We start from the raw sequence: 72,089 nt of genomic DNA, 5'->3' as shown, positions 1-72,089 counted from the left end.
GAGCTCGGATGACTGACGGCAATGGAGATCGCAAGATCCGTGATTCCCATTGAGGTTGTGCTCGGTTGCGCCTAGGGCTTGGTCGTGGATGGATATAGGAAGGTTGTGGTGCCGTGGATGAGGGGAATCAACTGGAGGTGGAGTGTGGCCTGCGAATTTTACCGGCGAGCGGAAGCTACTCTGCTCTGTTTCGACCGGGAAAGAAGAAGAAAGGAAGAGGTCCACCGCTGCTCGTGAAATTGGAGCATCACTGCCTCGCGAAATCTGATCTCTCCTTTTTCTGTTTTGTTTGCAAATCCCTCTCAATGACATAGGGCCCACAAGCATATGGCAAGGAAACCTTTTATTTGTTAATGGTAGTGCAAACATTATTTGCCAATAAACATTTTATTTATTAATGGTGCTAGATTAAAAAAATGATTCTTTTTTTCTTTTTAAAATGGCAATTAACAAGTGAATTCCTGAATAGTAAAGTGTTTTACAATCATTTTCTATATGAACATTTTATGGGCATTATAGATATTTCTTACAAAATACACGCAGCCACAGCCAATTTAACCAAACGGCTTTCAGCTTTCTCACAGCTCACAGGCCACAGCAGCTTTTTCCACAGCTGAAAGTCCACAGCAGCTTTTTTCACAACCACAACCCAACCAAACACACCCTAAACACCTAACTAGTCTTCGGTAAAGCAGTGCTTACTTCAGCGGCTGGAAGAGGAAGGACTTCAGAAAGGGATGAGAGGGGAGTCCAATGGCAACCTGCACTACTGCTATGAAAACACCCGAACGTGGTGGACTACAAGAGACGGACAGGGCTATCACCACCTGCCGCCAACCACAACGGTTTCATGGGATGGAACATACTATCTAGCTAACACTAAGCTCAGACACCACGTCTGCACTCGGTGTTAGGATTCGAGGCCTTCCAGAGAAATCCCCTGTAGCGAAAATTGCCTCTCATGCCATATTTCAATATAATGTTTTGGTGATTGATATAGACAACACAACACTTGGACTAATATGATTGTTAAGATGACCATTCTCAGGCTTTTAGGTTCAAGTGATGACAAGGAGAAGATATGCGTAGCTAGGCCCGAAGGATTCGAAGATTGAAGAGACCGTGAAGAAACCAAGTCAAAACAATCAAGACAGAGATATTTTAGTATCACCGGTTGAACCGATGCTAAGAAAATTACATACGTCGGTGCATTGACTTGGAGCACGTCTGGGAGTTTTGGTAACACCAGTTGAACTGACGCCAGGAAAGTTGAATACGTCAGTGTAATGAACTCAGCAGCTGAGGCAAAATCTATACACCGGATGAACCGACGCTAGATATTGGTGAACGTCGGTGCAGTTGTCCAGAGAGTTAGTTTTTCAGCAACTACACTCACCGGTTAAACCGATGCTGCATCGGTTGATTACGTCGGTCGATTGAGGTAGCTGTTGAAGTATAACGGCTAGTTGAAAAATGCACTCACCGGTTAAACCGGTGATGACAAAAACGGGAGCATCGGTTTAACCGGTGATAGTGCTTTTTGTCAGCCTTTTTCCAACGGCTAGTTTGGGGGAGTGTGGGCTATATATATGCCACCCCACGGCTCAATTGATAGTGTTGGAGACCAAGGAAGTATACAAGAGCCAAAGATCATCTCCAACCACCTTAGAGCTTCATTGTACATCATATAGGCTTAAGCACACTTGTGAGAGTGCTTAGTGCTTGTAATAGGGATTAGTTCTTGCAAGAGCTCCCTTGAGAGAAGTCTTGCTGCGGCAAGCAATCCTTGTGATCCGTCGTGTGACCCTCTGACTTGGTGTGGAGTGGCAACGATACTTTGTGCGGGGGAAGAGGAGACCCCCTCCTTGGTGGAGAAGCTCCGTAGTGGATTTCGGTTGGGTGACCGAGAGAAACGGTGGTGGTGCACGAGACTCGGTGTCTTGTGGGCACTTGCCTTTGCTTGCCGGCATCGCCTTGGTGGCGTAGTGCAAGACGGTGATCGAAAGAGCCTCGGTGTCCCGTGGACGTAGGCGTTTGTGCCGAACCACGTTACATGACCGTGTCTACTCGGGAGTTTGCATCTCTCTTGCACTTACCTCTTTACTTACCATATTACGTTTCGGCATTTAGTTTATCTTGCGTGCCTTTACTTTCCTAGTTAGTTTGTTTAGGATTGACTATAGGTTGCAAGTATTTTGGGGTAAGTAGAGAGTAGCAAAGATAAACCTTAGTCATAACTAGCATGTATAGGACGTGTTAGGTTTATCTTATGCAAGTAGTTTGAGCCCTAGATTAAAAAGCGACTAGCGACCCTATTCACCCCCTCCCCCTCTAGGGTCGGACACCCCGGTGATCCTTACATCCCCCTCAACCTAGAGAACTAACTTGAGTTACTCTAGTCCGGGCGAGAAAACCCGTAAGATAAGATCCCAATTACTAGAAAGATAACTTAGCCTAAGCTAAAGATAAAACTTCCGCGCTCGAGCTGAACACTCAGACTCGAGAAGATAAAGAAAAGCGGAAAGTAAAGCTGACTCAAATAAGTAAAGAAGATAACTTATATTTATAAAGTCAAAAAAAAGATACAAGAGCTATACCAGAATTCCGACGACTCTGGAATCCCGAGCAAGCTCGACTCGACTCTAACTCTCAAACTACTAACCTACTCTAGAAAGTAAAGTGATGAGTGAAGAGCTCCAATGGTGTGTGTTTCAAGTGATGGATGGCGTCTCTATTTATAGTCTTCCAGGGTCGGTTCTTGGCCGGTAAAATCTGTAGCATTAGTTGTAAGCAGGTAAGGTCAGTGTGCTTGTCTTCCACGCGAAGCCGGAGCCTGAGTGGCTGCAAAGTGGGGATGGCCGGCCTCCCCTAGGCCGGCCGGCCTGGGGTTGTGGCCATCTGGCCACCGCCTTTGCGTGGACGTCTCTGATCTTCTCCTGGAGTCGGTGTTCGTTGCGTAGCATCAACACGTGCACGTGCTAGGCCAGCCGGCCTAGGGGAGGCTGGCCGGCCTCCCTCTGGCCCATCTTGGCCCTCCGTTGCGCCGACATTGCCCTTGTATGCTTGTGATCTTGTCTGGGTGGTGAATCGATGACTCAGACTCGAGTTTGTGCTGAGTTGTGGGTCCTTTAATCCTTGTGCAAGCCTTTCGATCCACTTGATCAAACCGACATCCAATCCATGATTCAAAGGCATTGTATGTGTGTCACATTGCCCCTGGATCGAAGACGTGACACCATCTTCAGAAGTGACAGGCCGGCCGGCCTACGAGAGGCCGGTCGACCTGGGTTTTTGCCCAAATTTGCCTAATTTTGGTGCACCTTGTGACACCCTAGGTGTCTGTATAGTGGAACTGCAATTATTTTATGCATCATGTGCTTACTTTGCTTGAACAAGGGTCTTATTTTAAAAATATAAGGCTAAATGTGTAAATATGATTTAATGCAAGGACCTTCCTATAGTTTAATTTGAATAGGATGGACAAATATTGCTTTTGTGGAGGGTTTATTTGTAAAATTCAGTGTAATCATTACTTGGCAGGGAATTTTACTTTTCAGTCTGAAATTAAGGTGAATTTGCTTTGGAAAAGACAAAAGTCCATTAAATTCAAAATTCTTTCTATGATTTCAAAATAACTCTTTAACCTTTAGTCAAATCAATTTTTACACAACACCAAAGTTGTAGATCTTAAAAAGTTGAACAACTTTCATGTTGGGCACTTTTTCATTTGAGCCCTAGTTTAGGAGTTATTTTTGTTTTATAGTAGGACCCCTAAACTTTTTAGAATTTGCAAATAGGTCCAGCTGTCATCTCCCTCCTCTCTCCCTCTCTGCTTCCTCTGCTGCCGGCGCAGAGCGGCGCTGCCCGCCGCCGAGGAGGGCCGCAGGCCACCTCCTGCTGCTCCACCGCCACACGCGGCACCCCCGCAACCCCCTGGCCCCACTCCACCCCGCGCTGGATCCCTCCTCCCCTCGCCACGCCACCCCAGTCGAGCTCCGCGGCCGCCACCTCGCCGTCGCCGTGGCCAGCTCGGGAAAGAGCCCCGGCTCCCCATCTCTCGTGCGCTTCAGCACCAGTGGCAGCCCTGCAACCCAATCCCCTCGCTCTCTCACCAGTTCCCTGCCCCAAAACTCCAGAACGCCGCCACCGGCCACCTGAACGCCGGCGAGCTCGAGCTCACCGTCGACCCGCCATTCCAGACCTCCTCCGCCTGTGCAGACCCCACCCCTAGCTCCGCATCGCTCTCTCGCAGCTCCCCGGCCACTCCTCTCCCACCCTCAACAGCTGGAGCACCCTCGCCGCCGTTTCCCTTCGCCGCCGCGAACTGCTCCACCGCTGACTACACTGTTCCGACCATCCCCTCGGCCTCCCAAGCCCACTCACAGGTGCGCCCTGACCTAGTGAACCTCTCTGGACCCTTCACCCACGCCGCCGGCGACGAGCCCCACCGGAATCGGCCGGTCAACACCCCCCCTCTGCTCTGACTCCGGCCAAGGGCCTATCTGCTAGGATTCAAAAACTTCTAGGGACCTATCTGTAAGTTTTCAGTTCCTTTTCTTTTGTTTCTAGGCTGAACTTTGAAAATGCCTAGAAATTTGTAGAAAAATCAGAAAAATACAAAACCAAATGTTTTGGAATCATTGTTACAAGACCTACAAGTTTTGTTACATACACATCTTCAGTTTTGGTCTACATATTAATCCAATAAAAAGAATAGAATAAATAGGCTTTAATTGTTCTAGGAGTTGTGCTCAGTAACTTCATGTGGTTTTTGGCTAGAATGTGTCTTGCAGTGTTACTAGAACCTGGTAAAAATTTGAACTTTTTTTTGACATCTTTAAGTAGGTCAAAGTTTCAAGATTTCTAGATCTACTAGTTTTGCTAATGTATTTATGCTGGTAGAAATATCAAATTTCTGAGTGTGAAACTTTTCCATGCATGGATGTCACTAAAACCTTGCTGTTGTACAAGTTTGAGAAATTTTGGATCTGTTTAGCTATTTATTTTATTTAATGCTTGTTAAGTAGGCTTTAATTGTGATAAACAATTTCTTTGCTTAGAAAAATCTGAGAATTTTTGTGGAACTCTATTTTGGTTATATGTTCATTTCTGTAAAATTTAGGATCCAGAAATGTTATAGAACTTTCTGTACTAATTAGTTTTTCCATATGTAGTTTAATTTTGTCAAAATTATTATTTTTGTTTTATGCCTAGATAAATTCTTAAATATTTATAGGACGTTCATAAGCATATGAATCATGTTCTGAGAAATTTTGAGCTTCATAAGTGTTATAGTTTGTTCTGTAGAATTTAAGCTTTTCTAGGTGTTCTCAGAGTAAATGTTTTATTCTGAATAATTGGCTTCATGAAATGGCATGAAATTTACAGGATAGATTGCTCTCTATACTTCCTGTTTAAAGTAATTTCTCTGAGTGTAAATGCTGTTTGTGTGCTGAGTTACTTATTTCTTAGCAAACCATAATTTATTTACTATATGAACTAACTAAAACTTACTTTGTGAAGATAATCAAGTTGTCTTGTGAGGTTAATCATGTTGTTTTGTGTAGTAAGATATGTTAAATAACTACTCTATAAATGATTGCCTATATGCTACTTATGTTTACTAATTGTTAGACTGCACCTTTATTGCAAAGTGTGTATGATTGTAATATCATTTCTTGCATCACATATAGATACGACTGTTTTAGCGGATGAGACGTATGAGCTGATCCCGGAGTCCGAAGAAGGTGAACAAGAAGCCCAGTTGAACGCCGCTACACTAACTGAAGACCCGGACCAAAGTCCGGAAGAGCCCAAGGCTGATTTAGCTAGTGACTACCGCGAAGGCAAGCCCCGGACATAAACCCAGTATTTCAAATTATGTACTTTATTTACTACTTACTTGTGCATTTACAGTTCTTAGGATTTGAATTGAAACCCTAGATGCATGATCCAAGGAACCTATGTACTGAACACTAGACTTGAGTTCGAGTAATTGCTATGCTTATAGGACCGGTAAAAGTCGAGTGATTGCCTATCACTCGCGAGTTTAATAGGAGTTGGTTGTTTACTTTCTGCAATCACTATAAGGACGTCGGACGTGGTCATGTTCGATATCATGACCATGGGAGAGACCCAGTCTGTGTTGATGAATTCTGCTAAGGTCGCGGTGTATGGTAGTGGTGGTTAAGTGTTTGAACGTACTAGTCACATGCCGTAAATATGGTACGCGGTAAGCCTAGTAGCTGATCGGACCGGTGAGTGGATATACCTTTCACTCTCTCTTAGAGATAGGTTTTTATGTTTATGTTGCGCAACACCACGCGTACAGGGAGGAAGTTGGTGCCCTGTAGTCGGGGAGAGTGACCTATCCACAAGCCGGAATGAAAGGTCAACGGTTGTTTGGGAACGACCCGACGGTGTTCCAAACGTGTGTGTTAGATTTACCTTGCAAGGTTGGAAATCCGATTCGAATCGTCCGTCTTTCGCGGATATTGAGACTACTTGATCCTTTTGCCACACAGAGTAATAAGAGTAATATTATTATGATCAATCTTGATGTTTGACTAAAGGTCTACCATGGTTGATTAGAAATAGTTGCTTACATAGAATGGTTAATCAACTAGAATATTGAAAGCTAAAATGTGAAATTAAGGACATACTCTTTATTGATTTTCAGCAAAAAGGAAACCCAGAGCCTCACAGAACCCTACATAGTCTAGCTAAGTGGACTAAGTATATCTGTTGACGGTTAAGTCTTGCTGAGTATTAGTATACTCAGCATTGCTGTTGAATCCTGTTTCAGGTATGAGTTTTGAGGACCAGACCGCTAGTCTGACTTGGCCCTGCTCTTTGCCCCCTGGCTGGTCCGTAGAGTGGGATCCGTCTCCGGCTGGCAATGACCCCGACGAGTGATACCTTGCTTGGGCTAGCTTGGTATACTTTTGCGACGTGTTGTAGCCGTCGTGTTTTCTTTCCGCTGCTTAACTCTGAACTTTAAACTTATGTTTTGTATAACGTTTTACTGAGTTTGGAACTGTAATAATACTTTGAACTTGTTGTAATAACTACGGTGCCTGTGTTGTAAAATATATGGTTGTAATATCTCTGGACTCGCCTTCATGCGGGGTATACTTGTTCGATTCGAGATCCGGTGGTTGTATCGGGACGTTACATAACAGACCAAGAATTGTTCCGTTTGAAGTGCGTTTGAGTCGATGTTGCCTTTACGGTGATGGCCAGCGCACTTGAGCCAGGATAATTCAGGTGGTTCCGCCACACACCTGCTCCTGAAATCATAATTCATCCAAAACTTGTGGAACTCGTTAGACATAAACCAAATATGAATAGAACATAGTGTAAAGCTCTTTTTTATTCCCGAGAAGTTGACGGCTAAGATGTGAAATAATGGCCATCAACACCCCCCAAGCTTAAACTTTTGCTTGTCCTCGAGCAAACGTTAAACTGAGGCTCGGTGAATCAAGAGTTGTGTCAATGTTCACCCCCTGCAGGTACCTTGTGCATAGCATATTACCCTTCCCGTATGTACTGTGAATAAGTTGACTCATACCTAAGATTCTGGAGGATGGGGCGTATTTGTTTCTTATCCCTCGGTCTTGAGCGGTTGAGGAACTGAACAACCTTCACCGGAATGTTCCCTGCTACCTATTCAGGTTCCTAGCTCGGAGTTTTTGCAAGAATTTTCAAAAGAGGTTCAGGTTCCCCAGTGGTACTCTCAAGTCACTCAAGGTAGATTTTGTTTTTAGATAATGGAAACGAGTTCCGGCCTCTACAAAGTGTACACAGCCCGGTGATTATTACAAAACATAGCCGCCTATTAGCTACCTGGGGAATGAATAAAGGGAAAATGATCTAAATAAATTCTAATGTTATGCTTCCACCCATGATTGGCTATCTTCAAGGAGATGACCTCCAATGCAAGACTTGTCCTTCGGAACATCACCTTTATTGTATCTTTATGCTGCAGTTGTGCCCATAAGCGCAACCAGTAGGTCTCCTGAAAACAGCCTGCATAAATGATAAATACTTGGTTTTGTTAAAAATAATATCATTATGACATCTCCAAATAGCCCAACATAATGCAGCTGCCCCCACCAAAATGACACGCATCTCGTTGTTATCAAAATTTGAGAGCCAATTTCCTAGTATATGGGAAATCGATCTTGGCGGGGTTAACCCTGTGGCTAAATAGACTATCTTCCAAATCTCTTTTGCATGGGGACAATCAAACAGGAGATGTTTAACGAGTTAGATGCGTTTATATATAATTGAATTTGTTTTTAACTCCAGCTGTCACATGAGATTCGGCTTGATAGCCTATGATTCCTTCGGAGTATCGGATTTCATGGCCGATATCATATTTATGGAACTATTCGAAACACCACCCGATAAGTTCCCTATTAATTACTGATTAACTTTTTTCTTATCAATTGCAGGTCAAACTGACTGGTACGCCGCAATCCTAAGAAGGAGTTGCGCTGGAGATAAGCAGAACTCCCAAACCTTAGAGTGTCTCCGCAAGATTCACCAAACCGAATTTTACGGCACCACACACGTTACAACCCGGCACAGTATTATAGCACTGGCCTAACACTGACTAGTGCGGTCCTCAACGCTCGCCTCCCACGTGTTCACCGAAATACATTACACACCAAGCAAAACGTAATACACCTCTACGTGACGGTCCAGACAGGATTTTGCGCTGACTCGTTCTCTATTATTGCTTAGGGCATCAAAGCACGTCGCGTCCTTGCCTGGCTCCAGGCCTCCAGCTTGATTTAAACGGACGGCGCGCGGGGTTGTCGACGACTAAACAGCCAGCTGATGAAGTGATGATTGATTAGGGTCGCATGCAGCATGCAGACCACGGCGGGGTACTAATAATAAATCCCCATAACAATAAGGCCATGTTTAGATCTTTTACTTGTAAACCCCGTAAACACAAAAAAACATCACATCGAATGTTGGGACACATACATGGAGTATTAAATGAAGTCTATTTACAAAACTTTTTGCATTGATGGATTATAAATCGCGAGACGAATCTAATGAGCCTACTTAATCTATGATTTGCGACAGTGATGCTACAGTACCCATCCACTAATTATGGATCAATCATAGATTAATTAGCATCATTAGATTCGTCTCGCGATTTACAACCCATCTATGCAAAAAGTTTTGTAAATAGATTTCATCTAGTACATCAAATTAGCAAGATTCCAACGCAAAATTTTTACATGTAAAAAACTAAACACGACCTAAGTTCATATGTTAGAGTTCATATGTATGAACTAAACACCATGACTACCCACACCTAACTCTCTCCAACGCGCTAAGCATGTTAGAGTTAGTGGGGCCATGTTCTTATTACCCATGTGGACTACGTACGCGGCATCTGCCAGCGAATCATCGAGTTGCCTCTCCAGGGTACATTTAACATCAGTTAATATAAGACACGTCGAATCTGCCTCAATGGAGGCATGGAGCATAAGAAATTGGTTCCATTAATTTTATTCAAAGCACTAGTTGTTCCCCGCCACATGAGTACTGTTACGTTAGTAACCAGTCGTCAAGTCTTCTTTCGCCGCATTCTCCTCTATTTGTTTAAGCCTTAACATACATTTTGCTTGTCTTTCCTTTCAATTTTTTTTTCCTTTCAAATAAAAAAACATTTTGGTTGTCTGATCAGGTCAACTATCTAGCTCCCAACGTGACATATACTGACATCTAGATCTAGCAGCTAATATATCTATTTGCTACTGATTAGAATTTACTGACCCATTACTTTTGGCATCGTGCTGCTGTTCCCCACATGACCTCAAGATCCGGACTCGAGTAATTAGCAAGTCATTGGCAATTGGCAGCATTGTTTAATAAGTGATGACCTCAAGATCCGGACTTGAGTAAATTAGCTCCTTTATTTAGTATATTGTTCTCACCAATGTACCGCCCCATGTGACATAGTATACTGACAACTGCTACCCAATAGACTTGCATCTAACTGATTGAAAAATATGCTAATCCTAGGCATCGATCGTATACTGTGATGCATCTGTCCCTAGTGCCATAACAAATTATTTTATTTCAAAGATGGTTTTTGAAACTAAAAATGAGATGCTGGGATCCCATTGGCCCACCACCCTTCAACCTTGAGGAGCTAGTGGAGGCATTGGCTACCGAGGAGGCAGCTGGTGACCGACGCCAACAAGCTAAGTGCTCGTGGGCAAACGTACTGCTGCAAAGTCCATTTAGAGGTATCTACTCCACTGCTCCCAGCCAGCTTGAGGTACTTTGAGCAGTGACTACTGAGCCACCGGGTGTGAGCGGCAACGGCCGACCAGGAGCGAGATCTAGTAGTGATCGCCTGCTGGCTCATCGGCATGCGCGCGGCTCCAACGTTGCCTTGGGTGGGATCACGCATCAGGCCACTGTTCTCCAGCACTCAGGCGAGCGTGGGCCGTCCGGGGAGCTGCAACCTCGCCGATCTGTGGCTCTGGGAGCGCCCTGCACCGTGCTGAGCAACAAGTGGTCAAGCAGCAGTTTGTTGTCCTTCCACCATTCCAAGCTACTACAATGTTCCATATATAACAGAAGGTATTCTTTCAAAGATATTCAGTTTCTCACAGATTGTTCAGTTGAGCATCTAATTTGGAGTTCACTAGATGATGAAAACTGTTTGCTGGTAGCACAGTATATGAATGTAAAGTGTGAAATAAGAATAGTTCACTTTTGTTAATATTTGGAATTACAGTAAGAATATGTATCTTGCAGTACATTTACCTTGTGATGAGTGGTTGACCGCTGCTGATCAACTGGTGAGAAGTTTTCTGGATCTGCCTTTGCCTTCGTTGTGCTCACCGGTTCAGGTACTTGTCATCACGCAGGGTGGCATCAAGCCAAGCTCGTATGCCCTCTTTTGCCTTAGACTTTAACTTTTATCATTGGGCCTTATGTTGATTCCTCTTGTATATTTACCAGGATCTGTCATCAGGCGCAAAATAAGCAGCTCTGCTACAAATCCATAGAGAAGCACAGAAGAGCAATGGAGGCGACGGCGCTGAGCGTGGGCAAGTCCGTGCTCAGTGGAGCACTTGGCTACGCCAAATCCGCTTTTGCGGAGGAGGTGGCCTTGCAGCTCGGTATCTAGAAAGACCAGGCGTTCGTCGCTGATGAGCTTGAGATGATGCAGTCTTTCATGATGGAGGCACATGAGGAGCGAGACAACAGCAAGGTTGTCAAGACCTGGGTGAAGCAGGTCCGTGACACAGCCTACAACGTCGAGGACAGTCTCCAGGATTTCGCTGTTCGTCTGGAGAGGCCATCCTGGTGGCGTTTCCCTCGCACGCTGCTCGAGCGGCGCCGTGTGGCCAAGCAGATGAAGGAGCTCAGAGCCAAGGTTGAGGATGTCAGCCAGAGGAATATGCGTTACCGCCTGATCAAGGGGTCTGGCTCCAATGCGCCAGCCGCTACCGTAGCTGCCGGACAGTCCAACCTTATTGCTGCAGCCATGTTCGGGGTTGACGATGCAAGGCGTGCTGCGAGGCAGAACAATGAAAGAGTGGATCTCGTCCAACTAATCAACAAGGAGGACGAGGACCTTAAAGTGATCTCGGTGTGGGGAACAAGTGGAGATATTGGTCAGACATCCATCATTAGGGCATCTTACGAGAATCCAGATGTCCAAAGCAAATTTCCAGGCAGAGCATGGGTTAGGGTGATGCATCCTTTCTGCCCTAAAGGATTTGTCCAGAGCTTAGTGAACCAGTTCCAAGCAGCACAAGGGGTTCAAGATCTCGTAGAGAAAAACAAGACAGCACAAGATTTGGCTCAGGAATTCAATGGATTTGTGAATGAGAAGAGGTGCCTGATTGTGCTTAATGACCTGTCAACCATAGAAGAGTGGGATCCAGATTAAAAATTGCTTCCGAAACAGCCAGAAAGGAAGCCGTATCATAGTGTCAACATCGCAAGTTGAAGTAGCAAGCTTATGTGCCGGGCAAGAAAGCCTAGCCTCGGAGCTGAAGCAGCAATTATCTGCAGATCAGACCCTTTATGCATTCTACCACAAGGTATTATTCTAGAGGCCGGTTTATCATTTATCTAGAAAACCACAAGGTACTATTTAGTGTTTAGAAATTGTCTTATTAGTTCTAGTGTGTATTGGAGTTACCATGTCTACAGAAACACAAGAACTAACACAACTAACGCACAACACACATTTTTGGAAATGTGTGTGTTTACATGGTATTTCATAACACTAGACATAAATATAGAAAGAAGCATGTAGGTAGATTGGCCACAATAACTACGATCTATACTTGATATATTGTGCAAGCAAAAAAGCACTAAGCCAAAGAACCATGTTTTGCAACCTAAAGCTAATCCTAACAAAGAACTACTTTAAAAAGTACAGACACTCAAATATATATATATATATATCAACTCTATGTATCTGCCGCCCAACGAGTTTTTTCTACATTCACATGTATCTATTCTCATCATCAGTATACCACTATACACAAATGGAAGTAGCTACAAACAAGTGTAAAAAGGATTACCAAAAGGATTCACTACCAAAGCCCACCTTCCTTTCACAGGCGCACGACCGTGCACCGGACCAGCACCCCCCTCCCCCCAGGGCATCTATTTATCGTGTTCTGCGATTGGAACACAACCAATCGCAGAAGCCAGCGTCGAGGAAGGTGAACAGGCGGCCCCGCCTCCTTCGCCTCCCCCGGCTCCAGCGGCACCCTCACCGCCTCCGCCGCCGCCCACCACGTTAACCTTCTCGCCGCCCAGCCACCGCCGCACCACCTTCTCCTCGCCCCCGCTTCCGGCCGCCGCCCACCGGGGATCCTACCCTGCCCGGCCGGCGGCGCGGCGCCTCGCCCTTCATCGGCCAAACCACCTCCACCGCCGGGCCCTCCTCTAGATCTGGTGGTTATGGAGCCGCCCCCACACCCAGCAACCAAGAACTCTAAGCTCCGCCGCTGCCCTCCACCACCTCGGCCGCCGGCGACCTCGCCGGCGGCCCTCCCCCACCAACCACCCCCTCGCCGGCCACCCCCTCCCCCTCCCCAAGCTCGCCTGCGCCGCTCCACCCACCTCCCTACCTCCTCCTCCGGCTCCGGCACCGGCAACGGCCTTTCTGCGACGCGTCGAATCAAAGTAGTGCTCGATATATAGATCCCCCCCCACCCCTCTCTGCACCGGTTTTCCTCTCGTTTTCCGTGCGTGACCGAGAAGCCGAGCACAATGGGCTGCTGCGGGTCTTTTTTTTCCCCCTCCCAGGATAGCACTTCCTGATTTTTTTCGACATGCAGATTGCAGACCGCACCTTCTTAGGGCACCCATAGTATGGTGAAAAAATTGTCTTTAGGTAAGAAATACACTCTTACAGCCCACTCATGTACATTGTGAAGCTGATCTTTGTAGCATTAACTCCAAAAGCCCATAGCCATATGGCTTGGCCACAAGAAATAAAATACATTACTTTTTGCTACAACTCTTGTGCAACCAGGGTTGCGGAGAGGGTCACGTGTGGGGTCTTTTATTTCCTATCCTGTCTGTATACATTGTGGAGTTTATGTAGCTATAATGACCGCGGGTGGGTCCCATCCATATGGACCAGGTGATCCTTTAACATTGGTCATGCCCTTAGCTCACGTGGTTTCCAGTGGGTTTCTTTTTGTATGTGCCACATGGAACTTAATTATATTTTCATGTTTTTGCGATTATATATTGATCTTACTCTTACAAATAAAGCTGGCAATTTGCAATTTGACCACTTCCACAACCTGTTCATCTAAATCATCATGTAAAATGGTCAAATTGCTATTTGAATAGAATGATTTTGTGACAACAAATTCATCTGAGTCGTGGTCAACAAAGCTAATAATGTGAGATATAAAAAAAACTAATCGTGTGCAACCTGAACACACTAGTTCTATGACAACCTGTTCATCCCTAGATTTGTTGTAAAAACAAGAATTTGCCATTTTAATACTAAAATGTTTTGGAAATAGATTTTACATCAACCAGTTCATATTCGAAATGCATTAATTATAGGTGAACAAGCTGTGAATACAGATGTTCGTATCTTATACCTATTAGTAAAGTGAATAAAGTTTCCACCTAATTTTTTTAGTTTGGTCCGTTTGTCATTGACAGGCCCGTATGCGAGGCGGACCAGCCCCCTCCGTCCACAACTCGATCACGTAAATCCCTATAAATTAATGCACTGGCACCTATAGTATCCGATACTTATATAACTTTATCCGTAGCAACACACAAACATAATTGCTAGTATACTCGAAAGAATTACTTGAACAGACATGGTCCGACTGCGCAAGCGAAAATTTACAAACTGCTGTACACCTAACCACACCCAAGCAACTTCAGAAAATACAAGCCACGAAGTCAAAGCGCTACATAATTACAAAAACAATGTTTGATGTCATAGAATACTTAGGATCATGAGATGCTATGCAGGTGTGTCGCTGCTGCAGTCAATATCAATCTTCAATAATTCTTCACTAAATGCTAGCCCCAATAGTAACTCAGTGCAGGGGGTATTCCTTTCTTCGGAGATGAAGTCCAGTTTGAGCTGATACGTGGCATACAACTGCTCATACGACCAACATGCCATGACCTGAAATCAAAAGTCCAAAATGACAATGCCAGTAAAGAAAAATAGTACAATGGATGCTACAATTTAAAATACAATGATTATTTTCTGAAACCTTGTCATCTCAACTGTAATAATAAAAAGTGACAAATTGCTATCTGAACAGAGTGATTTCACAATAGCCATGAACATAAAAGATAGCTACTTTGCAATTTTGGAGCATCGGTTTTGCAAGAGCCAGCAAATAGTATTTTGTTTTGACACATAATCTGATGGCATAAAACATCAGATAATTACAATGAGGAACCATGACTATAATCATATGGAAATCAAACGATATGAAAATGTTCTAGTTCAGCACTCACATATTGATGGTCGCCAAAAACTATGTTCGGCTGCTATACTCTGGGCTGCTCTCGGCTGGACCCGTTTCAGCCAGAGGCAGCCGTCCAGCAGCCATCCAGCCAGCCGAACGGTGTTAAAGATGCTCTCCTGGAAAGGGTCTCTGGGGATTAGTACTGACTAATAAGCTTTTGACATGCCAGAAAATACTTCATGACTCTCATTATCACTAAATATGGGGCATAAGGAAAAAGGAAGCTGAACTGGTTGCCTCTGCACCCAACCATCACTAAATTTGAGACTGCTAATAAGCTGAAAACATTAGGTCACTAAATTTAGGAGTTCCAATAAGCTGAAAACACCAGAAGGTACACCCACTACTCAATTTAATTCTTTAACCTCTCACCATTATTGCAAATCGTCCCCACTAACCGCCTCCACCAACGCGGGCCATCAAGCAGCAGCAGGGGCATAGAATGCTATCTGACTGAAAACACCAGCAGGTACTCGATTAAACTCTCCAACCTAATGGTTTTTATTATTACACACCATCGCCACCAACACAGTCAATCAAGAAACAAATGGGGGATCGAATGAAGGTAAGAAAAGAGGGGCACCTCTTTGAACTACAACCTTAACAAATCATAAGAAACGGAACTATAAAATAATGAAACAGGGAAAAGAGTGATGCAGCTACCAATTGTAACAACCTACGACCTAATTTGAACTGCAACCTGGACAAATCATCAGAAGCACCCAGGTAAATCAACCAACGGAAATTAAATGGTCTGCAGATAGAAAATTGTATGCAGTAACACAAAAATAGGAGAAAGTATATCTGTATGGCAAAAGAACCTTACATTGTATAGAAAACCATCTTCATTACTAGTGTGATTTTAAGTCATCCAAAATAACAGTTTTAATCTTCATTTGTAGCCTGTGAACTAAGAGCAGTCTAGATCAGGAAGGCAATGGACACAAATTATTTTGACTGAACTAAAATGGCCATGGCAAGGCAGCTTTTATATCTCAATGATATAACCGACGAAAGTTGAATATTTTTGATAAATTATGCATCTGATTAATCCACCAAAACATAGAGCTAATCATGCATCATTAGTTGCACAGATCCACAATAGAACCACGAAAAACAGCTGCATGCTCTGTCTAGGCGCAGGCAGGTATTATATAAAGCAGTTATACTAAACTAAATAGGTGGATAACTCCTAAAAATCATATGGCCAATCAAAAATCACAATCCATGAGACATTATATATATTTCAAAAGCACATAACACCTAGTGTTGATCACCAAGCATGTTCTAGTGTACTGAATGCAGTGGCCACCGGCCAAAACCACACAGGCAGTAGCAGGCTAGCAGGTAGAAGCTCACAAGCACACTGACGCTGTAATAATTTGCAAATTGTCTGCTAAAATAAACTGAACTATCAATCAATAAATTCAGCAAAATCTGCCAAATAATTTTCTAGCTAATCTAGTAATCATAACTCTGCCGAGAGATGTTATCTACAACTATCCACATACGTTGGACTCGGAGATTAATTAGCAAACAAAAAAATCCCCTCCTGAACAAATGCACCAGTGGAGTTTCACAAAGAGAATACAATGCACCAGTTGATAATAGAAGAAAGCACATAGAAGAAAGCACAAAGGGGCAAGGCACCAGAGGGCAGGGGCAAGGCACTTGTCCTCTCTGCTGGATGCTTGATTCGGTGTTTCTGTGTTGTTGCACATCGTTGTGCATCTGCTCATGGCCACCAGCTCGTCAGCCATGCCACCAGCTCGCCAGCCAGGGATGGGTGACCACGCATCAGGATGGATCCCGCCATCAATGAGAGTCACAAACTCATCACGTTAGGGACTGGAACAGCAGCCAATTGGATGAGATCTCACCCAATCCGGATTTCTTGGAACATATATTAATATAAGGCAACAGATCAAAAGAAATCACCTGGTGAGATATTTAAAGGGGGCGAGTGAAGAGAGAAGATAATGGGAAAGACGGATGTGGGCTCACAGATGGCGAACATCGACGGAATCGGTAGCGGCCAAGCACAATGGTGTGGTGGAGGCTGTGGTGTCGGGGCGCAGGGGATCTGCGACGGAGGGCAAGAACGACACCTTGCGCCGCCGGCAACGTATCTTCAACAGAGCGTTGTTGTGACCACGCTGCACGGATGCCTGCAGCTCACCGGGGAGGCACGGGACGGAAAAGCAACGCATCGCCAGGAGGGTCGCCGACGGCGCAGGGTCTTGCCGGGGCGCCAGTGGGAGGATGTGGCGCGCCGGCGGGAGGCTCTCGGCGGCGCGGCAAGAGGGGGTGAACCGGAGCCCGCCGCGGACGTCTGAAGCTCGCCGGGGCGATACGGGAGGGTCGCCGGCGGGAGGCTGTGCATCGCCACAAATCGGGAAACGGAATGGCCCACGATCTATTCGAAGCTGAATGGGATAAGACCGAAGGAAAAAAAATGGATTGGGGAGGTTGGACGAAGAAAAAACCGCCGGCGGGGGACGGAGGGGAGGTGGGCGATACAGGCGCTCTAGATTTTAGATCAAACAACCTTGCTATTTAGAGTATTAAATAATATCTAACTAACAAGGTGGCCCGCGCTAATAGCACGGGTAGCTAATTTTTTATTTAATTCTTTAAAAATATTTACATTGACAGAAGAGATGTATTTTGTAATTTATTTACCTCTCATTTGCTCTTGTTGAATATTATACTACTTGCAGCTTTCTATGCATAGGAGTTCATATCCATCATCATTTTTTATGTTGCTTTATTCTATATTATAGTTGTATATTTTAGTACTTAAACTTGCAAAATCTAAATTTGAGGATTGAATTCAATTTTGGATCACCTTGAATACGGAGCAAATTGTACATAATTGTATTCATATAAAGTTTTTTATAATTATGAAATATATTTATATGTATTTGATAGTTATGTTTGCCAACAATCTGTAACTTAGATGTTGGAGTTCGATTTGTATCTTGCAATATTTTGATTAATATTTAGCGAAAATATATCTAGTGTAGTTGTTAGAGCACTTAAGTAGCATCTAGTAGATCTAGACCTGACTCATCATCGGAGCGAAATAAAAATGATCATGGATTAGACAAAAAAAAGTTATGTTAAAAAATAAGTTGAGGCCTCCTGCTGGCTTTGGTAAATAAATATTATGCAAAACTTATATATATGCGTGCTATGTTAATGCATATATGTTTTAAATTTTTTATTTAACCGAACCTATTATTATTTTTCCCACTTTGGTTACTGCACAATTTATTTGTTTTTAGCCCATATGACTGCATATATTGGTCTACTTTAGAGTTTTGTCATCTCGGTGATAGATAGTTCCATATATATCTTTGTTGTTGTTTCTAACTCTTTTCTTTATTTTTCATTTTCTCTAGTAATTTTATTGATTTCTCTGTCTTCTATTTTGTTCCTCGGTATATTTGAAATCAATTAGTGTGTATCGCATCCGATGCATCTAATGGAGAAGTTTCCTGTTTAGTATTATTCAGAGTTTTTTTTCTGAGTGAAGAGGAGCATCGACAACGTACATTTGTTTGAATCATTTGATTTTGTACTATAGGCAATCGACTTTGAGATAGATTAGCAGGGCTTCAGGCCTGTATCTGTGGCTAAAATAATTTCAATTGTGGCTTCTTTGATGGAGCAACTTTTTTATGGATATAGAGCTGTTTTGAAAACCGTTCGGTAGAACCGCTTCTTCTATTTTTTCATGAATATATGAAAGATGTCAAATGTCCAACAGGACATGGCTATAATTTAATATTTTTCTCATTCTAATGATATTATTTATAGACAAAACCAATAAATTCACTTTTGTCCTTTTCTTTTGCCCTCATTTTCTCATTTTTCCTGCCTTCTTTTTCTATTCTCTTTTTTCTACTTTCCTTACCCGTTCAATCTTGGTGCTTCTTTATCTTTTTATCTTCTCTTTCTCTATACTTCTTTAGAGGTATCGATCACATTTGTGTTCCATGCCTAGTGTGTACTTGTAGAAGATTAGATGGGGATAATAATGTTAATAATTATCTATGCTATTTGATTCCTCACATGACTAACTCCCTGATTTTTCCCATACATCTATTTATTAACTTTATTTGCCATGAAACTCAAACTTGGATTTTTATTATTGCATTTGATACTATTTATTTAGCTATTTTTCTTCTTAATATGATTCATAATCACTACACATATCAACAATTTTTTTTATTCTAGTTCTTGCATTTATCTATTTATTAATCATATTTGATGCCAATTTTTTATACTTTTAATTTTTAATTTAGCTATTTGGCTAATAATAATTTTTTTGTCGTGTGCCAATGCTAATTTTTTTAATTTTATAATTCCGAATTTGCTTATTTAGTAATTGTATTCAACATGGACTCTTTGTCATGTCTTTTTTAAAATTTTTTAAATTCAAAATTAGCTATTTATTAATCGTATTTGACATCTCATCGCGTTTCTTTACTCCATCATCATCACGAAATCGTCCGTCCATCCATCTTCGACATCCCTTCACGTCGGGGCAGTGCCACGACACCGGGGGCACATCGCGTCGGAGGCTCCCTCTGCCAGCCTGTTGCTTGCGACCACCGTGCTGCTAGCTACCAGTAGTTGGTAGGAATTCAAGTCAACATTATCTCTTTGCAAAGAGGTATTAACAGTCCAGATTAATTCTAAAACATATGTTTTTCCATCAAGCTCACGTATTACCCATGCCCCCCTCTTCTTCAATCGTCCAGAACGCATAATCCGTTTGCAAAACTTTTAACAGGTACTAACAATATGACATACTAAAAAATTAGTCAACTGACAACAGTTGGACAGCCATCACATATCAACAATAATTTTTTTATTCTAGTTCTTGCATTTATCTATTTATTAATCATATTTGATGCCAATTTTTTTATTCTTTTAATTTTTAATTTAGCTATTTGGCTAATAATAATTTTTTTGTCGTGTGCCAATGCTAATTTTTTAAATTTTATAATTCCGAATTTGCTTATTTAGTAATTGTATTCAACATGGACTCTTTGGTTAAGTCCTAATTTCCTTATTTTTTTAATTCCAAATTAAGCTATATTTACTAATCGTATTTGGTATGGACTCTTTGTCATGTCTTTTTTTTAATTTTTTAATTTTTATCTAGTGGTAATGCTATTTTTTTAATTTGATAAGTCAGAATTTTCCTATTTAGTAATTGTATTCAACATGGACTCTTTGATTAAGCCCTAATTTCCTTATTTTTTTAATTCCGAATTAAACTATTTACTAATAGTATTCAGCATGGACTCTTTGCCATGTCTTAATTTTCCTTAATTTTTTAAATCCGAAATTAGCTATTTATTAATCGTATTTGATATGAACTCTTGAGTTATTTTGAACCGTTAGATCTTTATAAAATCCAACGGTGCAAATTCTTCTCTTTTTTAGATTAATGTGGGAATTTCTAGACCCTCTCGGCGAACGTGGTGGCTTCTTTTAACACTCCTTTAATAATATAATAGATTATAAAACTAATTGCAGAATTCTAGACCTATTTTGCGAGATAATTGTAATGAGTATAGTAATTTATGATTAGTGAATGGTTATTGTAGCATTATTATAGTAAATCATGGCTTAATTAGGTTCATTAGATTTGTCGCGCCAAATTACACTCATATGTGAAAATATTTTGCAAATACATTTTATTTAATACTCTTAAATGGCAAAATTCCATGATCTAGAATTCTAGATCTAAAGAAACAAACAGGGCCATGCAACCTGTTCGGTTCGCTGGCCACCAACAGCGGCTGGTGCTGCTACCGAGAGCACGACACCGTAGCTGATGGTACTTCTACAGTGAAAAAAACAGCCACGACTGCCCAGCGTTCCAGCTGCACAGGCTGATATCTTTTAATTAATATATTGGCTAAAAATTACATAAATTTTGTATAGTAAGTTATAGATACACATAACAACAAAGGAAAGAAAAATGATAATAACTTTATACATTCTGACAAGGCTGAAAAAAGGGCTGACATGCCCAAGAAAATGGAAGCTAAAGGATGATCCTAACCATTGCTTTCTTTTGTTTAGGGTTCACGAAGGGGAAAGGATTCAGTTGAGCCAACGTCTAGCTCAGATACAGCCACAACAAGCAGAAATGGCCATGCGCTGGAACCTTGTGAGATAATAGAAGATCAATCTAAGGATGCTGCTGAAATGGAGGTGAAAAGAACTCTCACTCGCATCAGGACTAGTGTTGGTGATTTGGAGGAATCTCATCTTATTGGAAGGTATAAAGAAATATCTGACATTATAGACTTAATTTCAAACAAGGATAGCCGATTCGGTCTGGTTATCTCTGTATGGGGAATGGGTGGTCTTGGAAAAACCACGCTAGTCAACAGTGTTTATCAAAGCCCAAAACTGAATGACGTGTTTGAGAGGCGTGCTTTTGTCACAATCATGCATCCTTTCAATCCTGCAGATCTCCTTAGGAGTTTGGTTGTGCAATTACAAAAAGAGTCTACTAAGAAGGAAGAACTGTTGAAAAATAGTGCCAGCAAGAATGGATCATTTGCAATGGTGGAGGTTGAAGCGTTGACTAAGCAATTGAAAAAACTTTTAGAGATGAAGCGTTGCATGATTGTACTGGATGATTTGTCATCTATTGCAGAATGGGATGAGATAATGCAAGGGTCCTGTTGGATTGGAAAGACAACTCGAATAATTGTGACTACAAGGAAAGAGAATATTGCACACCATTGTTCAGGGAATGACGAAACTGTGCGCAACCTTGAAGTTCTGAAAGAAGAGGACGCACTTGATCTCTTCAGCCAAAAGGTAATAAAATAGACTTTCTCCCTTTTGCTTTATTGAAATAGTATTAATACTAGTAATATGTAGAGATTAGAGATGATTAACATAGTAGGAATGGAGTAGGGACTATTGCCCATACGCCGGGGGCACAAGGGAACATACATACTGTTTTGACAATTTGCTAGTAAGTTGAGTGATCGGACCATTATGATCGATAATGATGAATTGTGCATCCTTTTCCATTAGTTTAAATATTTAAAATGATTGGTGCATGCAACTAAATATGATATCAGGCTTGCGATTAAATAAAATAATTACATCCAACTTCTATTTCTAAGTTTGAGGCCTAAGGGAGCCTATATGTGCATATAGGGGAAGTATTCGAGTACAAGTGAATTGAATTGCTGCAGTTTACAGTTTACTTAATTATCTCCTGCTTGCTGTCCATGAAAGCTGAATTCCATGTTACGTCTAGCTTGCTTTGCAGAGAAGATAAAATCGACATATGAGAGGTAGTGTTGAAGTTTGTTAGTAAAACTTTCAAGCATAATAATAATTTGAGATATTGCTAAAAATATAAATAATTTAACATGTATATTAAATAATTTTTTTAAGAAAAATAGCTTTGTTTTTTCCCTCTTGTTTCTTCATGGTGAAGCATATCTCACTTCAAGTGAATGTCATGTATAATTTGGTCTTTAATTTTGGGGACTATCTATACGTCACTAGTATTTTAGGGGTTTCCCACACCTCATTTTTAGCCATGCAGTTATTAGTTAAGTAATTAAAATTAGATCTAGCGTCATATAATAACAAAAGAGTCGAGTGTTATTGGGGTCTAACACATGAATTTTTGGCGTCATTTTGAAATGAATATTTAACATAATTTTTAACCCGAAGGAGTATAGTAATTTAAGAATGCTCAACACACAATATTCCTTTATACTTTGGAGTACTGAAATACTTCGATTGCGTTAAAACAGGTATTTGGGAAGGACACAGAATTTGTCAATAAGAATCCAGAGTTGGTTGGAGAAGTGTGGGACCGAAGCCGGCGACCAGAGGGGGGTGAATGGGAGCCGATCAAAATTTCTTCGAAATTCGAATCGTCGGCCTATATCCCAAAATCGCCCAAGCCCTCAAGCGTTCTGACCAAAGTTTGGAGTAGCTATCGAAAAGCTAACCCAACACAAAGACCCTCGAACGAGCGAGCGAAACAACGAAGCAACACGGAAGCGAATTGGAAAATCTTCAGCACTGAACTGCCAGGACCGGTCTGACCGGTGCGCTATACCGGTCTGACCGGTGCGCTGGACCGGTCTGACCGGTCGTGCCTACCGGTCTGACCGGTAGCACCCAGAAAACCCCCGAGAAAAAGGATTCAAATGGTGAATCTTGATCAAACGACAACGAAAGTCGATGAAACTTGGGGGATTGCTTCGCCCCTACCCCGTGAACATATCCCCAAGAGATCTCGGCCTAAAGATCAACGAATCTAGAGAATTAAGGGAGAAATCAAAAGGGATTGGGGTTTTCTCAACTACTCAAGAACTTCAATTCTGAAGAGCTCATGATTCCAGAGGGATTGGCACGAAGCTAGAAGCGCAGAAATCAATCCAAAGAGCCCTACGAACCGTCGCAATCAAGTGCATCAAAACCAAAACGAAAATCCAACACAAAAAGCACAAGAGGGACGGGATTGGATTGATTCAAAAGCCCAGAGGGCACAAGGAGGATAGGGCCTCCTTTCCCAATCAAATCCAATACAAACTTTCACAAATCCATGGACAAATCTACACTAAAGAGAGAAACAGGGGGAGGAAAACACAGGGGCGGCGGCCTGGAGAACAGAGGTGTCCACGAACAGATTACAAAAGCCGCAATTAACCTAACACAAGTGAAGGGGTATTTATACCCGCGGGACCGGTCAGACCGGTACGCTGGACCGGTCAGACCGGTGTGTTAGACCGGTCAGACCGGTGCCAGGGACCGGTCAGACCGGTTGGCCTGCAGCACCCCCTGTACAACGATCTCATCCGACGGCCGAGGTTCTTTCTTCGAAACGAAGTCTTCTCCGCGATGCCGCCGTCTTGATGAAGATCCAGTCCGCGGTTTTGGAGGGTCCGCGAAACCCGGGTAGGTGGCCGGTTTTGAGAAAACCGCCAAAACCTCACGCGCGGGAAGATTCCCGCCTCCACGCCGTGGCCCTAGACGTCGTTCCCGCCTCGGCCTTCTGACGGCCCTAGACGCCGCCCGACGCCCGTCACCTCCTCACCCGCAGCGAGGCCCTAGACGCCGTTGACGCCCGTTGCCTCCGTCAGTCCTGAGACCGACGCCCGTGCCTCCACGACTTGGCGTCTTCAACCGCCGTCCGCCTGCTTGGTTTTGTGGCGCAAACCAAGAAACCCGCCTTCCATCGCCGCTTGCGCCCTCAATCCAGGAGTGGACGCCACAGCTGCCGCCCGGCCTGAGCTCCTCCACGGCAACTCTCCGTCAACACTCGACGCCCGTGTACCTGCAATCCAAAGACCAAGCGCACGATCACACCGCACGGTTGACAATTCACTCATCACAAGCAGGATAGAGTACTCAACATTCCTCAATATCCCCCTTGATGAGTGCATTGTCAACACACCACAAACGAACCAAGAGAAGTGATAAAAAGAAGCAGAAGTGAAGAACTCAAGCAAGTGACAAAAAGCTCAGAAAGGCAGAAATAGTCACATACTCAAGCAGAGATCGATCCCCTAAGACAAGGGCAACGGCTCGACACAATCGATCAAAAGCCAAAACATGACTCCTCAAAGACAGAGGTAACGCTCGACGCAGTCATGCAAGAAGCAGAGGGAAAACGGGGAAACCAGGAGCCAAACCAAAGCAGAAACTCCTCAAACAAAGTTTTTCCCTCTCACAAGTGCAACTCTCCCAAAATGATGCACTCACAAAGCCCTGTGCTCAACAAGTTTTTCAAAAATCAAACAAGTCTCCCCCTTGTTCGATCACTTCTCTCAAAATTCTCCCCCTTGTTGGCACATGCACACATCAAGGCTACAAAGACCTAGAGCTCCCCCTGAAGCTGAGACTCCCCCTGAACAGATGCTATGCAATGAATGCAATGCAGGAGGTGTAAGTGAAAGCATTCAGGGATACAAAGATATGAGCAACATCTAGTCTCAAGCATGTGTGCATACATAAACAAGACCTGCATCTAGCTCAACAGGGTATATCAAATCAGTCTAGAGCTAGGCAAGTTCAGTTTAGGAGAAATAAAAGCATCACCCATGATCTAGCACTAACAAGTAGGGAATGGAAAGCAGTGCTACTCAAACTCATACAGGTGAGCCAAACCAGCCAAAACATGTTGCGAATATTCATTTTTCAATCAAATTTATATCAAGCAATTCTTAATGCCAGGGGTTGAAAGCTTGTCATGCTTTACTTAGCAACGAGGCCAAGCCTATGCCAACAGACAATCAGAAGCTTAAAGCACTCGTTTCAGTCATGCACAGCCTTGCCCGGGTTCTCACAAGTGCAAAGTGAGCCGTCCCGAAAGCTCGATCAGTGCGACAAGCAATCCCACCTGGATCTTTTCAATCCATTTCGAGAACAGTTCAAGCAATTTTATCAGATTTAGATTATTTCAAGTATGAATTGCTAAACATAAGGCTATACTAGCATGAATAAGATAGCAAAGCACATCAACACGCCCTAATATGCTAGTAGCCAAAGTAGGGTGATCATGTTTTCAGATTTTCAAATCAAAATAGCTTAACTCAGATGATGTCATATACATAATGGAGCAAGCTATACATGATCAACTTTATCAACTCACACTAGCAGGCACTAGAAGATCATAGCAATGTATACAAGAATGCTAGTGCAAGTGAGACAATGCAAAATGCAAATATGTACAATGCATATGCACAATGCAACTACCAAACCTAGAAAACAAAGAGAAGCAAAACAAAGACCTACCAAGCTAACCAAAAAAAAAGTCAGCGATCAAAAGGGGTAACAAACCCCAAGCTCCCCTCGCAAGCGAGCAAAGGTGTCCTGTTCTAGCGGTTTGGTGAGGATATCTGCAGTTTGCCTCTCAGAAGGGACATGGATCAAGTCTATGTGTCCTCTCTCATGGTTGTCTCGCAGGAAATGGAATCGGATGTCTATGTGCTTGGTTCTGGAGTGTAGGACAGGGTTCTTTGCAATGCTAATGGCTGACATGTTGTCTACAAAGATGGGAACCCTACCGAAACTCAAGCCATAATCCTGCAAGGTTTGTTTCATCCAAAGTATCTGGGAGCAGCAGCTAGCAGCGGCAACATACTCAGCTTCTGTGGAAGAAAGCGCTACGCTAGCCTGATTGCGAGAGGACCAAGACACCAATGATGTACCGAGAAATTGACAAGTGCCGGATGTCGACTTGCGATCCAACCGACACCCACCGAAATCGGCATCAGAAAAGCCCACCAAAACCAGAGAAGAATCCGCAGAATACCAAAAACCAAATTCAGGGGTGAATTTCAAATACCTGAAGATGCGTTTCACCACCTGCCTGTGGGAGGTGCGCGGCGAAGCCTGATACCGCGCGCAGAGGCAGACGCCGAACTGGATGTCCGGTCGCGTCGCCGTCAGGTACAGGAGAGAGCCGATCATGCTCCTGTACTCCTTCTGGTCCACCGCCTCGCCGTCCAAGTCCTCATCAAGCGCCGTCGATGTGCTGATCGGAGTCGGTTGAGGAGACAAGTCGCTCATGTCGAACTTCCGCAGCAAGTCTCTAGTGTACTTGGCTTGATGGACAAAAGTGCCCTGAGGAGTTTGCTTGATCTGCAGCCCGAGGAAGAACTGCAACTCACCCATCATGCTCATCTCGAACTCCCTGGACATCTGCTCAGAAAACTTGGAGACAAGAGCGTGAGAAGAGCCACCAAAGATAATATCATCCACGTATATCTGAACCAAAAGGAAATCAGTGCCAGATCGCATGAGGAACAAAGTCTTATCAACGCATCCCATTTTAAAGCCCTGAGCCAGCAAAAAGGTTTTCAATCTATCATACCAAGCTCTAGGTGCCTGTTTCAAACCGTAAAGAGCTTTCTGAAGTTTATAAACGCGGTTTGGAAACTTGGGATTTTCGAAACCAGGGGGTTGCTTTACATAAACCTCTTCTTCGATAAAACCATTCAAGAAGGCAGATTTAACATCCATTTGGAAAACCTTAAAACCCTTGGAAGCAGCAAATGCAAGAAAGATTCGAATAGCTTCCAAACGAGCAACAGGGGCAAAAGTTTCCTCAAAATCAATACCCTCTTTTTGACAAAACCCCTGGGCAACAAGACGAGCCTTGTTTCGAACAACCAAACCATCCTCACCCTGCTTGTTTTTGAAAACCCACTTCGTTCCGATGGGATTACAAGCAGGTAGAGGCTCGACTAAGACCCAAACTTGGTTTCTTTCAAAATTTTCAAGTTCCTCATGCATGGCATTGACCCAATTAGAATCAGAAAGAGCGTGTCCAATATCTTTGGGCTCAAAAGAGGCAACAAACGCTGAATGAGCAAAGCCAGCGATACTTGTTACCTTGGACCGGGTGACTCGCTCGTTGAGATCACCTAGCATCTGTTGAGGTGGATGGCGGCGCTGAATGTGTCGCGGTGCTTCCCGTGTCGAAGTCGCCTCCTCCTCAACCAAAGCTGGTGTCTCCTCAAGATCAGCTGGTGTAGCCTGAGTCACCTCCTCGAACAACCCCCGTGAAGTAGACGTAGTCGGATCGGGGCCGTCATCATCGTCCGAGCTCGTAGCAGAGATAGCTGGGTCCACAGCACGCGTGGTAGCCTCAGCCTCGCCATCTGCAGCTTCTTCCTCCTCATCTTCAAAGATGGAGGTGCCGAGCTCATCATCTCCTGCAACTTCAAAGACAGAAGAATTGCACGGTGCAGTCTCGTCGAAAGTGACTTCACAAGTCTCTCTGACGATGTTAGTATCAATAATCAGCACACGGTACGCTCTAGAGTGAGATGCATAACCGAGAAAAACACCGTCAGACGAGCGAGACTCAAACTTATCAAGATTTCCATCTTTCAGCACAAAGCACCGGCAACCGAAAACTCTGAGATGGTCAACACGGGGCTGGCGTCCAAACCGCAACTCATAAGAAGTCCTGTGCATGAAAGCACGCAAGAAAATGCGGTTGGACACGTAACAAGCGGTGTTAACCGCCTCAGCCCAGTATTTGCGAGGAGTCCTATGCTCATCGAGCATCGTCCTCGCCATCTCAACCAGCGTCCGATTCTTCCGCTCTACAACTCCATTCTGCTGTGGAGTGTAGGGAGAAGAATACTGGTGTTCAAGACCTTGATCACTGCAAAAGACATCAAAACGAGCGTTTTTGAATTCTGTGCTATTGTCAGAGCGGATCGCTCGCATGGCCTGGGGTAGCTCGTTTTTCAATCTCAAGATCAAGTCTCGAACAAACTCGAAAGCCTCATCCTTGGTTCTCATGAAAAAGACCCAAGAATAGCGAGAAAAGTCATCCACAATCACAAGCACGTACCACTTCCCACCAACAGACATCACCCTGGAAGGACCAACAGTGTCCATGTGTAGCAACTCTCCAGGGTGAGAAGTCATCACCTGATTAACAGGCGGATGAGAAGCGGCAATCATTTTCCCGTGGCGACACGGATGGCAAACAAGGTTCTTCTCAAACTTCAGTTTGGGCAATCCTCGGATCAGGCCAAGTGAGCTCAATCTCGACAACAAATCGAAGCTCAAATGTCCTAGTCTCCTATGCCACTTCCACAAATCAGAAGAAGGACCAGCCATCAAGCAATGAGAAGGGCCAAAAGGAGTTCCAGAGAAGTCAACCAAGAAAACTCGATCGCGAGGTGTAATCCGGCAAACCAAATCTCCCCTGGAATCCAAAACACGCGAACAGCCCTCCTTGAAGCGAACCTCAAACCCCTCATCAAGAAGTTACGAAACAGAGAGCAAATTAAAACCAAGATTCGAAACCAAAGCAACTTCTCTCAGGGTAAAGCGATCAAAAACTCGAACAGCGCCAAGTCCACATACCTTTCCTCTTCCATTATCCCCGAACACAATGTACTCCTTTGAGCGCATCGGGGTGAGGCTGGAGAACCATTTGTCATTTCCGGTCATGTGGCGCGAACAACCGGAGTCCATGATCCACCTGTTCTCCAAGCCTCCGACCTGCTCATCAGTAGTGAGACAAAGGGTGAGCAAATGTCTCAACACTGGGGTTAGCAAAGTGAGAAGCAAACCAGTGTCGAGCCATTTGCTCTACAGAAGGGTTAGCAAAACCAGACAAAGCGTATCCCTCGTCCCGTCTACCGCGTGACTGACGAACACCACCGCGAGGAAAGCGTGGAGCCTCAAAACTTCCTCCAAAGCCTCGGTCTCGTGGTCCATAGCCGTACTGAAAACGACCAGGAGCACAGCCGGCAAAGCAACCACCTGCTGGAGCACAGTATCCACCACCGTCTCCCTGACCTCCACCTACACGGCGCGCCCTAGCATCTTGCCTACCACCACGCCGAGAAGGACCATGCACCCGAGCAGAGTACATGTCCGCGTTCTGTCTCTCCTGCTCTCACCTCACAGCCCGCTTCCTCCTGAAGCAAAACTCCTCCAGGTGACATTCCCTGTCACAGAACTCGCAGTGGTACCTCACCTCACGCTTGGGAGATGGAGGCCTAGCCTGCGGACGGGGAGGAGCAGCCCTCTTCTTCTGGGCAACCTGGGCTGTGGCAACAGGGAGCGTGTCGAGGGAGTTCCTCAGCTCATTGGGCTTTGGAACCCAAACCTGCTTCTGCGGAGGTGCTTTCGGTGGTTCTTTAAGCACACCATCCGCGGGGTCAACAAGCGAAGGCTGCGTGCTCGTGCTAGCAGTGTTTCCAGCAGCCTTGCCAATCTTACCGTACAACTTGTCAAAGTCTGACTTCATGTACATGTAACCGACCCCAAAGTCATCACCACGCTTGAACTGCTTAATCATCATGCCCAACTGCGGCTCACTGCTAGAGACCCAACTCAGAATCGCCCTAAGATAGGTATTCTCATCCTCTAAGTTGGCTTTCTCTACTGCAAGACTATCTAAATCAGCAATCAAACCAGGGCAAACAGAGCAGTCAATAGGTGGGCTAGACTCTACGACCTTAGTCTTTCCAAAAGACTTGATCAAAGCGTTCTTCTCCTCTAGCTCCAACCTAAGCGTGGGACAAAGCTTACAAGCGCCAAGCAAAACAGGCCTAGATCTAAGCTCCTCTAATTCACAAACAACAGTAGCAAACTTGGACTGCAAAGAAGCTAGATCAGACTTGAAAATAGGACACTCATCGCATTCAAGCACATCACTAACAATGGGAGCGTCCTTGACAAGTTCAAGCTCATGCTTGGCCTTGGCTAGCTCATGAGACACGTCAGAAAGCGAAGTCTTAGCAACATCTAAGTTCGCGACGTTCTCATCATGCTTGGCACGGAGAGCAACAAGATCGTTCATGTGAGATATGCAGCCAGCGCACTCATCCTCACTAGACTTCTCCCTAGCACAAGCCAGCTCAGCCCTAAGCTTTCTACGCTCTCTGGCTGCTTCCTTAAGCAGCCTCTTCTGGTTGTCGAGAGCGGCGTACAACTCCCTAACCTCTGTATCAAGCAAGTCGATTGTGGAGTTTACCTCTGAATCGCTCTCGGATCCAGGAGAAGAGCCGGAGTGCGTCGGTGTAGCGTGTCCACCTGAAGACGCACGAGCACCATCGGCTTCGCCTGCCATGGTGCAGAAGCTCTTGCGCCGACCGGCCGCCAAGCAAAGGCCGATGAAGCCGGTGGCTTCCTTGTCCCGCTTCTTCTTCTTCTTGTCGTCGTCGTCGGAGGTCGGTGAAGAAGAGCGGTCGGTGTCGGAGCTCTTGTCGAGGTCGCTGAGCTACGCCAGGAAGGCCTTCTCCCGCTTCTTGGCCTTGTACTGGAAGCGCTTCTTGAGCGACTCCTTGTCGAAGCGTCCTCCCCAGTCACGACTGCGGTGCTTGTGGCGCTGACGCTCCTTGTTGGAGCCTCCCTCGTCGCGGTCGCGGTGGCGGTAGTAGTCGAAGGAGTTGTTCTGGCCACCACCGGACTTCTTGGGGCAATCGGCGATGAAGTGGTTCAGATCGCCGCAGTTGTAGCACCCGGGGTTCTTCTTCCTCTGCCTATTGTGGTAGACGCGCTGGAACTTGCTGATGAGGAGGCACAAGTCGTCGTCGCCCAGCGTCTCCAGCTGCTCATCTGAAACAGAAGGCAAAGAGGCAAGAGAAAAGCCAAGAGCAGAGTTAGCGTTAGAGCTCGATCCACCTGGGCCAGTCACAAGAGCGACGCTCTTGGAAGGAGGGGCACCATTGAGCTTGGCTCGTGTCTGGTTATCCACCTCCGTGCCCTTGAGCTTGCTGAAAAGCTCGTTCACGGTCAGAGTCTCATAGCCTGCAGACTCAATGATCGTGTTCACCTTGAGATCCCACACAGAGCGGTCAAGTGCGTAGAGCAACTTGAGAGCCTTCTCGTGCTCTGTGTACTCAAGGGCACCAGCAGATCTGTTCGCATTGACCTTGTTCACAATCGACTGAAAACGACTGAACATCAGGTCAATGCTCTCACCCGGCTCCTGTGTGAAGTTCTCGTACTCACGCCGGTGAGTCTCGAACAGTCTGGCCTTCACCTGAGGTGTACCCTCGTGGTAGTTCTCAAGGCACGTCCAAATCTTGTGGGCTTCCTGAAAACCCTGGACGCGTGAGAACTCCGCACGAGAAACGCCAGCGAACAAGACATTGACGGCCTTGGCGTTAGCCTCGTGCTGGGTCACCTGAAGAGCCGTGGTCCGAACAGCCAGCACCTCGTAAAGCTGGTTCTTGGTAATCTCCCAGACCTCGGCTCCCATGCTCTGCAAGAAGGCTCTCATGCGAACCTTCCAGTAGGCATAGTCCTCGCCGGAAAACACCGGGATCTTACCAAGACTCGCCATGGTCGCCGAGTGGTTTTCGAACCGGTTAAGGTACTGAAAACCTCAACCAAGCTCTGATACCAATTGTGGGACCGAAGCCGGCGACCAGAGGGGGGGTGAATGGCAGCCGATCAAAATTTCTTCGAAATTCGAATCGTCGGCCTATATCCCAAAATCGCCCAAGCCCTCAAGCGTTCTGACCAAAGTTTGGAGTAGCTATCGAAAAGCTAACCCAACACAAAGACCCTCGAATGAGCGAGCGAAACAACGAAGCAACACGGAAGTGAATTGGAAAATCTTCAGCACTGAACTGCCAGGACCGGTCTGACCGGTGCGCTATACCGGTCTGACCGGTGCGCTGGACCGGTCTGACCGGTCGTGCCTACCGGTCTGACCGGTAGCACCCAGAAAACCCCCGAGAAAAAGGATTCAAATGGTGAATCTTGATCAAACGACAACGAAAGTCGATGAAACTTGGGGGATTGCTTCGCCCCTACCCCGTGAACATATCCCCAAGAGATCTCGGCCTAAAGATCAACGAATCTAGAGAATTAAGGGAGAAATCAAAAGGGATTGGGGTTTTCTCAACTACTCAAGAACTTCAATTCTGAAGAGCTCATGATTCCAGAGGGATTGGCACGAAGCTAGAAGCGCAGAAATCAATCCAAAGAGCCCTACGAACCGTCGCAATCAAGTGCATCAAAACCAAAACGAAAATCCAACACAAAAAGCACAAGAGGGACGGGATTGGATTGATTCAAAAGCCCAGAGGGCACAAGGAGGATAGGGCCTCCTTTCCCAATCAAATCCAATACAAACTTTCACAAATCCATGGACAAATCTACACTAAAGAGAGAAACAGGGGGAGGAAAACACAGGGGCGGCGGCCTGGAGAACAGAGGTGTCCACGAACATATTACAAAAGCCGCAATTAACCTAACACAAGTGAAGGGGTATTTATACCCGCGGGACCGGTCAGACCGGTACGCTGGACCGGTCAGACCGGTGTGTTAGACCGGTCAGACCGGTGCCAGGGACCGGTCAGACCGGTTGGCCTGCAGCACCCCCTGTACAACGATCTCATCCGACGGCCGAGGTTCTTTCTTCGAAACGAAGTCTTCTCCGCGATGCCGCCGTCTTGATGAAGATCCAGTCCGCGGTTTTGGAGGGTCCGCGAAACCCGGGTAGGTGGCCGGTTTTGAGAAAACCGCCAAAACCTCACGCGCGGGAAGATTCCCGCCTCCACGCCGTGGCCCTAGACGTCGTTCCCGCCTCGGCCTTCTGACGGCCCTAGACGCCGCCCGACGCCCGTCACCTCCTCGCCCGCAGCGAGGCCCTAGACGCCGTCGACGCCCGTTGCCTCCGTCAGTCCCGAGACCGACGCCCGTGCCTCCACGACTTGGCGTCTTCAACCGCCGTCCGCCTGCTTGGTTTTGTGGCGCAAACCAAGAAACCCGCCTTCCATCGCCGCTTGTGCCCTCAATCCAGGAGTGGACGCCACAGCTGCCGCCCGGCCTGAGCTCCTCCACGGCAACTCTCCGTCAACACTCGACGCCCGTGTACCTGCAATCCAAAGACCAAGCGCACGATCACACCGCACGGTTGACAATTCACTCATCACAAGCAGGATAGAGTACTCAACATTCCTCAAGAAGTAAACCAAATCCTCAAGAAGTGTGGTGAGGTTCCGGTTCTGAAGGCTGCAGATTTAATCAAGAAGAATCCTGAGTTGACTCAAGAAGCACACAAGATCTTAAAGAAGTGTGGTGGACTTCCCCTTGCAATAGTTACAATAGGTGGTTACTTGGCAAGCCGTCCAAAGACTAGAGACGAGTGGAGAATCTTGAATGAGAATATCAATGCTGAGTTGGAGATGAATCCAGAGCTTGGGATGATAAGAACCATCCTTGAAAAGAGTTATGATGGTTTACCGTATCATCTCAAGTCATGCTTCCTATATCTATCCATTTTTCCTGAAGACCACATCATTAGTCGGAGGCGTTTGGTGCGTCGATGGACAGTGGAAGGTTACTCAAGCGAGAGGCGTGGGAAGTCTGCCAATGCAATGGCTGAAACCTACTTCACAGAACTCAAAAACAGAAGCATGATTTTACCATCTCATGAATCAGTTTATAGTAGGAAATCAATTGACTCTTGCAAGGTTCATGACCTCATGCGTGACATCGCCATCTCCAAGTCAATGGAGGAGAACCTTGTTTTCATATTAGAGGAAGGTTGTGCCTTGAGCACCAATGGCACAATTCGCCATCTTGCTATAAGCAGCAACTGGCAAGGAGATCAAAGTGAGTTTGAGAGTATAGTTGACCTCTCTCGAATAAGATCACTGTCAGTGTTTGAGTGGTGTGAGCCATTTTACATTTCGGACAAGATGATGTTTCTACGAGTGCTTGATTTAGAAGGCACATATGGTCTAAAGTACCATCACCTTGATAACATTTGGAAGCTTCTTCACCTAAAATACCTTTCTTTACGAGGATGTAGTGGTATTGATCTACTGCCAGATTCATTGGGCAACCTGAGGCAACTCCAAGTGCTAGACGTCAGGGATACCTGGGTAAATGCTCTGCCAAAAACCATCATCAAGCTTCGGAAGCTACAGTACATCCATTCTGGTCGGAAATTAGATTATGTAACAGGAGCAAAGGACAGTTTAATGTACAACATGCTGCCTACCTATTCTTGTTGGAATTGATGGCCCTTTCCATAAGTCCCTCACCAGGCGTGATGCGTGCACTTTTGCTTGCTGTGTGAGATTCCCTGCTCTCGTGACGGGAGTGGATAATGAACCAGGCCCTACTGTTCCAAGGGGGATCAGAAAATTGAAAGACTTGCACACATTGAGAGAAGTAAATGTCGGAAGGGGAAATGCAATTCTACAGGACATCAAAATGCTCACGGGACTGCGCAAGTTAGGAGTCACTGGCATCAACAAGAAGAATGGCCCAGCACTCTGCTCGGCCATTTCCAGTCTCAGCAGGCTGGAATCACTGTCAGTGAGATCGGTGGGGAAAGAAGGTTTTCGTGGCTGCTTGGACGATATATCCTCGCCTCCAGAAAACCTGCAGAGCCTCAAGCTGTACGGCAATCTGGAAACGTTGCCGGAATGGATCAAGGAGCTCCCGCATCTCGTGAAAGTGAAACTAATTTGCACTAGCAACCTGAATCACGATGCTTTTCTCGAGTTCCTTGGGAAACTACCGAAGCTTGAAATTCTAGTTCTGTCTTCGGGATGGTCAGGTTTTCTGGAAGATCCTGCTTTCAAATCTCCGCAGGCTGGAATAGCTTTCGGAAGCCTCAGGGTGCTCAGGTTTTCCGTAAGAAGCTCGGTCAAGACGGTAAAGATTGAACAAGGAACTATGCCTAAACTTGAGCGGCTGCATTTCCAAGGGAGTGTAGATAATGAGTTTTGCTTTTCTGGGCTAGAATTTCTCCCAAGCATCAACGAAGTCCAGCTCCGTGTTCACTTTCCCTGGGATTTCGAAAGGGTAAACGCCGCTCCTGATTCTGAGACCTGGAACAAGATAAAGGAGGAAGAAAGACAGGAAGAAGCGCTCAAGAAAGGTGAACTCAAGAAGAAAATCCAGGACCAGCTCGCTCGGAATGCAAACGAACCCATCGTGACGGTGGAATGAGTCTTGGACAGGTTTGCAACATTTTTGCTATTTTGCACGAGTCTTGATCTCCAACCTGTTTGTATAGACACACAAATAACTCGTCCGACGACATCCATTGGAAGCAGGCTGGAGATCATCGGGCTGCCTGGCAGCAGCTGCGAGGTGGGTTCAATTTGCTTGGTACATGTGCGCATACGGCATGCCGCCCTTCCCAGCTGGTGCCGTAACTCTTGCTGCTCTTGCTACTCTCCCAGCCCCAGGGCATGCGCTTGTTGTTTGTGCTGTATTTCAATTGTTTCGTGGCGAACGTGTCTGTACCTGTAGGTGGTTACAAATCCGCCCGTCAACCTGTTTTCACCTACTTTCTGCTGTTATTCGAAGATATTTTTAAATGACAAGAATCCAATGTTATTATTTGTATGTATGGTTCATTCATTTACCTGTTTGTAAATGAAGCGCCAGAGTTCGTTTCCTGTTGTTGTTAACATGCACATCCACGACTCCGGTCTGTATAACCTCTTTCTAGTACTACACAAGAACCCATCGAGGTCTTGCACGTTGCAGAGAAAGGGGGTGGGCTGGCGTCTTTGTTCCTGTCTTTATTTCCCTCTGATCTTTGTGCAGTAACCAGCGTTAGCACATCGAGTTTTGATGTAGTCTTGGGTTGTGACTATACTGGGAAACGTTAGGGGAGTTGCAAAAGCTTATGCAACGGATGCAATTATGCAAACTAATATATGAAGATGTGTTTACATGAATCATTATACGAATCCAATTATACTGTTTACATGGCCAATTCAAATATTTGTTATAACAAATGGCCAATGATTATTTTCTTTTGTTAACATAAATATGCACATTATCATGGTTTGAAATTTTTCCATGAATAATGAGAATATTATATCACTAATTTTTGGATGTAACTTAAACTATAATCCAATTATACTGTTTACATGGCCAATTCAAATATTTGTTTATAGTAAATGGTCAAAGATTCTTTTTCTTTTGTTAACATGCACATCCACATTATCATGGTTTGAAATTTTTGCATGAATAATGAGAAGATTATATCACTAATTTTTTAAGGTAACCTAAACTATAATTTATATAGAAGTAGTATGTGATAGTTCATTGGATGAATGGAACGGTGGGCTTGGCTAGCGAGGCCTAAGACATGGTGGGCCTAGCAATAATTTCACCTTGTGGCGAACAAGTTTGGGCACAAACCCGATCCGTGTTCTGAACTCTTGTTGAGGTCTGGCATTTCAGCCCATTGGACTTCTTAGTTTAAAATTGTAATACTGTAAAATGTTACACTCTAACCTAAAAAAGAGGGAGCCCTTACTCAAGAAGTAGAGGGTCTAATTTGAAGGTCATTGCTGGAGATGCTCTAAATTCTGCAATGTATTTCTTCAAAAAAAAAGATTCTGCCAAGTTTACCTGATTCCAAGGTCATATTTAGCTAAGTTTCATCTTAAACTTTTGTATTTGAGAAGCAGATGCCAATATGCCAAGAGCTTATCATCTCATCACCTCAGCACTTATCCACACTTTGTTCTCATTCCGTGCTCATCCGATAGACATCATCAGCACCCGTGAAGTGTTCAACGAATTCAGATCGCTTTCGCTCACGTACCTCTCACAGGAAGCTTGCCGCTGAAAATCCACCACAAAAGCTGGAGGGGAAGCCGCTGCCCCCATGACGTGAGTCTTCTTGACGTTTCCGGCAGTTGGGCACAAAAAAAGGGAGCTGATGAAAGGTCTCAAGCTTTAGTCAATTTGTGCATGGATGGTTACACCGGTCACCTAATATCTTTTAGAAATCGTATGTGTTGGAGATCTTGGCTTTAGGACACATGGAGATCGTATTTGTTGGGATTTGTTTGGCAAACCAACCGAAAAGACGCGAATGGTTCGAAGAAAAACAAGAGGCAAAGTTACCAAAGAGATCTTGGCTTTAGGACACAAGGCTAGGGAGAGCATACAAAGCGTTCTTAGAGAATGTTTTAGGTGAATTTGTAGTGCAGTCCTACTTACGAGTGGGTAAGGATGGCTATTTCTGAGAAGGGGCTTTGTCTGAGAATTTAAGTCTCAATCCTCGTTCTCTTTCTGCTCCAAATATGTCGCCATCAGTGACATAAAATCGCAGCATATGATCATCACTGTTGCTTGGGTCAATTCAGTGCAGCTAAACGTCACATACAAGCACAACAAGTGCTGCTCATTATGGGGAAAAAAGGAATCCTACGATTTCTCCCTCCACTAGACCGGTGCACCATTTCTGAACCATTCAGCCTGAGAGTCACGTCTTCAGTCCTCACTCATTGACCATTCATTTTCAGAAGCTGCGAGCCGTAGCCCTCCATCAGTCTTCACCCCAATCAGAGCAACAATGACCCCATGCTAATCCTCACAGATGACGGGTAAACAGAGAACACCCCTGAATAATCATTGATCAACAGCCAAGAGGCATATCTGCACATGCGCAATCAGTGTGATCAGCAAGTGGCCAGCAGGTTTGACAGTTTTGCGCCGACAAAAGCTTCCATTCTTTTTTTCCCATTTCATTTACACATGATACAGTCAAAACTTTTTGATTCTGGCAGTATGGGGCTGCTGGGGCACATGGCGGGTACAATTAGGAGGCTTAATCACAATCGACAATAATAATTTACTAAGAGGAGGCTATGGCAAACAGCATATCTAATTAGGGACACAAGGGATGGGGGTTTGGCTTTGAAGGGGACGACCTAAATGGCTTCTACTACCTTACATTCATCTGCTGTGTATGGTACAAAACATACACTGGTATATTTGGTTGGCTGGTTCTCTAAGAGAGCTCCGGATATGTACATCACGAGGTTCAGGGTTCCTGGCTGTTCACCCGGTGGTGAAGCTCCAGCATCTCCTGGTGGTTGGGGTCCACCGAGAGGGCCGCACGGCAGTCCCGGAGGGCGCTCGAGATGTCGCCAATGTGCTCATGGAAGGCTGCGCGCAGATGGAGCAGGTTCAGGTCTGCCTTGAAGGCAATCGCCTTTGTCAGCTCCTCAATGGCCTCTTTCTCCTTATGGTTGTCCATTAGCACTGGGTACAAAATCAGGACAGAGTCAGCGTCAGCTGAGGAAGCATGAAGGCAATAAACAGATGAGCTAATTCATGAACTGAATGGAATATGTTATGGTTGTTACACCTACTGATCAAGTTGAACAAAGAAGATGGCAGACCCACATTGACCTCTTACCAGCTTGTGTTAGGAGAAGAGGTAGTTGGTTAGTTAAAGTAGCACAAACCACTAGGAGTTGGGCACAGATGAGCTACATGCCTACATCTATTAACAATTAAACAACTCTGTCAAGAATTTTATATTGCAAGTTTCAATCTGCTTTGAATTTGGTGGTCCAGAATCATTTCACACCCTAGCTTTTATTTCATAAGAAATTGGATATGCCATGCAGGAAGTAGCACTTACCAGCAGCACGGTATCTGTAAGGGTAGACTCGCAGAGGGTCGAGTTTGGTGACCATCTGCAAGTCCGCTTTCGTCAGCTCCCGGTCACAGTACTCGGATCTCTTCTCGTATGCTGATGCATTGTTCCTGGCCTTCTCTATTAGTTTGGTCATTTCACCGTATGCACCAGTTCTGTTGTTCCGAAGGAAATGAACCCTTGCAAGGCCTTGATGCGCTCTGGTGTGGCCTATCTTCAGGGCGTTAATGTAGCATTCAGCTGCCAGGTCTAGCTTCCCACAATCCACATAAACGCTTCCAAGGTTGTTCAGAGCCTGAAAGATGTAAAATTATCAGTAAGCTGCAGTTATGCATCTGTCTGAACATATCAAACTAGAATGCTACAAAGATGTAAACAGGGCAGTTTCTGAAGTTTATGTAGCTAAGCTGAAAATATTTTTAAAAAAAATTCTTTTGATTAGCCATTGAAAGGAGTGCTCCATTTATCCACATAAACTGAAATTTTCGCAGTAATGAAGATGGTATTGGATGCTCAAACTTACTTAGCAGGCTAACCAATTGTTAAGAAATCAAATTACTCTTGGTGTATACCCAGGATTCCAGTTGATCAGTTGCCATGTTAGGAGAACCAGGAAAACCATTTTTAAGAATGAGAGTGTCATTCCCATACTTAATGCAACAATGAATACAACATCTTAACTTCCTAACAAAATTTAGTAACACCCGGCAGTTGAACAAATGCATATGTGAAGAATGAAAGGAATAACAAGAATCCAAGACCACTCCCTACCAAAAAAGGACTACTCAGTAAATATAGAAATAAATTTCCGCTCCAGATTTTCCAAGCGAATTCATAAAAGTCAAGTAAAATTTACAGGTTGCAACTAATATTCTATTTTCTGGTATAAGATCTCTTAGATCTCAAAATTTGCAAGATGTCACAGTAGAAAAAGGACAGCAGCTCCTTATCATTCATGGTCCAATTAGCTAAGTGGAATTGAGGAAATGATGTGGGGGAGAAAGAACCCTTACCTGACCCTTTCGGAGTCTATCTGAGGGGCACCGCAACGCATCTTCTAGAAGTGATACAACTGTTGCTGAGGTCGAAGGATCAAGACTTGAATCAGCCAAAGCATAGGCTTTTAGAAAAAATGCCTCGAATGACCTTTGTATTGCAATGGATGCTTCCGCTTTCTGCAATCCTTCCTCACAGTGGCCAGTATCATACAATATCCATCCTTCATAGACAAGCCTTTCATGATCGCTTGCAGCATGCTCACGAGCAAGCTGCAAACTCCTCATTGCAGACTCAGGACAGTTTAATCTGATAACAAAAAACAAAACCATATTAATCCTAACATCCCAAATAGTGTTTCCAAAAAAAAAATCGTGCAGTAAGTTAGCAGTTAGCACAGGAGGCATGTGCAAACATGCTTAACAGCCAAACATGTGCGAAACTTACAGCTTCCAGATGCATAATACTAGCAGGTGCAAGACATGCCAGGTATACCAACCATGTGCAGTAGCATGAGCATCTACTATGCCCATTATTGCCTGACTCTATAATACTGAGTTATGCAAACTATTCTTCTGAGCAATAACATAAATTAATTTATTTACCTGAGAAGAAGCAAAGATTGTCTAAAGTACAAAACTCCTTTGGAAGTATCTGACTCCAGCATTTGATATATAACAGAGAGGGATCCTATATCATCCACAGATGACCACCGATCATAAAGCTGCATCCAACAGTCAGCAGTTGTCGACTGCTCTACATTCTCCAGCACTAGCATACGCAGCTGCTTGGCAGCCACCCGACCACCAATCATACGATAATCTGGGGCAAGCGTGAGGATCGCCTGCACATCACATAGGGCAGCTCTGTAATCCTCAAGAGCAAGGTAGCAACAGAACCTTAGTTCTAAACATTCGAGCACAAGCTTGAATCCCAGGATCCGGTTGATCTCCATCAATGCAGCTTCAACACTTTGCCTTTTCATCAAAAATGCAGCTCGGAACATATAGGGATATGTCAGAGTAGGGTCCAACTCAGTAGCCTTGTTAAGATTTTCTAACTTGCTATCACCATCCAAATATAGTGCTCTCTCTTGATACATCCATCCAAGAGGCCAACGAGATGACATCACGGAGTCTAGCAACTTGAGAGCGAAATGCTTGTTACCCCTCAGAGAGGTCAATCTAGCTAAACCCACTACCGAATAGAGATGGCCGGCAGAAAAGGCAGCACTGAACAGGGGCTCAGCCTCAGCATAATCTTTCCTTAGAAATCTTGTGCATGCAAGCTGATGTAAGGCCAACTGCTTCTGTCTAGAATCTGATGCCGACTCCACCAGCTTTTCCAAGAAACTTAAGGTGACATCCGATGTTGGGTTGGTACTCATGGAGACTTCACTGAGAAGGCAATATAGGGAGAAAGATGCATTGCCAACCATCGTCAACCTCTGCTGCTTATTTGCAGAGGAGAATATCCTAACCACTTGTTCATCATTCAAGCACTCTGGAAGCTCATTCAAGAGCACCTGCAAGCATGAAGCGGCAAGGATGGAACAGCCGAGCTCAAGAGCACATTCCATGAAGTCTATAGCATCTTGCCTTGAAGAGACAAAAGAAGCAAGCTTTCGCTCGCAAGCATCCTTGAGGCCCTTGCAGCAAAATTTATTGGCAAAATCAAGCATTTCCAAAATAGCATCAGCTGACAAATACGGTAGTCTTCCTGACAGGCTGAATTTACTGATTGCCCTCATGCCAATAGGGGAGATGCCATTTCTAGACATGTCAATGACCTCTAGATATGATTCCCTGAACCCGCCATTGAGCATCGCATATAGCGGAGTTGACAAAGCTGCAAGCTTCCGCCGATCACATGCGATCATATCATCTCTTATCCGGAAATGAACCACCGCGGAGCCCCGGAATTCATCAGACTCTTCATCATAGCTCATGTCATGTGACCCGGTGGAGGCCTGCGACACGAAATCCAGCAGCCTGAACTCCTGCGAGCACTTGCCACACGAGCTGAGGAGGTCCGAAATTGCCTCCTCCCCTTTCTTCTCATACTTGAGCCACGCCCCGAAGATGAGCTTCTCATGTATAGTGCTCGCCTTCTCCCACGCAGACTGGAGGCTCCGCCGCGACAGCTTGGCCTCACCCAAGCCTCGGAAGACCTGGAATTGGAGCAGGTACAGGCAGGACTTCTCATCCAGAGGGCAAGACTCCAGCTCCTCGTGTATCTGAGCCAGTATGTCGACATAGTCCGCGGGCTTGAAGTGCGGAAGCACTGCCGGCTCCGGCATCTTCATCAAAGACTCTCTGCATCACAGACACCAGAAAAGAGGGCAAACACCTCAATCCGCCAATTTTTCACAGGAAATCAGAACCGGTACCCAAAAAAAAAACGAATCTTGGGCAACAGAATTCAGCCACAGCAAGCACGTCTTGCGAAATCAAGCGAGAAATCAGGTACGACGGGGAGCAAGGGGCGGGCGCTTACATGGAGGTGCCGCCGGAGGCATGAGCGGAGGACTTGGAGAGGTTCCCTCTCTCGAGGGGCAGCCACGAGTGGGGCGCGGAGTGGAGCTTGGTCTCCTTGCAGGCGGACTCGGAGAAGAAGAGCTTCCTCATGGCACATACCACGGCGAATCGAACCAGATCTGCCCCCTCCTCCCGAATCCACTCAAATCCTTCCCATCCAGGGGCACAGACCACCCCCAGCAGCAAAGAGACGCAGCGAATCGACCCCTCCGGCTCGCCCGCGCCGCCGGCGGCGGGGATTCGGAGCCCGAGAATTCCGCGGGGAAAGGCGGCGCCTTTGGAGCTCCGAGCCCCCAGTCGAGCCGCGCGCTCCGGGCAGGCGCAGGAACCCGGCCCCAACAACCACCGGACCAATCTGCAGCTAGCTAGCTAGGTAGAGAGAGGAGAGAGAGAGAGAGGGCGGGACGGGTAGAGGGAGAGGGAGAGGGAGATGGAGAGAGAGAAACCCGAAGGCGCCGGCTTTAATGGCACGACACGGCCCAGCGGGGCGGGGGCGCGCAGCAAGAAGCCAAGGTGGGGGAGTAACCACTCCCCCTTCCAGTCCCGAGCGAGCTCCCCCACCACCCCCCAACCACACCTCGCAACTAAATCCAACTCGACCCCGAGGACGGAAAAGGAATCAATGGAGCGGGCGAATCCACCAGGCGCGGCGGCGCGCGAGCGAGCCGGGATCCCCAAGATTTGCTCGCCCTGCTCCTGATCTGGAGGCGGCGGCGGCGGGAGGAGGGAGACGGGTGGGGAGGAAGAGAGGAGCAGGCAGGTGTGCGCAGGGTCCCGAGATTCAGCCGCTTTGGAAGGGAATTCTCGGGAATCCAAAGCCCCGGCGAACGCTTTTGTGCGGCCGCTGCTGTGATCTCTCTCTATCTCTCTCTGGTCTCTGCCAGGAGGGGAAGTTGCGAGCCCGAGCTGGGAGAAAAAGTTTGGAGCTACACGCGCTAATCAGGGGTCCGGGGAGGCTAGCCGCCGGGCAACCACGCGGCTAATCGCTACCCAGCCAAACTCCGACACTCCGTGTGGTCCGGCAACGGCAATGGCGCAACGGGTGGGTTTTTCGTGGGGAATTTTTGGTTTTCGTTTTTACCCCGGCCGTGGTGCTCGGCGCACGGGCCGGCGGCGTGCGTGTGAACGGCGACGGCGGTGGGCCGGCGAGCGCGCGGCGGTGGCGCTGGTGCACGCGGGGTTTTGGTGTGGGGTGAAAGGGAATTACTTCAATTATGTGGGCGGGAGGGTCATTCATGGCCAACGTACACGTTGGTTGCGGTGATCAATGGTTTCAGCATCTCGACGGATAAATTCGGTAGCTGGAGAACCGTGGCTGCCCGCCGAGGTTGGAGCGCTGGCTCGCCCCGGCGCCTCACCTCTCCTTCTTAAACGGCCAGTGCTCCTGGCAATCTTTAAAAAAAAAAAGAATTCGGTAGCTGGAGTAAATACTGCTCCTTTCGTCCCAAAATAAATACAATTCTAAGGCTAATCCCTGTACAAAATTTCAATACACGATTACCAAGAGTGATATATCATCAAAAGACTTTTGAAACTATAGATGAAATAGAACCTCCCAATGCATAGTTTCATTTCACGATTTTATAGGCGAGCCATTGCATTTAATTACTATGAACATGATTGGTTGAAATCAGATGAGATGAAATTATCTAGTCCCCAATGCTAGTTTCATCAAGTTTCATAGTCTTGGAAACAGTGTAACCCAAGTTTCATCTAGATGAAACTCATTTCTTCTCTCTTCATAAATTTCTTGCCATATCATCATTTTTATCTATGTGGCACCTCATTTAATGTGCATAAAACCTCTATGAAACTTGCACTGGGACTGGCCTAAGACCAAGCACGCAAACCAATGCTAGGTGTAAAATGACCAAAATACTCTTTGTGGTGAGTGAATGAGATGTTAGTTGTCTTTTGTGAGAATCTTCCAGAAATTGGCTTGTCTTTTGTGGTAGGTGGATCAAAGTTTATATTTTTTGTGGGACAAATTTTGAACTCTAGAATTGTATTTATTTTGGGACGGAGAAAGTAAATCACAAGAGAATTCTTATCTTGGCCGTGTTTGGTTAGCACTTTGAAATTTTTTTCACAAAAAGACAAATACATGCATGGAGTACTAAACAAAGTTTATTTGCAAAACCTTTTCATGGATGGGTGTAACTTTTCGAGACGAATCTAATGAGTCTAGTTCCACCATGATTGTCTACCTCTGATCATGCAGTCAAAGGCTTTATTAGCTAGAGCACATGCTACAGCATCATAATTGTGGAGATTGTTTTGTAATTAGACTTCATTTAATACCACTAATTAGTGGTCAAAAGGGCAAAAACTTTTTCACCCCTAACCAAACATGGCCCTTACTGTCAAAAAAAAAAGGTGGAAAACGGTTTACTGCCTCAGCCTCACGGTGGTTCCGGAACCCATTCAAGTTTCAGCACAGTCGTTTGACTACGACGACCTGGTACTGCACCCGATGGTTTCCACGCGATGGTTTACCTGTAGCTCATGCCTACAAAGAAAAAAAGTCCAAGAATCTAGCAATACAGGTACTGTACTAGTACTAGTCAAGTATGGCCATGGAAAAAAAAAGGTACTTCGACCATCCTGTATTTATTTATGTTGTGGTGTCCGAATCGCACCCCGCGAGCCCCCGAGTTTTTTAGTTTATTTTTCCCGGCAGCAAATGAATAAATAAATAGAACTGCCGCGGCGCGGACGTTGCATGGATGAGAACGTGCAACAACCCGTCACCCTCGCTGTTCCGTTCCGTCCCAAATTTGTTTATCCACCCCTCCGTGTAAGATTCGTTCCCTGCTAATGGAGTAGTATTACATCTGAAGGTAATCTAAGAAAGGCATGTGGGTGGAGGGGAAATCCTTGGGAAAAAAATAGTAAAAGCAGCTAAGATAATATATTCTTTTCCTCTCTCAACTTCTCAAAGTGATTTCCTGCGCATTGCTAATGGAATCAATGATTTCCTAGCTATTGTTGCAAACGGATTAGCTTTAAGACTCCAAACTCATCGCTTGTACAAGTTTTTTTTTTGGTTGCCTCAAAAAGAAAAAAGTTAGTAGTTGTAGGTTAGGCACCGGCCTTACCTTTAGCCAGAAAGATGCAGAGCTCACGTCCAATTTCCGGTTATTTTGTTTCATCTGCAAAAAGGAGTTAAAAAGGGGCACTACGGAATTGTTTCCAGGTAGTAATCCGTAATCTTGCAGCATGCGGCCAATTCCAGAGAAAGAAAACGGGACTTATTTACTAAATACTTTACTTTTTGCAAAATGAGTGCAAATTACTCCCTCCGTCCCAGAATACAGCAATGTTTAGACTTTTTCAAGATCAATCTTTTTTAAGTCTAACTAACAATATCTCTAAAAATAAATTATTTTAAACAGAAAATGTTACATATTATAATAGCTGATTTCACATTAAATCTACTAACATAATTTTATGTTATTAGTCTCTATGATTATTTTGCTATCTATAGTTAAAACTGAAAAAAATTGACTTTGAAAAAAAAATCTATATGTAAATATATTTTAATATGGAGGGAGTAAAATATTATCCAATAAGGAAGGAGCAAGAGCCGTGGAACAGGGGCAGCGAAACCTGCCGGATGCATCGGCTAGTGCGCGACGTGGACGCGCCCGTGCGCCACTTCTTTTTTTCTTTTTCTTTTTTTTTATACCTACTTGCCCACTACTACTAGTAGTAGTCTACTAGCCCCTCTGGTCTATGGGCTGCGGGCCCCGGCGGCAAACAAACGCGGGTGTCGCCCTCGCCCGAGCCGAGCCAGCCGCGGCTCGCCAACGGCTCCGCCACTGCCAGCCAGCCTGCCTCGTGGGGCCCGCTAGTCTCCTGGCTTTGACTTCTCTCCGGTGCAGCGGCAACTAATCCATCAATTAAACTCACTAATCAACCAATTCATTGATTAGCTTGTGCTCGAGAGCGTGTGTGGCGACGACGGACTGGCCAAACCTACGTGGCATTTCCGCGAGCATTATTTGCGCTAACCTTTTCTTTTTCTTCCGCCGCAGAACATGCATTTTTGCACCCGAAACTGACGGTGGGTAATATTTTTTTATTGAAAATGCAGGAGAATTGTGCTAGTACTCACACTACTACAAAATTCCATTAACAACAATCTTTTTTTAAAATGGGTCTGAAGCGGGTAGGCCAACGGCCCGCCTCGATTAATGATGGCTGGGTCGCCGGCCGTACAACCGCCTCGATTATTAATAGTTTAACTGAAGAGGTCAACATAAGAAAATCGTCTCATTTAATCACGTATTAACTGAAACAATTTGTTTAAGATGGCCATCTCGGTAAATGACTTGATTAACAATGATCTTATATCTAAGACGTTTGTGTTACCCGTCGCAGTAAATCTATTTTGCCCGCCAGCACGCGGTTGTGATTTACACCAAGCATAAGGCAACCTAATACAAGCTAATTAGAGCATGGCAGGTAATTCTTTCGGAATAGATTACGCGAGCAGCGGACGCAGGAGTTGACCTACCTCTATACTCTAAACATATCAGCTGACCCCCACACGTGTGATCAGTATATATATATATATATATATATATATATATATATATATATATATATATATATATATATATATATATATTAAATATATGTGTCTGCAATCACCTGCCACCTAATAGTCTACTATACTTAATATTAATAATTCAAGGGGTTGATTGGCAGCGTGGTTAGATGATAATAGAACAATTTAACCGCGTTTAATTGGCCACGGCAGGCAGGTAGATCAGCTGCACGTCCACGTCAGCTTGGGGAGGGAAAAGGAGTGAAAAGAAAAAAAATTTGGCGCAGTTGGGGGCTTGGCCGACCAACTGCTCCGGTCCGGTCGGTCCATGTCAAAGCCAGACAGGCAGAACCCGGCCCAGCAGCAAGTCGTCATACACGTCAGCAACAGCCGGTCGCTAATATAATTAGCCCCGGATGCACAAATATATAAGCCAGCATTGGCTTGTACCCTAAACGTACAGCATAGTGCCATGGTTTTGTGTAACCAGCTTAACGACGTGTTACGTAGTATACCATATATATGCGACAATGTAAGCTACCGTCCAACACCTAGATCCATTAAGAAATCCCAAACGAGTCCTTATTAGCCTCAACGTAGGTCTACCCGACTACCCCAACCCCAGAGGAACAAAATAGAGGCCTCGAGAGCTGTTAAAAAATGGAGGAAACCCATATATATTTCTTAATGAAATGCTTATATATACAGACAAGTTCTCTATAACTTAGTGGTTACGAGCTTTGGTAGTATCTCAGGTCCTGGGCTCGACTCTCCGTGAGAGCAAATATTCTAGGATTTAATGGCGTTATGCTTTCAGTAGTAGGCGACGTTCCCGTAAAGTAGCGAGGCGCTTATGGTGATTCGTCAATCTAAAAAATTTGCCAACTCCGTCTTCGAAGATCCTTATAAAGATAGAGTTTATGTATGTGCGTTTATAAGAGTAAGTGTACATGTGTGAGTATCTGAGTTGTATTGTATAATAGTATCAAAAAAAATCTAAAAAAAAAAAGAAAATCATTTTGTAGTAGGGGCGTGCTCCCTTCTTATTACTCATATACAAAAGCGCTGAAGCCTAGCTTTTGGGCCCGCAACATGCATGCGTACCGGCCTAAACAAAGCTAGCTAGTTCGCCGCCTCTTTCGATCTGTTCCTGTTGCCCTAGCTTCTTATATTAATTCTGCTAAAAAAACTTCTTATATTAATTCAGCTCGTCGCATCGCATGCAATGCATCTGCTTAATCATGCATGTCCGGCCGTAACGATAAAGCTTCATTGATTTCTCTCAGGTGAGGTCTCCTACGAAGAGCCGCACCTGCCGCTTGATCTTGCCCTCTGGGAGTGGACACCACCAGTCCACCACACCATGTTGCGTGTCACGTACACGCATGCACATTGTCCTGTCCGGTATGGTTCATCTGCTCACGCTGCACGGGATAGGATTTGCGTACGTGCGACAGATCCAGATAACGCTGCCTTTCCGGGGATTATCTAGCTATCGTCCCGATCCCGGCCGGGCCGAAGCCCCGTACGCCTCCTATCACGTCTGTCCGGGTCGGAGCCGCCAACCGAACCAACCCGGCCGTGGTCGTGGAGCTGGCGATCTTATTATTGGAGTGGGTACACCCAGACTCCAAAAGTTTAATCGTTTTCAACCATATCCTCCTCGCCCCCATCTGGATTTTGGAGCGTATTTAAGCCATGTTCTGGTGACAAAGATTCCGTCCGGTTGTCCGGCCGGTACGGTGTCAAGCAACAAGTCTAGCTAGTTGCTTTGCTTGTGCACGGCTGTGTCGTGCGACGAGTAACCAATGCAACGGCCAGGCTAATAATCAGAGGCTGTAGCTTGTGACCTTGCCAGTCTGAGGTTTGCACTCCACTACTCACACAGTTCCTGCTCTGTGATGTTTACATGCATGTTAGAATGGAACTGATAGGTCGTGACTCACTATGATCTTTTGCTTTTCGAAAATACCCCCACAAATCTGCAAAACATGCCCGCGCAAACTCTTTAATTTTTTGCTGAATTCATGAAAACAGCTTATCCTTTTATTTGTTGGCAGCTATGTGATCCACTTTTATTTTTTCTGTTATAAATGTGCAAAAAAACACTTTAGGCATCGTATAAAAAAACACGTGTCAAAGATCAAGAAAAAACATTTGCTATTAGATCAAAATGGACCAAAAGGCGGCCTGGGGTCGTCTTGTAAGCCCAACCCGCCACTCTCTTCTACCAAAGCGGCAAAGCCCACGTACAAAAGTCAGATCGGACCAGGCCTGAGAAATTTTATACCCACTTTCGCAGCCCACGCCTAAGAAATTCTACCAAAGCCCACGCGGAGCCCACAAAGTAGCCCACGCCAGCAGCACGGGCGCATTAGCGCACGGGCCGAGAGCAAAACGGAAAGCAAGCAGCACAATTCAGATTTGAAGGCCAGAAAAAAAATTAGCCATTTGATGATAGGGCCCTGCTGTTTGTTCTCGATAAACTTGGATCCTCCTTTAATGCATTTTTCTATCTCTTCGTCGTGGTACCCTTGATACAGCTCCCTGAACATGGTCAGAGTCTGAACAGCCGATGATGTGCATTCAACAGATCTATCAATTGGTTGGTACAATGAATTACCTCTCATGTGATTGAAAAAAGAAATAATGGTGTTCGTGTAAGAATATATCTTTTTTTTTCACTTACGGACGATCAACAACAATGTTCAGAAGTTCCCTGTCTGTTCTCTCTCTCTTTTCCCCTCGCTACAGTCACCACGAGAGGCGAACAGAGGAGATCCCCTTTCCAGTGCCGATATGATCGATTCCCTCCTCCGGCGTCCGCTCCGGCGGCGGTGTGAGGAGGGAATCGGGTGGATCGGCGTCCGGCGTAGGTTAGCTGCTAGTTTAGGTAGGTTTACTAGTAGGCTAGGGTTGTCGGAGGAGTTCTTCATGCGGTCGGATCTGCTCGTCGGCGACGGCGGCGAGGTGGACTCCTTCGCGGCTTCTTTTGTCCCTCTGGGCTTGCGCCGGTGCAGCTGTACATGATGCCGGCGGCGACCCGGGGAGAATAAAATCTCCTCTTCGATCTTCTGCTGGCGGTGACGACGGAGGCGTCGGCTCCGTGAAGATCCGAATGAGGTTTGTATTGGTCCTCCTCCTTGCGTTGGGGTTGGATCCTCGGTGCTCCCCTATGGGCTTTGTTTTCTTGGTTGGGGACTTCGTCACCGGCAGTGGAATGTTCCGGCCGCTAGTTGCCGTCTCTGGCGGTGGTCCTCAACGGAGATGATGCCGATGGACGTTCAGAGGTTCAGATGTGACTTGGAGGGCTCCGAGTTGCTGACTCTTGCGGCTTCACATGTGTTGGTCGTCTTCGTTGATTCCTGCTGGGCAAGACGGCGGCCGGCGGCGAGCTGCAGAAGCGGTGGCGAATGCGGCGCGGCATTGGCTAGGTTGGGGAAGGGTCTGGAAGAAGAGGAATTTTGCAATGAAGTCCCTGGTGTACTTTCTTGTAATTTTCTTTTCTTTCCGGACTTTCAGGGGATGTACTCTTTACTTTAATGAAATCCTTTCCCCTTCGCAAAAAAAAAACAATGTTCAGAAAAGTCTCAGAAGGGAACCTATTGTGAACAAAGAACAGGTTAGTGTGTAGTCGAGCATGAGATGTCAAAGAAGGAAAACATTGAACAATTCTGAATAAATGTAGCGAACATGAGTACCAATGCAGACCTACATTTTTGCAGTCGTTGATTTAATAACAATATTTGTGTTTTATGTGAACTAACTTTTCTACCATTTTCGCATTCGTGGTCGTGGATTTAATAACTTTTCTACCATTTTTGCGGCCCCGGCTCAAGCGGAAGTTATCAGGGACAGAGCCGGGGTCGGAGCCGCAACAGGAGGCAACCGGCGATGGCGACATGTGAGCTCATTGTTCTGGACCTGTGAATTTTAATTGGTACTAGTTACATGCACAGGGAGCACTTATAGCACTTATATGTATCTTCCCTAGCTGAACTTGTGATCGCTGTTTTACTTTTCCAGTACTCAAATATGCTATAGTTTGTCCACTAGCTACATACTACACCATCGAGAACTTACATTCTGAATTTGACATGTAGGCAATCCCGCTTGACCATGCTCAGAAAAGCAAGACCTTGCACAACGAGCTACAAACACAAATTAGCAAGCACTAAAAAAATCTGTTGATCCATGACGATTAAATTTCATCATAGATCACTAAAAAATCATCATAAAACAATATCTATGATGATCTCAAATTGTGTCATGTATTGAGCGTCACAGATCACATCTCATGATGTTTTTTAAAATTTCGTCATGGATTGTTTGATCCATGACGTTTTGAAACCGTCATAGAATGTCCCCGGGCCCTCAAAGCCCAACCCAAGCCCATTTTCTATGACGAAAATAAACGTCACAAACAGTATAATTTTCGTCACAGATTCAATTGCCATATCAGACATTGATGACATGGAGGATGACGTAGCTGGTGACTTGGCGATGACATGGATAGCGTAAATTGACATGGTCAATGACATGGCTGCTGACATGGCAATGATGTGGAATGTGGTGCTGACATGGTAGGTGACGTGGTGAGTGACATCCGCCTTGCAGCCTATTTCTGAATGGGCCCAATTCAGAGTGGGCCTGATTTCATCATTCAGCCCAACATTTAACATTAGCTAACCAGATTCAACTTTATACACAGCCTATTTACCAAAACAAAAGTTTGACCAGCTTTCAAAGGCACAAGCATACATGAAGAATCTTGAACAAGCGCTGAAGAAAGAAGAGATGATGGTATCCAAGAAGTGGCGTGTGGAAGTGCGTCTGATTGTTGTGACTGCACCAACATCACCAAGGAATGGAGGCTGAATTCATGCAGGAAACTGGAGCATCACTGTCGATGCTTTCTTTTGTTTTTGGGTGGCATGATTGTAATTCCTGCTGGTCAGTAAATTGAACCATCATGTAGGTCCTGAAACAAAATTGTACTGTCTTGTGTTATCATCAATGGACGGCCTTGTGATATACCCTATCATGTATGTGTGTTTGTGACTGTTATCATCAATGAATGGACATGTTTGAAAGGTGAACCAGAGCATACATCAACTATCTGGTGAAGCATCAAAGGTGACAGCAACAAATGTAGCCCGTCACCTATCAAGACAAAAGTGATGGGCAACTTGCATTGTCGTCACCTATAGTAGACTATGAAGGTGACGGACTGACAACTTTTCCCATCACCTCTCGGACAAAACGACGGGCAACGCAAGTGGCTCGTCACCTATAGACTATAGTTGTTTTCTCGCGTAACTAGATCTACATATCTCGGCACCCATTGTCGTCTCCCATTTCAAACCCTCATCCGCCGTGCCGCCTGCTCCCCTGCTCCTCTCGTGCTCGCCTGCTCCCTCCTCCGGCCGCGCTCACCGCCGCCTCCCCTCCTCTTGCCGCGCGCTTGCCGCCTCCCCTTCTCCTATCACGCGCTCGCCTCCTCTGGTCGAGACTCCTGCACACGCCACTAGGGGCCCACCTGCCACTGCAGATCCACCACCCGCGGGCAAGGAGGTGAGCCGGGCACGCTGTCGTGCCACCAGGCGCCTGCCCGCCCGCAACGTCTTCGGTGCTACGCTCTCGAGTGTCAGACAAGACCTGTTACGCCAAGTGATGCTAGCCTGCAAACTATGTCGATGAGGGCGAAGGACGAAGCTATCGTCACCGCAGTAGAAGGCAAGCCCCTCGAGTCGAACTGCGTCGATGAGGGTTATGGTCGAAATAGTTGCTGCCAAAGGTAGACGACGAGCCCCTCTAGTTGAACTGTGTCAACGATGGGGAAGGTCGAAGTCATCATCGTCGAAGCCGAAGGAGGGACCCTCAAGTCGAACTATGTCAACGAGGGTGAAGGCCGAAGTCATCGTCGCCAAAGTCGAAAGCAAGCCCCTCGGGTCGAACCATGTCAACGAGGGCGAAGGCCGGAGTCGTCGTTGTCAAAGTCGAAAGCGGGCCCCTTGGGTCGAACTGTGTTGACGAGGGTGAAGGCCAGAGTCGTCATCGTCGAAGTCGAAGGCGGGCCCCCCCGGGTCGAACTATGTAGGCGAGGGAGAAGGCCGGAGTCATCGTCACCGAAGTCGAAGGCGAGCCCCTCGGGTCTAACTGTGTCGACGAGGGCGAAGGCCGAAGCCCTCAAAGTCAAAGTTGAAAGCAGGCCCCTGGAGTCGAATTGTGTCGACGAGGGTGAAGACCGGAGTTGGTGTCACCAAAGTTGAAGGCGGGTCCCTCGGGTCAAACTGTGTCGACGAGGGCGGAGGCCGAAGTTGTCGCCGTCGAAGTTAGATGGCGAGCCCCTCGGGTCGAACTGTGTCGACAAGGCCGAAACGATGAGCGCTGGACAAAACTTGTTCATCAGGAGGTGCTAGTCCCCTGGCTCTACCATAGTCCCTCTTGGCCGGGGTTCGTGGTGAAGGCTACTTAGGAGTGATGAAGCCCATTTAGGACAGAGGTCTCACTGATGAAGCCCATGTCTGAGTGAAAACCCGTTATAGATGAAATGAATTTTTGGTGAAAGGCCCATGATGGTGACAACTTGTTATTCCAACAATAATATGGGAACTGGAGATAGAATTTCCTACTCCAAAGTTGACTGTTAATTCACCTACAAAAACTTGTCATTTTGTTTCATATTTATTACGATGTCTTCGGCTTTCTAGCTCGAAGGGAATTCGTCCTTGCCTTCGGCTTTACGCGCGGCAAGACTTTCCTTGCCTTTGGCATTTCGCACGGGATATGACTTTCCTTGCCTTCGGCATTTCGCATGACAAGACTTTCCTTGCCTTCGGCATTTCGCATGATAGGACTTTCCTTAGGATGCTTCCGACTCTTTAGCTCGAGTAGGTCATATCCTAGCCTTCGACATTGTGTGCGATAAGACTTTCCTTAGGATGCCTCCAGCTCTTTAGCTCGAGTAGGTCATATCCTAGCCTTCGGCATTGTGCGCGACAGGACTTTCCGTTTCAGCCTGGGCATTTTTAGCTCCCCATTGCGGTGCAATGCAATGCAACATGATGCAAAAATTGCAGTATGAGATGAATGAATGAATGCTATTGCAATGAGTAAAGAAAGAAGGGTTGGCCTAACAATCAAGGTCCAACCTTCGGATGAATCCCACCTTCTGTGATGGGAATTCCTTAAGTTAACTGCAATCAGTCGGTAGTGCTTCAGGGTGAAAACCAATAACCCGAAGATGGGTCCTGCATAAGATTTAGATAACCAAGGCTCCATATAGAATTTGCTTCGGGGTGAAAACCAATAGCTCGAAGGAGGACCTTGCATAAAATTCTGATAACCAAAGCCCCATGTAGAATTTGCTTTGGAGGTGAAAACCAATGGCCCGAAAGAGGATCTTGCATAAAACTCAGATAACCGAAGCCGCATATAGAATTTTGCTTTGGGGGTGGAAACCAATAACCCGAAGATGGTATCCTGCACAAGTTGTATTCTAAATAAAAGGGGTTAGCATAAGCATATAATTAAGCAGGGCATTACGAAGGGTGAATCATAAGATATTAAGCAAGACACTAGTTGTCATTGCCCTAAAAGTGAGGACGAACTGTGCCCGCTTATTCTGGGCATTTCAGCCCTTCTGCTGATGACAACACCCCTTTGAACCGAAGGGGTAGGTTGCTTCAGCACTAAGAACCGGAAGGTAGCTATTTCTTGCTTCTAGAAATGAATAATGAATACTGAACGATATCCTTTGAGCCACGAATTATCCGAAGCCTACTGATGAAAAATTAATTCAACACAAACAAAAACCTCAAAATTACAAATGGGTGAGATTTGTCTTATAGAAGCTCTAGTTAGCATAAAAATATAAATATAAATGGATTTAGATCATCGGTACGAGCCGAAGGCCAAATGCTTCAAGATGCAGATTTGAAGCTCAAGCAGGCCGCTTCTTTTTCATTTAAAGACTTTGAAGGCAAATGAATCTAGGCAGCTTTTGCTAGTCATGAACATATATTAGTATAAAACATCATGCGATTAAACAACACTATTCATAAGTGATAAGTGACGACTACGCTGTGCCGTTGTTTTGAGGACCTCGACGCCGCCGCCTCGCCTGCTGCTGGCCCTAAAAACTTCGGTGGAAACCGGAGGGTGCAAAGTTGACAACTTTTGTTTCAAAATAATTAATTCAGTAAAGAGAATTAAAAGTTGTTGATTAACTTCTTTGTTCAAACCGAAGGGTGCAATGATTGGTGTTGTCAGATGTCGCCCACGTTGCCGGCGGCTTCGCTGGTTTCCGAAGGGTGGAAATTCCAATGGCTGAATTCCACTTTGAAAGGTAGAGAATTTATCTCGTAAAATCCAACCGAAATGACTCGGAAGGGTGAGAATTAAGCCATGAATTCCCACGGAGATAAACACAAAGGTTACAAAACTAGTCTTCGAAGATATTTTTCATCCCTCCGGAGGTAATTTCTGATGGTTGACGAAGGTGCATCTCCTGTCCTCCAAAAATCATAAGGACTCCCAAGGTATTTTGTCCATCGCAAAAAGAAATAGCCGAAGTAGATTAATTGTTTAGGCTTAGAGTAAAAATCCATCGACGTAGAGACAAAGCTGATGATCGAAGATATCAAATTATTAAGGGAGAAAAAACATGCTGTGCTTAAGATATCAATTGACCAAAAGCTTGTTGAGAGGGAGGGAGATGGCACCGACCGAAGGGCTCACAGCCTGTGCATGCGGGATGTTTGGAGACGCCGAAGGCCTGGTTGGAGCAGGCTGCGCGCTTTGCACGTCGTGGACCGAAAGGGTAGTTGGGCCGAAGGGGTCGCTGAGCCGAGGATGACACCGACGCTTCGTGGGCTGAAGGTCTCGTCCCAGGCCGAGGGGCGCGACTTTCGCATCGCGGGCCGAAGAAGGCGTGCGGGCCGAAGGGGTCGCCGCAGACTGAGTCGTGGATCGAAGGTGGCAGCGCTCTTCGTCGTGGGCCGAAGGGGCCGACGGAGGCGGCCCTCGCCGTGGCGGGCCGTGCGCTTCATTGCGGGCTGAAGTGGGTACCATGGGCCGAAGCTGGCTGATGCTGGGCCGAAGGCGTAGGGCCGAAGCTGGTGGCCCTTGGTAAAACCGTCCGAACGAGAGGATTTGACGGGGGGCGACCGAAGCCCCTTGTCGATGGAGAAACTCTGTAGCGTTATTAAAAGGAATCTGTACAGAAAAAACTGACGAAGCTATGTAGCCGAAGCGGATGAGTTGGTTAGGCTGAAGAAAGCGCGCGTGGTCTACGGGCTGATGTGGGGCGCCGTGCCGAAGTGGTCGATGCCTTCGCCTCGGGCTGAAGAAAAAAACGGAAGGCAGGAGCGTGCGATGTTGGGCCACCCGTGGCCGAAGCCGAGGCTCTGGTGGTGCTTCTGGCGCACCGAAGCTCCAAGCGCTGGGACAAAGCCTGCTGGCTTCGTCGTGTGGTAATCATGAGCTTTAATTTCGTGCCAGACACACTACGCTAAATTGTTAGGATCTAAATCTGCCAAGCAGTATAGGGAGGGAGGAAGAGAGTAAAGACACTCAAACTGGAACAAGAGAGAGCAAGTGCTCAATTTGAGAGAGCCCTCTTAGCCCTAGGGTCCTCTATATATATAGGAGGGGAGGTGGTAATTTGCTTCCAACCCCCTGAACAGTACAAAATTTACACTTAGCCCTTTAGACCCTAATAAACAACTCATTTTGCTATCTGGGCTAGGCTATTTCCCCCAACACACACCCACCCCTTCTGTAAGGCCACCAGAAGCCCCCTCCATGAACTCCGACTGCCACTGCGCGAGAAAGAAGAACAGGACTTAGGACCCACCAGGCAGCGACGCTGGCGTGCTTCTGCAACATCTTGTCTCACAGTAACATGTGTGACTCCTAGTATTCGCACTCTTCCCCTGGAGCTGTTAGATATCGCGCACCTGCAACTAGCATTTGGTGCCTCACAGAAGCGGGATGAGGGCCAATCTTTTCTCAGGCCGTGCAAATCATTATCCGTTCACATGCATGTTGTGGAGTGCAGCGGAGGCTGGTAGGGATGAAAACGGACGCAAAGATCGACAAAAGACTCTACTATTTTCACTTTCACATTTTTTTCATCGAAAGCAAAAGCGGTACGGTATTTTCAGAAACGAAAAACGACGCCGGTATTCCGGTAATTTCGAAAACAGAAATATACGGTCGAGAACACTTCGATAACGGTCGAAACCTATCAAAACGATATTTAAAAAACGATAAACATATCAAACAATCGAGCATTACACTAACTATATAACTTGACACATCTCCTATGCAAGTACTGAAGATTCGATCAAGATATTAATCCAAATATCGAATCAATCCGTGATAACTGACACATAGTAGCATGCACGATAGTATGTCACAAAGTTGCACACAACATAAGTGATATAGTCATACATGATCATTAACCAAATTCAAATAGAGACTTAAACATAGACTAGCATGCCATTAAGAATAGTGCTACTGCAGGGCCGCAGGCTGCCTATACCTACAGCTGAACCTCCGCGAGCTATTGGGCCGGGGAAAGCATGTGTTGAGCTGGGTTTCAAATATGGTAATACCATGGTAAATTACCGGATAAATACGATAATTTTCGAAAACGGTCGGTAGAGGCTGAAATCGTTTTCGCTTTCAGTTTCGGATAAAAATATCGTTTTCATTTCCGTATTTTCGGTAGCCGTTTTCATTTTCGTTTACACCAGAATCTCGGTAAAATCTCAAAAACGGTTCCCGGTAATCGAAAATTTTCGTTTTCATTTTCAACCCTAGAGGCTGGGCCAAGCGGGACGTGGGCCAAGTTCTGTTTGGCTGGCTGTGGCTGGTAGCTGGTGCTGATTTGTTGTAAGAGAAAGTACTGCTGGCTGGCTAGTGGCTGATGCTAATTTAGTGTGTGAGAAAAACACTGCTGGCTGGCTGGCTGACAAACCAGCTAAATAGAGTGAATGTAGCATAGAATTATTAGTAAAAATTAGGGTAATTCACAAACCGATCGTAAAAACTAAAATTTTGTTACACCAGTATAATCCTTATTTAGAATAAGATCACACTTCTATATATATTAATAATTTTGTAGCTGGAACAATTTCACTATAAGGTCAAACAATTTAACCGTGAAGTTAAAACAATTGTTCCACCTTTGAAAGAAAATATTTTTAGAACAAAATAAAAAATATTCTGAAAATAAAATAAAAATGCTTGGAGAACAAATATTTTTTGAAAAACATATTTAGCAATAAATGTTCTACAAATAAAATATTCTGGAACAAAAACTGATAAATGGTGGCCATGAAAGTGATAAATATTATGGAACAAATATTCTACAAATAAAAATATTGATAAAAAGTGAGCCAGGGAAGAGTGGGGCAGCAGCAGCATCACTGTAGGATCTATGATATTGATCAGAGGGCGTGAATAGGCGGTTTAAACACAAACACTTGAAAAATTAATTAGTAAGACAAATGAGCTCCTATATCTAACAAAGCCATCACTAATAGGGGTTTGCAAACTAGGTGACAAGAAGCAATTCAATCTCTAGGAATGTAAATTGCACAAAGTAAATTACAAGAATTAAATTGTGCAATGAAATAACCGGGGTACAATATAAGAATTTTTCCCTTGTCGATGACTTGCATGGGTCACTCATAATCCATGTTGAGGTGGAGATTCCGCCGCTCCTCTATCAAGACTTCTCTTGATCTTGAGGCAGATTGAATTAATGAACCGCTCCATACCTCGATTTCACTAGAGTTGCTCTTTACCACTCCGTGCGAGGTGAGCACAAACTGCACAAGTACCTCTCACAACTAAACCGGGCACCTCAACAATCTCCTTGAGAGGGCTCAATGGTTTCACCTTCTCCAAGCCGTCTAGGGAGCGGTAACTCCCAAGAGTAACAAGCTGATAATGCTTTCTTGAAGACTCTCTAGTACCACAAAGCTCAAATTTTTGATGCAATAAACTAAGTGCTCTCACACTTACAAGGGTGCAATCTCTAAGCAAAGAGTGAGAGCGAGGAGGAGGAGGAGGAGGAGGAGGAGGAGGAGGAGGAGGAGGCTGGCTCAAATATGTCAATGAAGCTTTCAAATGTGTCAAGAGACCTCACCCATAGCTGGGCATGAGGTATATATAGCCACCCTCTCGAAATCCAACCGTTACACTCAAATATCGTGAAAATAGAGCTTTCACGGATCATCCACCATTCGAAACCAAAGGCTATGAGTGCAATAAATGCATGTCAGAGTCGACGGTTAGAGTCCTGCCAGACCATCCGCAGTACAAAACCCCGAGCACTCAGACATTTGACTAAACTGAAAGTGACCGGCGGACCGTCCGCATGCCAGGGGCGGGCCATACGCCGTTTAGTCCTTGCGCCCACCAGAACCAACTTTGGTTCTAACTAATACTACAAATTAGCCGGTGGACCGTCCGCCTCCTAGAGCCGGACCGTCCGCCATTCAACCTTGGTGTCCACCAGAAATACAACGTTTCTGTCCTGATTTTTCAACAAGGTGGTGGACCATGCGCCCACATGGGCAGGACTGCCCACATTAGCACAGTCAGCACATATTTTAAAACCAAGCTTTGGCATTTATCGACATAGTTATCCTTCATGCCTGCAATGCAAGTGTTTGAGCAAAATGACACTAAAGAACAATCAAGCAATGGAACAATGACCCATCTTGACAGTACGACTATCTATCCTATTAATTCAGTCATTTTTCATCCACTAGGCGTCTTATGGCCGGCAAAAATAGAAAACCCCTATCATATACCTTGGCCTTGAGCTCATGCTTTGATAATCATCTCCAAGTTTGGTCATGGTATCATGCACGCCTATTTTCTCTTGGACCAACCTAAACTCATTTCTTCTCAAGAAATTGTTAGTCCAGAAATATTGTCATTAATTACCAAAATTTGAATTTGGGGTCTAGATGCTTTCAATCTCTTAGTGGACCGCATGTGTAGACAACCGGGCCTTCTTTACTGCTTAATTATGGGACATGATAAATCACAGTCACGCGCATGATTCATATCATTGGCGCGCCCACCTTGCTTAGCCAATGTAGGATTGTGATCAAGTTGTCACTTGTCAGTACCTAATAACTCAAACAGTTTCTGTTCTCCATAATATTTTTTAAAATCCTTTGCTTCTTTCATCGTAATAATAAGTTTATGTAAAAGTTGGTCCACACACACACACACACACACACACACACACACACACACACACACACACACACACACACACACACACACACACACAAATAGGAGAAGGAAAAACACAATCATCTCCTTAGACACAGATCATTGGGATGTCGGGACACAAGAAGATTATCATAGCCCATCTGGTAGATTTCTATATATATGCAGTTGGTCGGGAACATTCCTCCATGTGAAATTCACCTAGACAATAAATTTCTAAGGCATCATCAGCGCATGTCTCAGCAGGACAATATTCAGAGCTGAACAAGCCTTTAAGTGAAGTAGAAGTATATAGGTGGATACGTTTTGACATGAAAAATGAAGCAGCACCGGGCCCAAGTGGTCTTGGAGTGACTTTCTTCGAAAAATTCTACAAACAACTAAATATGATTATCTGCTTATGTCTCAATTTCTTTGTGATGGGATGCTGGACTTACAAGTTACAACGCTTGAATAATCACTCTGGCTCCTAAGCTAATACCATCAAGCAATATTAGTCTTTCTCCCCTACTTCAATCTGGTGTCTGATGTACTGAGTTCTCTGATGGATAAAGATGTTCAAATCACATCAAGGTGGTTTGTTGAATGATCTGATCCAATGGGGAGTTTCCCATATACAATATGGAGAGATGATACAATCATCATAGTTGATGGCTCAGACATGTCAATCTATAACCTTAAAGCGACCCTTTACTTAAACTTCCGCAAAAGTAAGGTGTTTGCTTTTGGGATGGCACAATCTAAGAAAGAAGAAGCTGCAAACATGCTTGAATTACAAGGTAGGAGAGCTCGCTATGAAACATTTGGGAATTCCTATTTCTGGCGCACGCACACTTGGAGGCATGCGCTTTCTTGTGTCTATAACAATATGATTTGGATGTTCGACCAATGGAAGGGTTAAGACGTATCTTCTGGTGCAAAACTCGCTCTAACTAATTCCTTCAGTATCTTGCCACACTATATCATTGGTTTTTACCTCATGCGTCACTACTAGAAAACGGGCCTTGGACACCGGCTGAGAAAAGCCAAAGGCACCGGTTTCCCAACCGGTGCCCTGCAACCGCGACCATTGGCCTCTACTTAAGACACCGGGTTTTTCAACCGGTGCCTTAGGCCTCCATTGGTACCGGTTGGAAATACCAGCCGGTACCAAAGAGGCTGCCTCGCTGACGTAAGGTGGCAGCCCCTTTGGTACCGGTTGGTATTTCCAACCGGTACCAATGACCTTTTCCCTTTTTTTTCGCAAATCCAGTTTTGTTTGTTCTATTTATTACTGTTTATTCTTTTATAATTGCTAAACGCACTCAAACTCTACAGTACTCTACGTTCATTGGTTGTTCGTGTTCGTTTTCAGAGAATATTTGAAACTAACTAAAAGTGAAATGCGAGCATATAATTAAGCTAATTACATGAACTAATATATTTACAAATTTACAAACATCAAGGCATAATGTTTAAAAATATTTACAAATGTACAAGTCATGTTAGCCGTCCAACTACTAGTCCCCTCAGGATGTCGATGAAAGTCCTCTATCGATGTGACCGTCGTGGTAGAACTCGCCTCTAGGATCCAAGATCTCGTTCAAAATGAATCCGGCGAGCTGCTCGCACACGGCGTTGATCCGATCAGTAGAGTAACATTCATCCCCCATTTGAGACATCTATCATTTAGGAAAAAAGCATTAACATTCTGTGCGTTAGTACAATTATGAAAATATACTAGTGAACGGTTTGGACGTACTCTCGTTTCTTCATCAGTAGCCTTCTCGCATGGAGTCATGATGTGCAAGTAGTCGCATACGTAGTACCCGCACCAATCAGTTCCTTGTTGTTGTCTCGCGCACTTAAGGAGAAACAAATAAATTACTCAATTTAGAACAATTTGGGATTATATACTTAACTAGACAAATTTTTATGAATGACCATACCGGATAATCCATGTTAACGTTCAGTTCGGGCCTCCATTGACCACGTCCTTTGTTATTTTTCACAAATTTTTTCCAAACCCTATGCTCAAAGTTAAGTTTGATATTCAGGAATTGTTATTAACAGAAAAAAGATTTGATTGTGCAAATTGAACTTACCTGTTCAAGGGGTCTATGATATGTTGGATTGCGGAATATGGATTTCTCATTGAGTCAAAGACTATAAGATTGCCGGTCTCTACGGAAAGTATGAGTAAAATCCAATGATAACTGCAGATATAGATAGGATATATACATAACTGTATTAGACAACTTAATATTTATTTAGTAATATAACAGAGGTTTGAGTCGATCAAGGCTTACCCAAAGTTGTATGGTATGAATATATAGGATTTGTAACTTTGCCTAGTCAACGAATCGTACATGTTTTTGCACGTTTCCTTGTAACTTTCGTTGATCAATTTCTGGTTGACTAGCAAAGGAGATATGATGCCGATCTGATGGTGCCATCCATGTTTTCGGCTTCTTTGGATCTCCTGTCTAAACGATGCAATACAAATTTTATAATGCACACATATAATTATGTTCTTGTTAACAAAAAGTATTAATGTAGAGGTAAGTGATACTTACAAAACCCAAATGGTGATGATAGAGGCATCGAGGGCTTGTCGATGGTAAATGTGATATAAATTTTGGAAGTACACCAAGAAGTCGTCCTCCCCGCGGAAGAAATCATGGTCACGATACTTGACTCCAAACATTTTTCCTTCGTCTTTCGCCATTCGCAGGTACCATCTATGCAAATTGAACATCTGCGTGCCTAGACTTTTCTCCTCTTCCTCAGTGACAAATGGTTTTCCATGCTGGAATGGAGTAATAGTGCGAGCGACAGGGATTTTTGCCTCCACATGCCCCGTTGCCTCCTCTAGCGTTAATCCAGTTTCAGAAAGAAATATTGCGGCCTGTAGGTCCGCCTGGAGTTGTATGTCTGTCGGGTGTAGGAGTGGCAACCCTGGCACCCGGAGGGGCTCGAGTTCTTTTTGTTGTGTGCCAAGCTGAGGAATGGTCTTGCCACATTTTTTCTTCAGATTTCTCACCTTGTGTGCCTTTGTCAGAGTACGATCATAGTCCGAGGGTAAGCTTTTCGGTTTTGGTGGGCTGTCTAGGTTTGCGAGAAGCTTTTTCCCTAGTTCTAGAGGTACCTTTTCCCTCGACGGGGGGACTTTAGGCTTCAATTGTTCTTTTATATATCGAGCAGTCTCCTCTTCCAACTTCTCAGCGGTTTTCTCGTAGGTTAATTGTCTTTCGACTGTTTTCTGCTTCTTCTTTGAGGGTCCAACCGCTGGGAGGGATGCTGTCTTTTTCTTTCCCTTTTCTAGTGTAGGAGAAGTTGGAGTACTCGTGGCCCTTTGCGCCGGCGGAGACGGTGGTGAAGGAGGTGGTAGTGGGGACGGCGGTGAGGTAGGCCGCGGAGACGGGCGATCGGTCTGCACGGGAGCCGTTGTGCTTGCAGTAAGTTTGATGTCGGCCTTGCGCCATAGAATGACCCCATGCAGTGCGTCTCCCAATGTCTTCTCTCCATCCCCTCCAACGAAGTCGAGCTCAAGATCCTCATTGTTTCCAACTATCTGCTCGACTGTGACGGAGGTGTAGCCAGGAGGTATCGGCCTTCCATGAATTGTAGTAGAAGGATTCAGGGGCAGGGCTGACCCATATGCGACATGAATGGATATATTTCTTGCTCGCACATGAAGCTCGCACGGTGTCGGCATGGTGATATCATCCACTGGATACCTCTGGTCATCTACCGCCGTTGGCTCAATCTGGGGTTGCTGTTCCACTTGTACGTCGGGCGCCGCCGTGGATGCACAGCTGCTGCGTCGCTGAGAGGCCGAGCTTATCACAACATCCGGGTGCGACCGAACAGTGCCCCTTTGGCTCAGAGCTAGCTGCACCACCTCATTGACCCTGGCGTCCATCTGAGATTCCAAGGACGCAACCTTTTCATTCATCTTTTCTTCTATGGCACGAAGTTTCTCTTCCTGTTCGGCTTTGCTCTTTCGGTGAGTCTTGTAAGAGGGATCTCCGGCCCAAGCAACTTTCCATGGGACCACGCCGATGCCGCGGGCTCGTCCAGGGTGTTCTGGATTCTTTAATGCCCTTGTCAGCTCATCATTCTCCCTTTGAGGATGGAATATTCCTTGTTGAGTCTCATCTATTGCAGCGACTAGATCGCGGGACACTTATTGCATATGCTCGGGCACGACCAAACTTCCATCCAACTGGTTTAGTGTCACGCCATTAGCAAATAACCACCACTTGGATCTATTCGGCCAATCCCAAGTCGTCGGCCTGATGCCTCTATCTATAAGGTTCTGCTCCATCTTCTGCCATTTTTAACTGACTTCTTGGACCCGCCAGCCCCAAGGTGGTGGCTGTACTTCTTATTTGCAGCATTCACCTTGGCTTGTTCGTATTTTTTTTGGGCTTCCTCTGATAGTTTGTATTGTTTGAACTCCTCCCAGTATGGTTTAACCTGAGGAAGATCGTCCCAGTTCGGCTCCTTATCCTTCTTGATGTAATTGGTGTACAACTTCTTCTTGAAAGTTGCAAAGGCAAGGGCCATCTTTCTCAAGGCACATTTCTTCACAAGTTCTTGGTCAACTCCTTCAGAAAGAGTGAACATATCCTTGAGTTCTGCCCATAGCATTTCCTTCTGATGTGCAGGCACGGCGTGTTGCTGTTCTTCGGGTTTGGTCGTTTTCCATAGTCTTGTGGTGATCGGAATTCTTGCCCGAATAATAACCCCACATTGGTTGAAAAATTTTGTGCTAGCATCCTCTGGAGCACTTGGACAGCCCTCTGCGTCCACTTCTCTGACGACCTGTCTTCCCTCCATTTTCTTTGTTGGCCGGCGTCTCCCTTTTGACTGGCTCAACGAAGTCGATGCGGAGGTCGACTAAATTACAAAAAAGATATGTTAATCGCAAAACTAATCTACTGAAGACACCATGCATATAGTTTTAAGATTCGTACTGGAACATGCTGCTGTTGATTGGGCGGCGGCGCAAATTCATCATCTTCTTCATCGGCATCTCCAGACATATTCAGGAACAAATCACCTGTCCGAGCATCTTCTTCAGCGATTGGCTGGGTGGTGTTGGTCCTCGTATCTTCGTTTATTGCGTCCAACATGTATTGCCCGGCGGCCTGCTCATCACCGAAGGGGTCCATCCTTAACTGAAACCGTAAAAATGTGTTATAGTATGTGTCCATCCTTAAATGAAGCAGGAGAATTCAATTCTTTGAACGAATATGCGTGTTTGAGAGAGAGAGTGTGTGTGTATGTTAGAGGGACAGAGAAAGAGAGAGAGAGAGAGAGAGTTAGTGTGTGTGTGTGTCTGTGTGTGTTAGTGTGAGTGTGTGTGTGTTAGAGTGTATTAGACAGTGTGTGTGTGTGTCGTGGAATGGGGTCGAGGAACCGGTTCGAGGAACGGGGTTGAGAGTTGAGGGTCGAGGAACCGGGTCGAGGAACGGGGTTGAGGGTCGAGGTCTAGAGTTGAGGGTCGAGGGATGGCGAATGCGTGAGTTAGAGAGCGAATACGAAATTACTCATCGTCGTTACTCGTCGTCGTTACTCGTTGTCGTTACTCGTCGTCGTTACACGTGTTACATGATAAATACATGAGTTACAAAAATACATGATAAATACATAAATACAAGCATTATTCACTCTCTATTTAAATACATGTTATACTTGCCTTCCTCAAACTGCTCCTGCTGCTCAAACTGCTCAGAAGATGGATGCTCCGGGTACTGGTACTGGGGCTACTGATCAGATGGATCAACGTCTTCTCACGAACACATGGCCAAAAACAATACACAACATAAACATACATGCAAACAATAGCAAAAACTAAGAAACAGTACAACAATACATGAAAACAGCAACCAAAACTATGCTAGAACTATTCTACGTGTTACAACGATCGCGTGGACACAAAGAACGCCTAAAACGGAGCTAGAACGTGAAAACTTCGCTTAAAACAAGGTCTAGGGGCTTTTCTGCAAGAAAAACTAAGTTTCTAGGGGTTTTTTCTGCAAAACCAGGGACCTATACGTAATTAAAGGGTAGACACGGGGGTTAGGATGCAAAAAGACCAGGGGCGACGGTTGGGTGGACCGCGGGTTAAATTTTAAAGAAGATCAGGGTCTAAAACGTAAAAGCAGGGGCGGATTTGGAAATACTTTTCAACTAGCATGGACTGCGGGTTTATTTTGAAGAAGCTGAGGGGCTCTTTAGCAAAACACGTGGGCGCTGACCGTTATCCGCCTGGATTGACTCGGGCTCGGGTGTTTCCGACCATTGGATCAAGATTGGGCGGCTGAGGTCGGTTGGGCGCGCGGGGCGGCGGAGCGAGTCGCCGGAGACGGCGCTCCCGCGGCGGAGGCTCACCGGAGATGGCCGAACTCGGCCCTCCGGGGGTCAAATCGACCGGGCTTTGGGTCTATGATGGACTACGCGGCATGCGTGATCCACCTATGGCCTGTGCGGGGCTAGGGAAGGCTCGGGGCGGCGGGTTCGACGGCGGTGGCAGCTCTGCGCAGCGGCGCTCGCCGGGGCGTACGCGCTGGGCGGCTTTGGGGCTCGGATCCGGGCGCAAAAGGATGGCGGGGGCTTGGGGGACTTACTGAGGCTCGAAATCGAGCAAGGCGGCCGTGCAGGGGCGGTGGCGTCGAAGGCGAGCGGCGAGGGCAGTGCGGTGCCCGTGGACGAGTCGATGCAGGGGTCCTCTGGGATTCTTGGCTCCACGGGAAGCTTCGGGGTCGAGCTGCGAAGCCGGTGGAGGGGTCAGGGAGGTCGGAATCGCGCCTTCGACGTTGAATTTCACGGGCGGAGCACTTACCGGCGGCTAGAGTGGAGGAGGGGCGGGGGCCACCGGCGCAGGCGGACGACGCCGGACCGAGCGCAGAGAGGAAGAGGCGGCGGCGTGACAATGTGGTAGCGGCGGCACGACTATGCGACGGTGCGCGCGCGGAGATGGAGGGCGGCGGCGGTCGGCCGGAGGAATGGAGGAGCAGTGGAGAATTGGGAGGAAGAAGGCAACGGGTTTATACCCCTGGCCAAAGGTACCGGGTCAAAAATTCAGCCGGTACCTATGTAGGCCTTAGGTACTGGTTGTATCTCCAACCGGTGCCTTAGGCGAGACTTAGGTACCGGTTCTCCGCACACCCGGTGCCTTAGGGCCCAACGGGCGGGAAATGAAAAGCCCCTATGGTACCGGGTGGATTATCAAAACCGGTACCTTAGGCCTTTTGCAGTTCACTTTTCAATCTTCTTTGACCCCCTTTGAATGGAATTCGTCAGTATCTCAATGGTAACTCGCGGAAATTTGGGCTTCGCGGCCACGGTTCGACTCCCGCGCGACGCCCCACTTTTTTTTACCCAAATAGGACCCTAAGGTACCGGTTGGATTTTCCAACCGGTACCAAAGGTTATCTTTTCTTTTCCCCTTTCTTTTTCTCTTGTAAATCTATTAATTGCCTCATAATTCGTAATAAATCTGATATTTGCATAATAAATCTGATAATTGCCTAGAAAATCAGATAATTATCTAATAATTTAAATAATTGTCTAATAGTTAAAACAATTGTCTAATAAATTTGTTATTTGTTCAATAAATTTATTAACTGCCTAGTAAATCATTCAACTAAGAAAATATTAACTATGGTTTTAGGTGCACAATAATAAATCATTTAAATGTACAATAATTTTAATTACTACATAATAAATCATTTAGGTGCATAACTAATTATTTTAATTGCATAATAAATCAAATAATTGCATAAGAAATCTAATAATGTTCACAGAAAATATTACAAGACATAATCATTCAACTAAGGGAATATTAACGATGGTTCGCTTTACAATCGTCCCTTCATTATGATCATGACGTGCGTACGGAGCCTCCTCTTCGGCTAAAAGAATACTTGTGTCAACCTCCACTGCGAACGGAGTCATATCTTCAACCTTATTGTATTCTTCTTCATCTGTGACATCGTTGACTCCCACAATTTTTCTTTTTCCTGCCAGAACAATATGGCACTTTGCCTCATCTCCGGCACCTACAAAACTTGATTTATTCCTAGACTTGTCCTTTCTCGTTTTGCTAGACATGTCCTGCACATAGAAAACTTGAGTGACATCTTTAGCTAGGACGAATGGTTCATCTCGATAGCCAAGCTCTTTGAGGTCTACCGTTGTCATTCCGTACTCGTCGATATTGACACCTTTTCTTGTGAGTTTAACCCATTGACAACGAAATAGAGGTATCTTCAACGGCCCATAGTCGAGTTCCCAGATCTCTTCAATGTAACCAAAATATGAGTTCGTTTGGCCACTAGAGTCGGTGGCATCTATACGAACACCACTATTTTGATTGGTGCTCTTGTTATCTTGGGCTCTTGTATAAAATGTGTAACCATTAATTTCATATCCTTGGTACATCAGGATTGAATTTGCCGGACCCCTGGCCAGCCAAGCTAGCTGCTCATGAATTTGATCGTTGGCCATGACTTCCTTCTGCAACCAGGAGCCGAATGTATCGTTATGATGTTTTGTAATCCATGTCTCAGACTTCAAAGGGTATATACTTCGCACAATTTGCATGTGCTCCTCCATGTATGGAGCCACCAAGGCTGATTGTTGCAGAACTGTGAGATGTGCTTTACTCAACGTGGCATGATCTGTGGCATTTACTGATTTTCTTCCAAGTGTGCCCTTTCCAATCAGCCGCCCCTCATGACGTGATACTGGAATCCCAATTGGGCAGAGTTCTTCCACATAGGCAACACAAAATTCAATGACCTCCTCTGTGACTTAACCCTTTGCAATGCTTCCTTCTGGATGAGCCCGATTACGAACGTATTTCTTTAGTACTGCAAAGTATCATTCAAAAGGGAACATATTATGAAGGAAAACAGGACCAAGAATACCAATCTCTTTGACCAGGTGAACTAGAAGATGCGTCATAATATTGAAGAATGATGGAGGAAATATCATTTCAAGACTGACTAAACTTTGGACAACATCCTCTTGTAGCCTGCTTAAACTCGATGGATCGATTGCCTTCTGAGAAATTGTGTTGAGAAATGCGCATAGCTTTATGATTGTTGCTCGAACATTAGATGGTAGAATACCTCTAAGTGCAATTGGAATCAATTGCGTCATCAACACGTGACAGTCATGGGACTTTACGTGTGCGAATTTCTTCTCTTTCAAGTTCAGTAGCCTCTTTATATTCGAAGAGTAGCCTGATGGGACCTTGATACTGTTCAAACAGTCGAACATACTTTGCTTCTCTTCCTTACTAAGAGTGTAGCACGCAGGACCTAGATAATGACGTCCTTTATCCCTTTTTTCTGGATGTAGGGCGGCCCGTTGTTTCATACGTTGAAGATCTTGCTGCGCTTCCAATGTTTCCTTTGCCTTACCGTAGACACCAAGGAAACCTAGAAGGTTCACACAAAGATTTTTTGTTAGGTGCATCACATCAATTGCGTGGCGGACATCTAAGACTTCCCAATAAGGTAACTCCCAAAAAATACTCTTATTCTTCCACATAGGTGCACGTCCGTCATCACTCTACACTGATTTGCTGTTGGGTCCTTTTCCGAATACTACTTTTATATCTTTGACAATTTCAAACACCATTTTCCCACAACGGTGCCTAGGCTTGGTACGATGATCTGCCTTTCCATCGTAGTGAGCATGCCTCCTCCTTAATGGGTGCTTGATCGGAAGAAATCGACGATGACCCATATACACAATCTTCCTACAGTGCTTGAGGTACATGCTGTCGGTTTCTTCTAAACAATGGGTGCATGCCCTATAACCCTTATTGGATTGTCCGGAGAGGTTACTTAGTGCTGGCCAATCGTTGGTGGTTACGAAAAGCAATACACGCAGGTTAAAATGATCCTCTACGTGCGCATCCCACATACGAACACCCTCATCTTTCCACAACAATAGAAGATCCTCAATTAGTGGTTTCAGATACACATCTATATCGTTACCGGGTTGCTTCGGGCCGGGGATAAGCACCGGCATCATAATGAATTTCCGCTTCATACACAACCATGGAGGAAGGTTGTATATATAGAGTGTTACAGGCCAGGTACTATGACCACTGCTCTGCTCACCGAAAGGATTCATGCCATCCGTACTTAAGCCGAACCTTATATTCCTCGCTTCATTTGCAAATATTGGGAATGTTCTATCCACTTTTCTCCACTGCGACCCATCAACGGGGTGTCTCAACATATTGTCTTGCTTACGTTCTTCTTTGTGCCATCACATCAATTTAGCATTCGTTTTGTTCATGAACAAACGTTTCAGACATGGTATTAGAGGAAAATACCACATCACCTTGGCAGACACCCTCTTCTTGACACGCATCCCCTCAACGTCGCCTGGATCATCTCGAGGGATCTTATACCGGCATGCGTTGCATACAGGGCATGAATCCAAATTTTCATACTCACCTCGATATAGGATGCAGTCATTAGGACAAGCATGTATCTTCTGTGCCTCTAATCCTAAAGGACAAACAACTTTTTTTTGCCTCGTATGTTGTCTCCGGCAAGGTGTTATCCTCAGGGAGTAAGTTTTTAATAAGTTTCAGCAACTCCTCGAATCCCTTGTCAGACAAACCATTTGATGCCTTCCATTGCAATAATTCCAATGTGGTACCCAACTTCTTTTGGTCTTGTTTGCAATCAGGGTACAACAATGTTCTGTAGTCCTCCAACATACGCTTCAGATCTCTCGATTCCTTTTCTATTTCGCAACCTTCCTCAGCTTCGCGCAGCATCTGACCAAGATCATCTTCTACAACGTATCCTTCAATATCTTCTTCAGGCTCACCCATTGCAGTGTCATTGAAAAAGGAATTATAATTGGCTGCAAAGTCAGGAATCCTGTCCTTTTCTTCTATATTATTATCCAGCTCAATTCCTCTTTCGCCATGCTTGGTCCAAACATAGTAGTTCGGCATGAAACCACTATTGAACAAGTGACTATGGATGGTTCTTGATGATGAGTAATCCTTCTCATTCTTACAGAATTTGCATGGACAACGAACGAAACCGTCATACTTGTGTTTCTCGGCCGCTTCTATGAATTCATGCACGCCATCAATGAACTCCTTTGAACGCCGATCGGCCATGTACATCCATTGCCGACTCATCTAGGTCCGCAATACATTTATATACATCATTGTAGTGTACAAATAATACATTCATACTATATTAAATTTGAATTCAAATATATAATTGATAATGCTTATAACTATAATAAATAGATACTATTCACTTATCAAATAAATTAAATGATAACTGCTTCTAAAAACCAATTGCTAAGTTATGGAGAAAAATAACTAACCTTTTTTGAAGAAAAAAAATCGCCTCCCCTCCCCTCACTCAGCTGCCATGAACAGTGAGTTCACGGCAGCTTGGAGGGGGGTGGGGTTGGGGTATTTATAGGCGTGGCTCAAAGACACCGGTTGGTGCTCAACAACCGGTGCCAAACAAAAGGCATAGGCACCGGTTGATGTTACTAACCGGTGCCTTTGTTGTGGGCATGTGGCAGCACCGGGCCATGGCAAAATTCGGTGCCATTGTCCACCCTTTAGGCACCGGTTGGTTACCTATTCCTCCATGTGCTTTTGGTACCGGTTGGTGGCACTAACCGGTTCCTATATTGAAGTTTTGGTACCGGGTGATGCTTTAACCCGGTACCAAACATCTTACCTTTGATCGCCGCTGGCCAAAGGTACCAGCTGCTTTTGCAGCCGGTAC

At 45.3% G+C, this 72,089-nt stretch overlaps 2 protein-coding genes, 2 long non-coding RNA genes and 1 pseudogene across 5 annotated transcripts; 3 read left to right on the top strand and 2 right to left on the bottom strand.

The window, feature by feature from the left end:
* Positions 1–10,991: 10,991 nt before the first annotated feature.
* LOC120686009 lies at positions 10,992–12,248 on the top strand (annotated as a pseudogene).
* A 2,020-nt stretch (positions 12,249–14,268) lies between these two features.
* Positions 14,269–17,517, bottom strand: LOC120686010. Of its 2 annotated transcripts, XR_005679919.1 has the most exons (4): positions 17,028–17,517; positions 15,396–16,916; positions 15,013–15,139; positions 14,269–14,671 (listed from the first exon to the last, which is right to left on the bottom strand). It is a non-coding gene; the product is annotated as an uncharacterized LOC120686010 (long non-coding RNA). The 2 variants fall into 2 exon arrangements; XR_005679918.1 differs by having other exon boundaries at positions 14,305–14,671; positions 15,396–17,499.
* Positions 17,518–21,407: 3,890 nt separating this feature from the next.
* LOC120685076 (disease resistance protein Pik-2-like) lies at positions 21,408–35,144 on the top strand (the record flags this gene model as incomplete). Its single annotated transcript, XM_039966916.1, has 3 exons — positions 21,408–21,878; positions 33,539–34,489; positions 34,569–35,144. Coding segments are annotated over exons 1-3 (1,998 nt in total), but the record flags the coding sequence as incomplete, so codon positions are not given.
* Positions 35,145–35,195: 51 nt separating this feature from the next.
* LOC120686011 lies at positions 35,196–35,947 on the top strand. Its single transcript, XR_005679920.1, has 2 exons — positions 35,196–35,503; positions 35,600–35,947. It is a non-coding gene; the product is annotated as an uncharacterized LOC120686011 (long non-coding RNA).
* Positions 35,948–37,999: 2,052 nt separating this feature from the next.
* LOC120686849 (ETO1-like protein 1) lies at positions 38,000–43,530 on the bottom strand. Its single transcript, XM_039969044.1, has 5 exons — positions 42,451–43,530; positions 40,560–42,269; positions 39,972–40,263; positions 38,944–39,253; positions 38,000–38,558 (listed from the first exon to the last, which is right to left on the bottom strand). The coding sequence occupies exons 1-5, from the start codon at positions 42,579–42,581 to the stop codon at positions 38,338–38,340; spliced, it is 2,664 nt and encodes an 887-aa protein (XP_039824978.1). The 5' UTR covers positions 42,582–43,530; the 3' UTR covers positions 38,000–38,337.
* Between the last annotated feature and the right edge of the window lie 28,559 nt (positions 43,531–72,089).

This window comes from Panicum virgatum, chromosome 8N (assembly GCF_016808335.1).
Source record: "Panicum virgatum strain AP13 chromosome 8N, P.virgatum_v5, whole genome shotgun sequence".
In the NCBI taxonomy this organism is placed as follows: domain Eukaryota; kingdom Viridiplantae; phylum Streptophyta; class Magnoliopsida; order Poales; family Poaceae; genus Panicum; species Panicum virgatum.
This window is presented reverse-complemented; position numbering and strand designations above follow the sequence as displayed.

Coding starts and splice junctions, on each gene's coding strand:
- LOC120686849 (XM_039969044.1), bottom strand. CDS start 42,581: ATGAGGAAGCTCTTCTTCTCCGAGTCCGCCTGCAAGGAGACCAAGCTC. Junction 40,264..40,559: donor CAATCTTTGCTTCTTCTCAG/GTAAATAAATTA, acceptor TTTTGTTATCAG/ATTAAACTGTCCTGAGTCTG. Junction 39,254..39,971: donor ATAGACTCCGAAAGGGTCAG/GTAAGGGTTCTT, acceptor TACATCTTTCAG/GCTCTGAACAACCTTGGAAG.